At 38.0% G+C, this 72,089-nt stretch overlaps 1 protein-coding gene across 1 annotated transcript; it reads left to right on the top strand.

Moving 5' to 3' along the window:
• Nucleotides 1-31,938: 31,938 nt before the first annotated feature.
• On the top strand, nucleotides 31,939-68,837 carry LOC119506367 (succinyl-CoA:3-ketoacid coenzyme A transferase 1, mitochondrial-like). Its single transcript, XM_037799394.1, has 7 exons — nucleotides 31,939-32,556; nucleotides 40,516-40,624; nucleotides 41,675-41,765; nucleotides 58,004-58,139; nucleotides 60,540-60,689; nucleotides 65,771-65,877; nucleotides 68,738-68,837. Exons 1-7 carry the CDS (start codon nucleotides 32,464-32,466, stop codon nucleotides 68,820-68,822), a joined length of 771 nt encoding a protein of 256 aa, XP_037655322.1. The 5' UTR covers nucleotides 31,939-32,463; the 3' UTR covers nucleotides 68,823-68,837.
• Nucleotides 68,838-72,089: the final 3,252 nt, after the last annotated feature.

Raw genomic sequence — 72,089 nt, 5'->3', positions numbered from 1 at the left:
TCCCTCATAAAAGAACCTATTTGTACACTTTATCACAATTGATGAATACTCTAGATTTCACCAAGTTACACAGTCCCAGTCGTTATCTTTCCTCCTTTCTTGTGGTGTCTCACATGCTCCCCATCTTCCTCCCTCAACCGTATTCATAGTTACCTTTGTTCAGTGTACTTACATTGTTGTGCTACCATCTCCCCAAATTGTGTTCTAAACCACACACTCCTGTCTTCTATCACCCTGTAGTGCTCCCTTTAGTATTTCCTGTAGGACAGGTGTCTTGTTCACATAGTCTCTCATTGTCTGTTTGTCAGACAATATTTTGAGCTCTCCCTCATATTTGAAGGACAGCTTTGCTGGATACAGGATTCTTGGTTGGTGGTTTTTCTCTTTCAGTATCTTAAATATATCACACCACTTCCTTCTTGCCTCCATGGTTTCTGCTGAGAGATCCGCACATAGTCTTATGAACCTTCCTTTGTATGTAATGGATTGCTTTTCTCTTGCTGCTTTCAGGATTCTCTCTTTGTCTTTGACATTTGATAATCTGATTATTAAGTGTCTTGGTGTAGGCCTATTCATATCTCTTCTGTTTGGAGTACGCTGCGCTTCTTGAATCTGTAATTTTATGTCTTTCATAAGAGATGGGAAATTTTCATTAATTATTTCCTCTATTATTGCTTCTGCCCCCTTTCCCTTCTCTTCTCCTTCTGGGACACCAATGATACATACATTATTGTACTTTCTTTCATCCTTGAGTTCCCGGAGACGTTGCTCATATTTTTTCATTCTTTTCTCCATCTGCTCCTTTGCTTGTAGGCTTTCAGGTGTTTTGTTCTCCAGTTCCTGAGTGTTTTCTTCTGCCTCTTGAGATCTGCTGTTGTATGTTTCCATTGTGTCTTTCATCTCTTGTGTTGTGCCTTTCATTTCCATAGATTCTACTAGTAGGTTTTTTGAACTTTTGATTTCTGCCGTATACATGTCCAGTGCTTCCTTTACAGCCTCTATCTCTTTTGCAATATCTTCTCTAAATTTTTTGAATTGATTTAGCATTAGTTGTTTAAATTCCTGTATCTCTGTTGAAGTGTACATTTGTTCCTTTGACTGGGCCATAACTTTGTTTTTCTTAGTGTAGGTTGCAATTTTCTGTTGTCTAGGCATGGTTTCCTTGGTCATCCAAATCAGGTTTTCCCAGACCAGAACAGGCTCAGGTCCCAGAGGGAAGAAATATTCAGTATCTGGTATCCCTGCAGGTGTGTCTTAGAAAATTGCTCCACCCTTTGATGCCTCGGGTCACTGTGCTTTTCTGCCCAGCAGGTGATGCCTGTTAGCCTATAATTCTTGCCTGGTGTGAGGAGGTATGGCCCTGTTCCCCCAGGCTGTGGGGTCTGGTTCTGAATGGAAAGGGCCCCACCCCTTTCTCCAAGAGAAGACAGACCCCTCAGGTGGAGGTCATTAGCATTTCAATGGTCTCGCTCTCTGCTTGTGCTGTCTCCACCCTTCCCAGAGTCACAGCCCTGGAAACTGAAAATGACTGGGGCTTTCTCCACTGAGCCAAAAAAGAAACAGATAGTCCCCTTCAGACCCAGTGCAAGACAACCCTCCGGCTCTCCCAGGTCAGTCGTCACCCAAAGCCTCTGTCTGTTTTTTGGGGCTGTGTACCTGTAGTGAGCAGTTCACACTCGCTACTTAAAACCCCAGTTGGAGCTCAGCTGAGCTGTATTCGCTTGCTGGGACAGAGCTTCTCTGTGGCACCACGCAGCTCTGCAGCTCGGGCTATGGGGGAGGGGGTCTCCCGACCTGGTTCTGCAGGTTTTACTTACAGATTTTATGGTGTGTTCTCCGGCATTCCTCCCAATTCAGGTTGGTGTATGATGAATGGATGGTCTCGTTTGTCCCCCCGCAGTTATTCTGGATTATTTACTAGTTGTTTCTGTTTTTTTGTAGTTGTTCCAGGGGGACTTCTTAGCTTCCACTCCTCTCTATGCCACCATCTTGCCTGAGTCCAACAACTGGAATTTATTGGCTCACAGTTTCAGAGGCTAGGAGACTTGCTTCCTCATGGGGTTAGTATCTTCAGGCGGACTGGCAATTTTGGGGTTCCTTACATTAACTGAAGTAACATCTTGAAGAGATTTTATTTGCAATGGGTCCACACCCACCAGAATTTGGACCAAGACCAAGAACATGTCCAAACTGGGGTACACAATTCAATTTACCACACATATTAAGAAAAGCAAACATTTACTGCCTGCCTATTGTATACCAAAAATTGTCTTGGGTATTTTACTTCTATTTTTAATGCTCTGCCAATTCTATGAGGTCATCATATCATCATCATCATCAACATCTCTATTTTACAGATGAGAAATGCTAACACAAAGAAGTTGGGTAATTTGTCCATGATTATGCAGCTAATAAATAGTAGAGCTAGAATTTGAACTCAGATACCTGTATACTTAAGCATACTATCATACTGCCACCATATAGCCTCTCTAGACAAATAAAGCACAACTTGATATTTCCTTATAGTGTGACCTTTAATGCAAACTCAGTGCCTTAAACCAAAATTCAGTTCTAGAAAATTAATTCTGTGGGGACTATGTGATGCTCTCTAATGATCTCATCCAGGGATAAAATCTAAATGTTTAGGGCTACATTGTCCCTAACTATAAGTGGCCCTTTACATTTACATTTAAATTAATTAAAATTAAAAAAATTTAAAAATTCATTTCCTCAATCTCACTAGCCACACTTTAAGTGTTCAATATACATATATAGCTCATAAATACTATAATGGGCAGCACAAATATAGAACCTTTACATCATCACAGAAAGTTTTGTTGCATAGAGCTGGTCTGTCCAATAGTAATGAAAATGCTGGTTATCCTTTAGGCACTAAGTAGTTTCCCACAATTAAATCTTGATAAGAATTGACTGCAAATTATTAGAAGTTAGATTCACAGGCAAGAATGTAGGATGTAAGTCTCTGGTTACTCATAGATAGATCTATATAGATCAAAAGTCAACTAAGAAGATGGATGTGTTAGTTTCCTATTGCTACTATGACAAATTACCACAACTTTATTGGCTTAAAACAACATAAATTTGTTAACTTACAATTCTGTAGGTTGGTAGACCACCATGGATCTCACCAGGCTAAAATCAAGGTGGTAGTAGTGGTGAATTCCTTCTGGGCTGTGGTTGGCTAAACAATGGCCTCCAAAGATATACAAGTCCTAATCCCTGGAATTTGTGCATGTTACTTTATATGGCAAAAGGGACTTTGCAGATGTGATTAAATTAAGTATCTTGAGATGGGTAGATAATCCTGGATTATCAGTGTGGACCTAAATGTAATCCTAAATGCCCTTAGAAGAAGGCGGAAAAGGCAGATTTGACTTCAGAGGAGAAAATGATGTGATGAAAGCAGAGATTTGAAAATGCTATGCTGCTGCCTTTGAAAAACGGAAGAAGGCGCCATGAGCCAAGAAATGTAAAGAACACAGTAAAAGCTGAAAAAGACAAGGAAAGAGATTCTCAAGAGCCTTTAGAGGGAATGTGGCCCTGCTGACATCTTGACTTAAGCCCACGAAACTGATTTCAGGCTTCTGACCTCCTGAACTGTTAAGAGAATAAATGTGTGTAAGCCACTGATTGTATGTTAATTTGTTACAGCAACAACAGGAAACTAACACAGCTTTCTTGGAGACTCCATGAAGAATCTATTTTTTTTTTTTTTTTTTGCATTTTTTAGGTTTAAGAAGCCACCCGTATTTCTTGGCTCATAACCCTCTTTCTCCATCTTCAAAGTCAGAAATGTCTATTCCTTTTCATGTGGCCTCACTTTTCCACTTTAAGAACCGTTGTTATTACAATGATCCCACTCAGATAATCTAGGATGAGCTCCCTATTTTAAGGTCAGCTGATTAGCTATCTTAATTCCATCTGCAACCTTAATTCCCCTTTGAACACATAAGGTAAAGTATTCACAGGTCCAGCGATTTGGACATGGACATGTTTGCGGAGCCATTGCTCTTTCTACCACAACGGTTTAATCATTCTCTGATTAAAATGGAAGATATTAATAAAAACTCTGGCTTATATAGTCACTCCTTCTCTGTCTAGAGATAAATGGAAAAGTGGTAAAATATTCAGGACTTGGTGCATGATTAGATGCAGCTGGGTGAGTGATAGGATTTAAGGATGATTCCCAGATAGGAACTGGGGGATACCAGGGGGCAAAAACGATTATTCCATGTTTGAACATGTTGCATTTGAAATGCTTGTAACATTTGTAGCTGAAAATGCCCAGTAGGCAGTTTTATATAAGCGTATATGGAAACATGAAGCTCAATTAAGAACTTCAGTTTGGAGAAATATTTGGAAGTCATTATCATATAGGTGGTAGCTGAAACTATTAAAAATTAATCATATTAAGCAGGGCAGAAGGAATGTGAGAAGCAAGAAGAGCAGTGAGCTGAAGACATAATCAGAGAGAACTTCTCACTGTAGAGGAAGCCATAGTGCACTTCCCAGACCTCTCTTCACAACCAAGGCACTCAAGCTGCTGGAAGTGCTGCCTGTTGATGGCTCACAACTATGTCCCTTCTCCAGAACTGCCCTCTGCTCAAGGGAATGCCTTCTTCTAAGTTGAGTGTAATCTCTGGGGGCAGCTCTCAGCCAATTACTGATCAATGTAGGGGTACAAAGACTCAGCCCTCTTGCTTCAATTTGTGAGTTCTCTTAAGGGTCATCCTAGCTCCAGAGCTACCCCATAGGATTGGCTGAAGCCTCTGTTGCAACTGTATCACAGTTTAACTTCTCCCCCACCATTCCTGCTTCTCCCACAGGAAGTCTTCCTGAGAGCACTCCAATAAACCACCTGCACATAAGTCTACATTTCAGGGTTTGTTTCCAGGGGGTACTGACATTAACACTTTCATATTTAATGAGTGGGTATAAAAAAGTTAATTCCATGAAAGAAAAAGGAGTCAGAAAAGAACAAGAAGAATCAAGACAGTTTAGAGCCACTAAACCAAGAAACCAGAGAGTTTCCAGAGGGAAATTTTGATAACCACATGAACAGTATCACATGTTGCAGAGATGTTCAGTAAAATAGTTCCAGGAAAACAGTAAGGGCGAAAGGTGAGAGAAGACGACACACTGAAGTGCATTGAGTGAGCAAGGAATAAGGTAGTAGAGACAGCAGGTAATTAGTATAGATTATCTTTCTGCAAAGGTTAGATGTTGGAACTTGGATACAGAATAGAAAGGAGCCAGAGAGGAATCCAGAAATAAGGGATGGTTAAGAATTGAGCTTTTAAAGCTGCATTCATCAATTTGATATATATTTATTAAATATCTATTATAGAAGATGGCGGCATAGAGAGGAGTGGAAGCTAAGTAGTCCCCCTGGAACAACTACAAAAAACCAGAAACAACTAGTAAATAATCCAGAATAACTGCAGGGGGGCAAACGAGACCATCCACTCATCATACACCAACCTGAATTGGGAGGAATGCCTGAGAACACAGCATAAATTCTGTAAGTAAAACCTGCGGAACCAAGTTGTGAGACCCCTCCCCCATAGCCCAAGCTGCAAAGCCTCGTGGTGCCAGAGAGAAGCTCTCTTCCAGTAAGCGAATATAGCTCAGCTGAGCTCCAACTGGGGTTTTAAGTAGCGACTGTGAACTGCTCACTACAGGTACGCAGCCCCAAAAAACAGACAGAGGCTATGGGTGACGACTGACCTGGAAGAGCCGGAGGGTCGCCTTGGACTGGGTCTGAAGGGGACTATCTGTTTCTTTTTTGGCTCAGTGGAGAAAGCCCGAGTCATTTTCAGTTTCCAGGGCTGTGAAGCAGAGAAGGGTGGAGACAGCACAAGCAGAGAGCGAGACCATTGAAATGCTAATGACCTCCACCTGGGGGCTCTGTCTTCTCTAGGAGGAAAGGGGTGGGACCCTTTCCATTCAGAACCAGACCCCAGAGCCTGGGGGAACAGGGCCATACCTCCTCACACCAGTCAAGAATTATACCCTAACAGACGTCACCTGCTGGGCAGAAAAGCACAGTGACCCAAGGCATCAATTTTCTAAGACACACCCACAGGGAAACCAGATACTGAATATTTCTTCCCTCTGGGACCTGAGCCTGTTCTGGTCTGGGAAAACCTGATTTGGATGACCAAGGAAACCATGCCTAGACAACAGAAAATTACAACCTACACTAAGAAAAACAAAGTTATGGCCCAGTCAAAGGAACAAACGTACCCTTCAACTGAGATACAGGAATTTAAACAACTAATGCTAAATCAATTCAAAAAGTTTAGAGAAGATATTGCAAAAGAGATAGAGGCTGTAAAGGAAGCACTGGACATGTATACGGCAGAAATCAAAAGTTCAAAAAAACAACTAGTAGAATCTATGGAAATGAAAGGCACAACACAAGAGATGAAAGACACAATGGAAACATACAACAGCAGATCTCAAGAGGCAGAAGAAAACACTCAGGAACTGGAGAACAAAACACCTGAAAGCCTACACGCAAAGGAGCAGTTGGAGAAAAGAATGAAAAAATATGAGCAACATCTCTGGGAACTCAAGGATGAAACAAAGTACAATAATGTACGTATCATTGGTGTCCCAGAAGGAGAAGAGAAGGGAAAGGGGGCAGAAGCAATAATAGAGGAAATAATTAATGAAAATTTCCCATCTCTTATGAAAGACATAAAATTACGGATCCAAGAAGCACAGCGTACTCCAAACAGAAGAGATATGAATAGACCTACTCCAAGACACTTAATAATCAGATTATCAAATGTCAAAGACAAAGAGAGAATCCTGAAAGCAGCAAGAGAAAAGCAATCCATTACATACAAAGGAAGGTTCATAAGACTATGTGCGGATCTCTCAGCAGAAACCATGGAGGCAAGAAGGAAGTGGTGTGATATATTTAAGATACTGAAAAAGAAAAACCACCAACCAAGAATCCTGTATCCAGCAAAGCTGTCCTTCAAATATGAGGGAGAGCTCAAAATATTTTCTGACAAACAGACAATGAGAGACTTTGTGAACAAGACACCTGTCCTACAGGAAATACTAAAGGGAGCACTACAGGGTGATAGAAGACAGGAGTGTGTGGTTTGGAACACAATTTGGGGAGATGGTAGCACAACAATGTAAGTACACTGAACAAAGGTAACTATGAATACGGTTGAGAGAGGAATGTGGGGAGCATGCGAGACACCACAAGAAAGGAGGAAAGATAAAGACTGGGACTGTGTAACTTGGTGAAATCTAGAGTATCCAACAATTGTGATAAAATGTACAAGTATGTTGTTTTACAAGGGAGAGCAAGCAAATGTCAACCTTGCAAGGTGTTAAAAATGGGGAGGCATTGGGGGAGGGATGCAATCAGCATAAACTAGAGACTGTAACTAATAGAATCATTTTATTATGCTTCCTTTAATGTAACAAAGGTGATATACCAAGGTGAATGCAGATAAGAGGGGGGGATGGGGAGGCATGTTAGACACTTGACATTGGTGGTATTGTCTGATTCTTTATTCTACTTTGATTTAAGGTTATTTTTCCTTTTGCTGCTTCCTAGCTGTCTTTTTTTTTTCCCTGTTTCTTTTGCCTCTCTACCTTCTTTGACTCTCCCTCCTGCCTTGTGGAAGAAATGTAGATGCCCTTATATAGATAATGGTGAAGGTGGTGAACACATAAATGTATGACCATGCAGAAAACCATCAATTATTTACTTGGGATGGAATGTATGGTGAGTGAACAAAACCATATTAAAAAAAAAATGGGTTGATGACAAAACCTTGAGGGCAATATACTGAGTGAAATAAGCCAGACACATAAGGACAATTATTGCAGGGTCTCACTGATAGGAACTAATTATAATATGTAAACTCATAGACATGAAATATAAGGTACCAAGATATAGGACGAGGCTTAAGAATGGGGAGTGGTTGCTTAGTATGAGCAGAATGTTCCATTAGGATGAACTTAAATGTTTGGAAATGAACAGGGGTGTTGGTAGCAAGATGTGAGAATAAATAACAGTGCCGAATGGTGCGTGAATGAGGTGGAAAAGGGAAGCTCAGAGTCATATATGTGACCAGAAGGAAAGTTGGAGGTCAAAAGACGGGAATGTATAAAACTGAATCCTATGGTGGGCAATGTCCATGATCAACTGCACAAATACTAGAAATCACTTCCATGAACCAGAACAAATGTATGACAATACAATTAGAAGTTAATAATAGAGGGGCATATAGGGAAGAACTATATACCTATTACAAACTATATACTACAGTTAGTAGTATTTCAACATTTTTTCATAAACAGTAACAAATGTACTATATCAATACTAGGAGTCAACAATTGAGGGGGGTTGGTTAGGGATAGGGGAGGATTAGAGTTTCCTTTTCTTTTTTTCTTTTTTCATCTTTCACTTTATTTCTTGTCTGGAGTAATGAAAAGTTTCTAAAAATTGAACAAAAATTAAGTGTGATGGATGCACAGCTGTCTGAGGGTACCCAGGAGCAAGTGACTGTACACTTTGGATCTTTGGATAATTGTATGGTATCTGAACAATCTCAATAAAAATGAAAAAAAAATGTAAAAAAAAAATATCTATTATATGCAAGTCAGTAGTATATGTAAGGGATGCAACCATCCACAAAAGCACTCCCTCACAAAGGTCGAGTGAGAGGATTGTCAGGCAGCATGAGGGATCCAGCTCAATTTATATGGACACCGATCTGCATGGTGTCATGTTTGTTGTGCCACAGAGCTCACAACCTGAATGACAGGGCAGAGAAACACTGATTGAAGAGTAGTCAGGTTTTGTACAACTGGGAAATGAGAGTGCTGGTTTAGTGATCAATCATGTAGCCCAGGCTACAATGGGAGGGAAAAGAGGGAAAATTAACCTAAGAGATTGGAAGAAAATGTCATTGAAGGGCTTTTCAAGAGCAAAGATCTGTTATGGTGAGAGTCAGAGTACTGTAATACAGATTTAAGAGATTGTAGTCAGAGATTGAGATTTTGGAGTTTAAGAACTCTGAGTTCCAAGAATTGCATGGTTTGCTGGTCTACCAGGATTCTGGACAATCTTGGGATTATGGCAGGATTTAGAGTGAAGATAAATTATATAAACCAAGACTCAGTGTCTTTACTGAACCTGAGAGAGGGATCCAGAGGTCATTAGAGAGAAAGAGAGAGATGGTCCAGGGGCTAGAACACTGACCAGATGAACTATGGATTAATAGTAAAGTGTCCTCTAAAACAAACAGGCAGAGGATATGTTCTATATAAAGTTTGAGGAAATGGAGGCATTTAACATTGGAGCAAAATTTTTAGGTGGCACAGTGAAAAAGATGGGGGAATGTGATTGTTAGGAAGAATCTTGAGAGAGGAAATTCAGGATAGTAAGGAGATAAGGACATGAAAGCAGTTGGAGATTGTAGGGTTTCTATACTCTGAGGGCCTTAGGACTAAGAAACATGGTTGGAAGTGACTGACCTCAAATGACTTAACTCTGGCAAAAAGTTTTTGGGGCCAGGAAAAGTAAACTGTATTTGCCAGAGGCAATTGATTATCATAGCCAATAAAAGCAAAGGTGGAACTCTTTGGATGAAGTATAAGAAATGAAAGCATATTCAATTTTGGCAGCCCTCTGATACTGGATTTTATTGTCTGTTAATCTTTATCACTAAGTTGAAAAGAAAAACTAAAACTGCTAAACCCTGTGCATGGCCAAACTACATTAAAATATTTTTATTTCCCAAAGTTAATACAAACAACATTGTACAATGGGATGGGGAAAATTTTATTTCAATGGATTAGAAATCGAATGATTAATATTTTTAAGGGCACACAGTAGAGCTCTAAATTGGTACTCTGCTAAACCAAGTACCAATTCCTGCTGATTTTACTTTTTATATATTTATTTTGTTATCCCCACCCCATATTAATACCTTTGTTTAGGCCTTCATCATCTCTTCCCTGGATAACTGTAATAGCCTTTCAATTGTTCTCCCTCTCTTAAGACTTAAGCCTCCCAAGTTCTTCCTTCTTAGCATCTGTATAATTTTTAAAAATCTGACCATGCCACTACCCTGCTGAAAATCCTTCCGGGTCTCTACACTGTCTAAAGCAGACAGTCCAAACTCCTTATCATGGCAACTAAAGCTTTCCAAAATCTGTACCTGCCAAGGTTTCTAGTTTCATTTTTTAGTCAGAAAACAGTATCATCCTGGTTTTTACTAGAAATTACTAGATATTCATCAAAAACATATGCCTGTTTTGTGCTTGACAAATTCCAAGTTTAGCCACAGAGTAATAAATCTTAACTGCAGAGGAGGTAGGATTAAGGCATGGTTATTCAACTGGTAACAACTTGATTATTTTAAGAATTACATATGATTATGTTGGAGCTCAGCTTTTGAGTTTGTGAGTAGGAATTGCCTTTGGATAAGCTTCAGGTACTCAAAAAAGGACACTGGTTTTGATTTTTTTTAAAGCAACTTTATTATGATATAATTAACATACCATGAAATTCACCCATTTAAAGTATACAATTCAATGGTGTTTAGTATATTCATAGATGTTTGCAAACATCACCACAATCAATTTTAGAACATTTTCATCATCTCAAAAAGAAACCCCAAGACTACCAATTTAGTAGGCTGAGCCCTAGATCTTGAGGCTTGCCCTTATGAAGCTTGTCACTGCAAAGGAGAGGCTAAGCCTACTTATAATTGTGCCCATGAGTCACCCCCAGAGAACCTTGTTTTTCGCTCAGATGGGGCCTCTCTCTCTAAGGCAACTCTGCAGGTAAACTCACTGCCTGCTCCCTCCGTGGGACATGACTCCCAGGGGTATAAGTCTCCCTGGCAATATGGGACATGACCTCTGGGAATGAGCCTGGACTGTGCATTGTGGGATTGCAAAAGTCTCCTTGACCAAAAGGGGAAAAGAAATGGAACAAAATAAAGTTTTAGTGGCTAGAGATTTCAAATAGAGTTGACAGGTCATTCTGGAAGTTATTCTTATGTATTATATAGATATCCCTTTTTAATTTTCAGTGTATTAGAATAGCTAGAAGGAAATAACTGAAACTTTTGTACTGCAACCCAGTAGCCCTGATTCTTGATGATGATTGTGTAACTATATAGCTTATATGGTGTGACCATGTAATTGTAAAAACCTTGTGGCTCACACTCCCTTTATCCAGTGTGTGGAAAGATAAGTAAAAAATGGGGACAAAAAGTTAAATGAATAATGGAGCAGAGGAAATGGGATGTTTTGGATCTTTTTAACTTTTATTTTTATTCTTTTTATTTTTATTATTTTTTTGAGTAATGAAAATGTTCAAAAATTGACTGAGTTTTGCTTTGGCACAGAGCATTTATTATTGTGCTAGGCACTTTTTATTGTGCTTTCTCGTTACAGCTTCTCAGTACATATTGCATATGTTTTCAAAGATGAAATAGAGTTAATTATTAATAATTTGTTCAGAGTCTGGAATGTGGAATAGGCAACTTTGGAATCCAGTTTTGTTCCAAAAGTCTTGACATTTCCACTGACTTTCACTACTAGTTGAGTGTAGGTGCTGTAGGAGAAGGAAAAGGTGCTCATGAAAATCAGAATCTAGTATTACTGGTGAAGACAGACATTGGGAACCCCACTGGTCTCTCAGCTTACTGAACTGGAAACATGAAGATTAAGACTAATTAAAAAAAAATTTATATATATATGTATTTAGATTTATGAATTTCCTTAAAGCAGAATTTGCCTAAGTTTTAACAAAATAGTGCTCTTTAATGAAGTAATTTTTGATCTGAAGATTGTTTATGTAATGGAAATGTTACTAGGCTAAAATATTTACTGAATAATCTTATTGATCCTCTACATTTGAGGAAAGTTACACAAGAAGCATTTAAATAATTTACAGCTTAATGAAAGGAGAGTAGTCATGAATTGGTATTTATTTATGTACTTTTTGAACATGGTAAAATGGTATTGGGTGGATCCTAAGGTTTAAACCTATCAGAAAAACTGAAATGCCTGAAATAGACCTAAAATCTAGTAATTAAAATGAAACCAATTGTAAGATGATAAAATGGAGGATGGAGGTAATACAGATCTACTGAAAACTATCAAAATGAATATATTACTTTTTAATTTAAATGACTATAAAATAAAATTAGAAATGAAAATAGTTATAACAAATAAAAAGCATTTTAAAAATTTAGGGACTATTATAACCTAGTATAATTTTCTGCTGAGTTGGACTTTGACCCTTAGGGCCTTATTGGTGAACTCTTTCAAAGGTTTAAAGAATAAATAATACCTAGTTATATATCATGAAGATGATACACTACCAATTGCATTTTTTTTTTCAGAGACAAAGGACTTTATTACTCCCAGCCAAAGCAAAAACTAGAGCTGCAAGTTGGTTTTTATCTGTTCCCCATACTCCCTACAAGGAGTCCTACAAGGGCAATGCAAAAGGCCATGATAGGTGCCTGCCAGTGTACCAACTGCATTTTGAGGCAAATATGACCTCCCTTCTGAAAGTCAAGCAGATTTTTTTAAAAGGTCTCATTTTTAACAGATATGCAGAATGGAAAACAAAAAACAGGCAAATATTGCAGAAACAAATGAACAATTACTATGACTCGGGATTACAATACTGGTATTCAATAGAACAGCTATTAAATCAACATCAACAGAACAAATGATAAAAATCCAAAGTATTAACAACAAATAACTTTTAAAATATCAATAAAATTCACCATTCATCTTTGATTTAATTACCCCTGGTAATGATTTCATAAGCTTCTCCAGTAAGTATGGTAATTCCTTAAAACCAAGAACTAACATTACCATTGGGAAAACATAAGAAATATTTCTCAGGGAGAAACTAAGCAATCTTGGCACCATTTTTATTTACATGTGGTTGAAGAAGCTTATCACTGCAATACTACATAAGAGAAAGATAAGAAAGAAAAGCAGTACCCATTTTTATGAATACTGCTTTTTCTTTAGACAACTATGTCTTCTATATGGTAAATCTATTAACATAACTTTATAATTAGCAAAACCTATAATATGTAAACGTACTATCAAAGGACTAATTCAAGGTGTTGCAGGATATACAATTTTAAAAATGAATCTATGAACCTTGAGGACATTATGTTGAGTGAAATAGGCCAGAAACGAAAGGACAAATATTGTAAGGTCTCGTTATTATAAAAATGACTCTCATTTCTAGAGTCTAACAATGACAATCTACAATTGTTTAAGAGCTTGGGTATTAATTTATATGAGCCATTTATAGAAAGTTATGGAACTGTATTGGGTAAATTAAGAACGATTCTTAAATAGAAGCATATTGTTACAGATTGGAGGAACCAAATTTAAAAGACCATAGTCCCATGAGAGACATCCTAGTATAATGGGAAAGTACTAAATGGAGAGTCCCAGAACCAAAATTTTAGTCCTTGCATCTCTACTTACCAGTTGCATAATTTGATGGTATGATTTAGGTATCTCACCATGGTGAAAAGGAAGCTCAGAGTGATTATACTTGAGAAAATCACTGAGCTTCCATTTCACCATGTATAAAATAGAAATAATTCTTCACAAAATTATTGTAAGGATTAAGTTAGATAATACGTGTGAAAGGACATCAAAAGGAATGCCAATGTGTAGCATTAGTACGCAGATTTTTTACATTTCTATTTAGCATTCTAACTGGATACTTGATGTAATTTCACCGAATTGTGATAAATTCTGCAAAGATAGATATGTCTTTTTAACTTAGGAAAACAACAATGGGAGCCTTGCCCTTCTAATCCTTAAAACATGCTGTTATGCAACATTTCTAAATATTCTATGGTGCTGAATAGAAAGTTTGAGATTAATAAACCAACTGGAAAGAAACATTTAATAACTGTTGTGGAAAAACCAGCTGAATATCACTATGGAAAAATAAATTAGATCCACTCTACACATACCACAATTTGTTCCAGATGGCTTAAAATGTTAAATATAAAAGTTAAAAAGACTAGACTGTTATACCAATAGTGTTATAAAGGAAACTTTATGATAATTGAAAAGCATTATTGACAAAGTAGAAGAGATTAACTGAAAGAAAGATGAGAAATGTATCCTAAACAGGAAGAAGACAAAAGAAGAAATGGATAAAGTGCTATATATTTTTTTAAAACAGTTTTCTACTCTTCATGAGACAAATTTATAAAAGGATATAGTACAGATGAGAAGATACAAATTAAAATCAATCATTAGAATATACACAGATTTCCTAATATTAAAAATGAAAATTAAAACAACTTTGAGTTTTGAAAAACATTCAAAAATTTTTAAAATTAGTAGTCTTATAATTTATTTACAAGAATACAGTAAAGATTCTATAGTTGAACTATATTTTGGCCATTCTAATTTCCTTTTAGTAATATATGCCCAGGACACATTTAAAAGAAAAAAAAAAAAGACTCTTGTACATAGAAGTTTCTAGCGATTCCATTCATAACAGTTTAAAAAAAAAAGCCCAATTATTGGGAAATGGATAAGTAAATTTTGGTGTACTGTTTTTTTTTTTTTTATCTTCATTTTATTGAGATACATTCACATACCACGCAGTCATACAAAACAAACTGTACATTCGATTGTTCACAGTACCATTACATAGTTGTACATTCATCACCTAAATCAATCCCTGACACCTTCATTAGCACACACACAAAAATAATAAGAATAATAATTAAAGTGAAAAAGAGCAATTGAAGTAAAAAAGAACACTGGGTACCTTTGTCTGTTTGTTTGTTTGTTTCCTTCCCCTATTTTTCTACTCATCCATCCATAAACTAGACAAAGTGGAGTGTGGTCCTTATGGTTTTCCCAATCCCATTGTCACTCCTCATAAGCTACATTTTTATACAACTGTCTTCGAGATTCATGGGTTCTGGGTTGTAGTCTGATAGTTTCAGGTATCCACCACCAGCTACCCCAATTCTTTAGAACCTAAAAAGGGTTGTCTAAAGTGTGCGTAAGAGTGCCCACCAGAGTGACCTCTCGACTCCCTTTGGAATCTCTCTGCCACGGAAGCTTATTTCATTTCCTTTCACATCCCCCTTTTGGTCAAGAAGATGTTCTCCATCCCACGATGCCAGGTCTACATTCCTCCCCGGGAGTCATATTCCACGTTGCCAGGGAGAATCACTCCCCTGGGTGTCTGATCCCACGTAGGGGGGAGGGCAGTGATTTCACCTTTCAAGTTGGCTTAGCTAGAGAGAGAGGGCCACATCTGAGCAACAAAGAGGCATTCGGGAGGAGGCTCTTAGGCACAATTATAGGGAGGCTTAGCCTCTCCTTTGCAGCAACCATCTTCCCAAGGGTAAAACCTACGGTAGAGGGCTCAACCCATCAAACCACCAGTTCCCTATGTCTGTGGTCATGTTAGCAACCATTGAGGTGGGGTAGGCCAATACCCCTGCATTCTCCACAGGCTCCTCAAGGGGGCACTACATATTTTTTTCCTGTTTTTTTTGTTTGCTTCTTTGTTTGTTTGTTTGTTTGTTTTTAATCTTCATTTTATTGAGATATATTCACATACCACGCAGTCATACAAAACAAATCGTACTTTCGATTGTTTACAGTACCATTACATAGTGGTATATTCATCACCCAAATCAATCCCTGACACCTTCATTAGCACACACACAAAAATAACAAGAATAATAATTAGAGTGAAAAAGAGCAATTGAAGTAAAAAAGAACATTGGGTACCTTTGTCTGTTTGTTTGCTTGTTTCCTTCCCCTATTTTTCTACTCATCCATCCATAAACTAGACAAAGTGGAGTGTGGTCCTTATGGCTTTCCCAATCCCATTGTCACCCCTCATAAGCTACATTTTTATACAACTGTCTTCGAGATTCATGGGTTCTGGGTTGTAGTTTGATAGTTTCAGGTATCCACCACGAACTACCCCAATTCTTTAGAACCTAAGAAGGGTTGTCTAAAGTGTGCATAAGAGTGCCCACCAGAGTGACCTCTCGGCTCCTTTTGGAATCTCTCTGCCACTGAAGCTTATTTCATTTCCTTTCACATCCCCCTTTTGGTCAAGAAGATGTTCTCCGTCCCACGATGCCAGGTCTACATTCCTCCCCGGGAGTCATATTCCACGTTGCCAGGGAGATTCACTCCCCTGGGTGTCTGATCCCTCGTAGGGGGGAGGGCAGTGATTTCACCTTTCAAGTTGGCTTAGCTAGAGAGACAGGGCCACATCTGAGCAACAAAGAGGCATTCGAGAGGAGGCTCTTAGGCACAACCATAGGGAGGCCTAGCCTCTCCTTTGCAGCAACCGTCTTCCCAAGGGTAAAACCTGTGGTAGAGGGCTCAACCCATCAAACCACCAGTCCCCTATGTCTGTGGTCATGTTAGTAACCATGGAGGTGGGGTAGGCGAATACCCCTGCATTCTCCACAGGCTCCTCAAGGGGGCACTACATCTTTTTTCTTCCTTGTTTTTCTTTTTTTTTTTTTTTTTTAACTTTCCCTTCTTTTTTAAATCAACTGTATGAGAAAAAAGTTAAAAAGAAAACAAACATACAATAAAAGAACATTTCAAAGAGACCATAACAAGGGAGTAAGAAAAAGACAACTAACCTAAGATAACTGTTTAACTTCCAACATGTTCCTACTTTACCCCAAGAAAGTTACCTAATATAGCAACATTTCTGTGAACTTGCTCCTACTATATCCATCAGAAATTAACAGACCATAGTCATTCCTGGGCATCCCCAGAACGTTAAATAGCTTATCTGTTCTTCTTGGATTATTGTTCCCCCTTCCTTAATTGCTCTCTATTGCTAGTTCCCCTACATTCTACATTATAAACCATTCGTTTTACATTTTTCAAAGTTCACATTAGTGGTAGCATGTAATATTTCTCTTTCTGTGCCTGGCTTATTTCGCTCAGCATTATGTCTTCAAGGTTCATCCATGTTGTCATATGTTTCACGAGGTCGTTCCTTCTTACTGCCGTGTAGTATTCCATCGTGTGTATATACCACATTTTATTTATCCACTCATCTGTTGAAGGACATTTGGGTTGTTTCCATCTCTTTGCAATTGTGAATAATGCTGCTATGAACATTGGCGTGCAGAGATCTGTTCGTGTCACTGCTTTCCGATCTTCCGGGTATATACCGAGAAGTGCAATCGCTGGATCGAATGGTAACTCTATATCTAGTTTTCTAAGGAACTGCCAGACGGACTTCCAGAGTGGCTGAACCATTACACAGTCCCACCAACAATGAATAAGAGTTCCAGTTTCTCCACATCCCCTCCAGCATTTGTAGTTTCCTGTTTGTTTAATGGCAGCCACTCTAATAGGTGTTAGATGGTATCTCATTGTGGTCTTAATTTTTATCTCTCTAATAGCTAGTGAAGCTGAACATTTTTTCATGTGTTTCTTGGCCATTTGTATTTCCTCTTCAGAGAACTGTCTTTTCATATCTTTTGCCCATTTTATAAATGGGCTGTCTGTACTATTGTCATTGAGTTGTAGGATTTCTTTATATATGCAAGATATCAGTCTTTTGTCAGATACATGGTTTCCAAAACTTTTTTCCCATTGAGTTGGCTGCCTCTTCACCTTTTTGAGAAATTCCTTTGAGGTGCAGAAACTTCTAAGCTTGAGGAGTTCCCATTTATCTATTTTTTCTTTTGTTGCTTGTGCTTTTGGTGTAAAGTCTAGGAAGTGGCCGCCTAATACAAGGTCTTGAAGATGTTTTCCTACATTATCTTCTAGGAGTTTTATGGTACTTTCTTTTATATTGAGATCTTTCGTCCATTTTGAGTTAATTTTTGTGTAGGGTGTGAGGTAGGGGTCCTCTTTCATTCTTTTGGATATGGATAGCCAACTCTCCCAGCCCCATTTGTTGAATAGACCATTATGACTCAGTTCAGTGACTTTGGGGGCCTTATCAAAGATCAGTCGGCCATAGATCTGAGGGTCTATCTCTGAATTCTCAATTCGATTCCATTGATCTATATGTCTATCTCTGTGCCGGTACCATGCTGTTTTGACAACTGTGGCTTTATAATAAGCTTCAAAATCAGGGAGTGTAAGTCCTCCCACTTCATTTTCCTTTTTAGATTGTCTTTAGCAATTCGAGGCATCTTCCCTTTCCAAATAAATTTGATAACTAGCTTTTCCAAGTCTGCAAAGTAGGTTGTTGGAATTTTGATTGGGATTGCATTGAATCTGTAGATGAGTTTGGGTAGAATTGACATCTTAATGACATTTAGCCTTCCTAACCATGAACATGGAATATTTTTCCATCTTTTAAGGTCCCCTTCTATTTCTTTTAGTAGAGTTACGTAGTTTTCTTTGTATAGGTCTTTTACATCTTTGGTTAAGTTTATTCCTAGGTACTTGATTTTTTTAGTTGCTATTGAAAACGGTATCTTTTTCTTGAGTATCTCTTCAGTTTGTTCATTTCTAGCATATAGAAACATTACTGACTTATGTGCATTAATCTTGTATCCCGCTACTTTGCTAAATTTGTTTATTAGCTCTAGTAGCTGTATCGTCGATTTCTCAGGGTTTTCCAGATATAAGATCATATCATCTGAAAACAATGACAGTTTTACTTCTTCTTTTCCAATTTCGATGCCTTTTATTTCTTTGTCTTGCCGGATTGCCCTGGCTAGCACTTCCAGCACAATGTTGAATGACAGTGGTTGGTGTATTGTTATTGCTACCATAGACTGTTATATAGCCATTAAATACTTGTTAATATACATAAAATTGTATACAAAAATGTTCAAGTGAAACTCGAAAATGTTAATTATAAATTGTATTTTCTAATGGTATTTACAAAACAATTTAGATCTTTACCTTGAAAATAATCAGCAGAACAGATGTAATTAACTGGACTTCAAGGAGTTCTTAGTCTTTTTTTTCTGTAAAGTGTTGAAGTGTGCAATAAAAAAATAAAAGAATAATTGGCAAAGTTAAAAAAATTGTGGTGATGAATGTACAACTATATGATGGTACTGTGGACAACTGATTACATACTCTGGATGACTGTATGTTATGTGAATGTATCACAATAAAATTGAAAAAACAAACAAACAACACAACCAGAAAAAGAAGACCTATATCCTTTAGCTACTAGTCCCCTGCTCCTTCCTCATGTCCCATCCCTAAGCTACCACTAATCTATTTCTGCCTCTGTAGATTTGCCTATTCTGGAAATTTCATATAAATGGAATCACATAATAAGTGGCCTTTTGTGACTTTTTTCACTTAGCATATTTTTTTCAAGATTTATCTATATTATAGCAGGTATCAGCACTTCCTTCCTTTTTTATGGTCAAATAAGTTTCCATTGTATGGCTACACCACATTTTGTTTATCCATTCATCAGATAGTGTACTTGTTGTTTCAACCCTTCAGCTTTTATAAATAATGCTGTTATGAACTTTCATGTTTTTGTAGGGACATGTTTTCATTTCCCTTGCATATTCCCTTGGAGACTTGCTGGTGAAGTGATAAATTTATGTTGAATCATTTGAGGACTGCCAGACGGTTTTCCAAAGTGGCTATACCATTTTACATTTCTACCAGCAGAGTATGAGGATTCCAATTTCCCTAGAGCTTCACCTGCACTTGTTATTATGATTTTTGTTTCTAGCCAACTTAGTGGGTATGAAGTGGTGTCTTGTGATTTTGACTTGCATTGCCCTGATGATGAATGACATTGAGCCTCTTTTCATATACTTATTAGCAACTTGATAGAAGTTCTTAATTTTGATATGGTGCAATTTATCTATTTTTTTTCCTTTTGTTCCTGTTGCTTTTGGTATCATACATAAGAATTCACAGCCAAATCTGTGGTCATGAAGACTTACCTTTATGTTTTCTTGTAATAGTTTTACAATTTTGGATCTTATATTTAAATCTTTGATTCATCTTGGGTTAATTTTTGCATATGGTATCTGGTAAGGATACAACTTCCTTCTTTTCCATTTGGTTATGCAGTTGTCCCACCATAATTTGTTGAAAAGACAATTTTTTCCCCATTGAATGGTGTTGGCAATCTTGTTGAAATTCAGCTGACCATAAGACACCTGGGCTTTCTTCTGGACTCGATATTTCTATCCTTATGCCAGTACTACTTTATCATGATTACTATCGCTTTGTAGTAAAATTTGAAATTGGGAAGTTTGAGTCCTCTGACTTTGTTCTATTTTAACATTGTTTTGGTTATTCTGGGTACCTTGCAACCCCATATGAATTTTAGAATAAGTTTGGCAATTTCTACAAACAAATCAGCTGGGATTCTGGTAGGGAATGCATTTGGGAGTTTGCATCTTAACAACATTAAGTTTTCTGACTGATGAACGTGGGATATTTTTCTATTTATTTAAATCTTCTTTAAATTCTTTCAACAGCTTTAAAATTTTCAGGGTACAAGTTTTGCCATTCTTTTGTTAAATTTATTTCTAAGTATTTTATTCTTTTTGATGTTAATTGTAAATGGAATTTTAATTTCATTTTCAGATTGTTTGCTGCAATTGTATAGAAATATATTTTATTTTTGTTATTGAGTGCTTATCCTGCAATCTTACTGAACCAGTTTATTAGCTAAGGACATCCTATATTCAAAGTCACTGACTGATATCGGAGATAATTGATGGTAAAAGATGATAAATACAATCTCTATAACATATTAAATTCATATACATATGAATTGTTGATTCTGAACTCTTTATTCATTAATCTATTTAATTATTTTAATAATTAATCTATTTAATACCATGCTAATTCCACATTGTTTGCTTATGAATTATTAATTCTTCATATTCATTTAGGAACTGTTCATTCTTCATGTTTCTTTCACATATGTACAAACTGCTATTAAATCAGTATTTATAGAAATTATATTTTCTTTGCATTGGCATCTTAACTATTTGGATAATTCTGTTCTCATATCACCAGGCACAAATCATTGTGTGTAAAACTGATACTTGTTTTACAGGCCATCTTTGGTAAGTACTTTCCTACTGCTTAAATGACACTTTCATAGGACATCCTCATTTTTTATCAAGGATGCTTTCATGGTTTTTGCCATACACACACACACAAAATACATAAGAACACAGGAATAAAAATTATTTTATTTTTGCTGTTTGGAGTAAGTGTTCCAGGTTTTAAGGACATCCTATATTCCAAGTCATTAACTGTTTTCTGAGGTAATTGATTTTTACTGTTGTTGAACTAATATTATTCAAACAAATGACATGAATGATTAGACTATCACTTTGTTACAAACAGCTACAAAACCTTTTTTTTATCAAGTTAATTCTACTTCCTTATCCTGAAAGTTGGCTCACATGCTCCCTGGCAAGTTAAGTACTAAGTTAGAGGTCAGAAGGGTTTATTAAGACACAGAAACAGTCCCTGTTCTTTTTTGATGTATTTTTGTAAAAGTAAACATTTAAAAAAAAATACACATATTGCCCTTGTAAAATGACTTGGACTTATTAGAAAATAATTCAGAAAAATGTAAAGAGGAAGGCAAATTTCACTAAAAGACCTACCACACAGAGAGCCACTGTTAAAATTTTGATGTTCAGTCATATATATACATATATGTACACACACTTTTTCAAATCTTTCCACTCATATGCACACACACACATCCGTATTTTAATAATTTTACATAAATGGACTCCTTTCATACATGCTGTTTGGTAACCCTTTTTTACTCATCATTGAATAGCGGACAGTTTTCTCTGTCAATAAGAAAATCACAAAAATTGATAACCATATAAATCCTTCACAAAACAGGAGTAGTATTTTTAAAAATGCTCATCTGATCACCTTTCACCCTCTGGTTAAAATATTCAGCAGTTTCCTTTTGCCTTTAGAAAAAAGACCATGATTCTTAGCACACTTCACCAGGCCCTATACAATCTGTCTCCTGTCTAACTGTATTCATTCTGGGCTTTATTTCTTATACCCACTATACTTTTTTTCCTCTCAGAGCTTTGCACACGTTGTTCCCTCTGATTATAATTTATCACCTCCCTCCTCATCTAGTTGACTTCTGCTGATCCTTTAAGTCCTAATCTAAAATGACACTCCCCCCCCCAGGAAGTCTTCCTTGACTGCCAACACATACTCCCCCAGCCCCAATTTAGCCTATTAGTCTCTTAACACTCTGCACTTCTCATTGACAGTACCTCCTTGCACACATATGTATTCATACATGTTTAGTATCTTAATCTCCTGACAAGATATAAATTCCATTAGGTCAGGGACCATGTCTGACTGTCTTATTCACAATGGGTCCCTGCCAAATCTGGTCCATACTTAAGAAAGTATGGCTGTAGCATACTCTTATAGACCAATCCCTTCTTCTTTTTTTTTTTTTTTTTCATTTTTATTGAGATTGTTCAGATACCATACAATTATCCAAAGATCCAAAGTGTACAATCACTTGCCCCTGAGTACTCTCATACAGCTGTGCATCCATCACACTTAATTTTTGTTCAATTTTTAGAAACTTTTCATCACTCCAGAGAAGAAATAAAGTGAAAGGTGAAAAAAAAAAAAAAGGAAACTCTTATCCTCCCCTATCCCTAACCAACCCCCCTCAATTGTTGACTCCTAGTATTGATATACTACATTTGTTACTGTTTATGAACAAATGTTGAAATACTACTAACTGTAGTATATAGTTTGTAATAGGTATATAGTTCTTCCCTATATGCCCCTCTATTATTAACTTCTAATTGTATTGTCATACATTTGTTCTGGTTCATGGAAGTGATTTCTAGTATTTGTACGGTTGATCATGGACATTGCCCACCACGGGATTCAGTTTTATACATTCCCATCTTTCGACTTCCAACTTTCCTTCTGGTAACATATATGACTCTGAGCTTTTCCTTTCCACCTCATTCACACACCATTCAGCGCTGTTAGTTATTCTCACATCTTGCTACCAACACCCCTGTTCATTTCCAAACATTTAAGTTCATCCTAATGGAACATTCTGCTCATACTAAGCAACCATTCCCCATTCTTAAGCCTCGTCCTATATCTTGGTACCTTATATTTCATGTCTATGAGTTTACATATTATACTTAGTTCCTATCAGCGAGACCCTGCAATAATTGTCCTAATGTGTCTGGCTTATTTCACTCAGTATATTGCCCTCGAGGTTTTGTCATCAACCCATTTTTTTCTTTAATATGGTTTTGTTCACTCACCATACATTCCATCCCAAGTAAATAATCGATAGTTTTCTGCACGGTCATACATTTATGTGTTCACCACCTTCACCATTATCTATATAAGAGCATCTACATTTCTTCCACAAGGCAGGAGGGAGAGTCAAAGAAGGTAGAGAGGCAAAAGAAAGAGGAAAAAAAAGACAGCTAGGAAGCAGCAAAAGGAAAAATAAGCTTAAATCAAAGTAGAATAAAGAATCAGACAATACCACCAATGTCAAGTGTCTAACATGCCTCCCCTATCCCCCACTCTTATCTGCATTCACCTTGGTATATCACCTTTGTTACATTAAAGGAAGCATAATACAATGATTCTATTAGTTACAGTCTCTAGTTTATGCTGACTGCATCCCTCCCCCAGTGCCTCCCCATTTGTAACACCTTGCAAGGTAGACATTTGCTTGTTCTCCCTCGTAAAAGAACATATTTGTACATGTTATCACAATTGTTGAATACTCTAGATTTCACCAAGTTACACAGTCCCAGTCTTTATTTTTCCTTTCTTGTGGTGTCTCACATGCTCCCCATCTTCCTCTCTCAACCGTATTCACAGTTACCTTTGTTCAGTGTACTTACATTGTTGTGCTACCATCTCCCCAAATTGTGTTCTAAATCACACACTCCTGTCTTCTATCACCGTGTAGTGCTCCCTTTAGTATTTCCTGTAGGACAGGTGTCTTGTTCACATAGTCTCTCATTGTCTGTTTGTCAGAAAATATTTTGAGCTCTCCCTCATATTCGAAGGACAGCTTTGCTGGATACAGGATTCTTGGTGGGCGGTTTTTCTCTTTCAGTATCTTAAATATATCACACCACTTCCTTCTTGCCTCCATGGTTTCTGCTGAGAGATCCGCACATAGTCTTATGAAGCTTCCTTTGTATGTAATGGATCGCTTTTCTCTTGCTGCTTTCAGGATTCTCTCTTTGTCTTTGACATTTGATAATCTGATTATTAAGTGTTTTGGCATAGGTCTATTCATATCTTTTCTGTTTGGAGTACGCTGCGCTTCTTGGATCTGTAATTTTATGTCTTTCATAAGAGATGGGAAATTTTCATTAATTATTTCCTCTATTATTGCTTCTGCCCCCTTCTCTTCTCCTTCTGGGACACCAATGATACGTACATTATTGTACGTTGTTTCATCCTTGAGTTTCCGGAGACGTTGCTCATATTTTTTCATTCTTTTCTCCATCTGTTCCTCTGCATGTAGGCTTTCAGGTGTTTTATTCTCCAGTTCCTGAGTGTCTTCTTCTGCCTCTTGAGATCTGCTGCTGTATGTTTCCATTGTGTCTTTCATCTCTTGTGTTGTGCCTTTCATTTCCATAGATTCTACTAGTTGTTTTTTTGAACTTTTGATTTCTGCCATATGCATGTCCAGTGCTTCCTTTACAGCCTCTATCTCTTTTGCAATATCTTCTCTAAACTTTCTGATTTGATTTAGCATTAGTTGTTTAAATTCCTGTATCTCAGTTGAAGGGTACGTTTGTTCCTTTGACTGGGCCATAACTTTGTTTTTCTTAGTGTAGGTTGTAATTTTCTGTTGTCTAGGCATGGTTTCCTTGGTTATCCAAATCAGGTTTTCCCAGACCAGAACAGGCCCAGGTCCCAGAGGGAAGAAATATTCAGTATCTGGTTTCCCTGTGGGTGTGTCTTAGAAAATTGCTCCACCCTTTGATGCCTGGGGTCACTGTGCTTTTCTGCCCAGCAGGTGACGCCTGTTAGGGTATAATTCTTGACTGGTGTGAGGAGGTATGGCCCTGTTCCCCCAGGCTCTGGGGTCTGGTTCTGAAAGGAAAGGGCCACACCCATTTCCTCCTAGAGAAGACAGAGCCCCCAGGTGGAGGTCATTAGCATTTCAATGGTCTTGCTCTCTGCTTGTGCTGTCTCTACCCTTCTCTGCTTCACAGCCCTGGAAACTGAAAATGACTGGGGCTTTCTCCACTGAGCCAAAAAAGAAACAGATAGTCCCCTTCAGACCCAGTCCAAGGCGACCCTCCGGCTCTCCCAGGTCAGTCGTCACCCAAAGCCTCTGTCTGTTTTTTGGGGATGCGTACCTGTAGTGAGCAGTTCACACGCACTACTTAAAACCCCAGTTGGAGCTCAGCTGAGCTATATTCGCTTGCTGGGAGAGAGCTTCTCTCTGGCACCACGAGGCTTTGCAGCTCGGGCTATGGGGGAGGGGGTCCCACGACTTGGTTCTGCAGGTTTTACTTAAAGATTTTATGCTGTGTTCTCAGGCATTCTTCCCAATTCAGGTTGGTGTATGATGAGTGGATGGTCTCATTTGCCCCCCCACAGTTATTCTGGATTATTTACTAGTTGTTTCTGGTTTTTTGTAGTTGTTCCCGGGGGACTACTTAGCTTCCACTCTTCTCTATGCTGCCATCTTGCCCCTCCTTCCGACCAATCCCTTCTTGATACATTGAACTGTATTATTTCTGCTGCTGTTTTACAAATCATTGTGATGCATAGTCTTGCCCATGTATTCTTTTGCACTTGTTCCTGTGTCTTCTTAGGTTAATATGTAGAAATTTAAGTGTTGGGACTCCTGGGTGGAAGGGAAGGGAAAGGTGACATAAATGATGCTTATAGCATGTAGCACTAGTTCAGAGAAGAGGCCACAATTCTGCATGAGAGAAGACTAATTTTCCAGCACCAGATCCATCCTCAGGCCTCTGTGGAGCTTTATTTTCCTCATCTCTAACCTATTCACCACTACTTATAGCACTGGGCTGTGGTATCCAGAGTGGACAGCAGGTACTCTAGGAAACACTCAGGAAAACCCAGGGGGCACACAGGCAGAAAATACTAAAACTTCTATTTATATTTTTTTACCTAAACCTTTTAAACTGTGTTTAAAATGTTTAAAATGTATGTGATTCATTAGTACTATAATAAATGAAGTAAATACAAATACACACATACATATAGGAATGTATGTACGTGTTCGGTTCAAGTTCAAAATTTATTTATATGGATCACACAAATAAGAACTTTGTAGACCACTACTCTAGAAAATGCAGAGAATAAACACAATAAAAATAACATAATTATCACAAGATACTGATATCAATTGTTACCCAAAGTTCTTATCCAATAAGATACTGATATAAAAAGAATTTTTCCCCAAAGTTCTTATCCGAAATTGGAAATGAAGCCTGTGGGCTGCCTGTTAAAGATTACTTTGCCTTTCTTCGAGTCTGGTCGCTGAAAGTTAGTTAAAATTCTGTGATCCTTCCTTTTCTCCCAGTACACTCCCAACTTGATTCTAGTGAACAGTACTTCAATGCTTTTAGACTGATTATGCTCTAGAACTAGCTAGGAGATCAGTCAGCTCTATCAATTTAACATTCAGGAGTGTTTTGCTCAACAAATGGTAGGTTGCAAAAAACTCACAGATTTAGATATGGGTAGAGAGGGGCAATGTTTTAAGTTGCAGCTTAAGATTACTAGGAACTAGCTAAGGTCCATCTATGATTTACAAGTGAGGAGATTTTTAACTTCTTGATTCATTTCCTAACTTAAAGGCTTTATTTCATTACAGGCTGCCACCTTCATTTACCATAGAGAAGTGCACATTGCAAGATTATCACTGTTATTCCAATTCCTGGCAGCCAAAGAAAATATTAGTTTGTGATGTGAAACACAGTCTCTGAAACACTTCTTTGGGTTTCCAGGCTGAGACACGGGAAAGCAAAAGTTGGCAACCAAACTTAAAATGTATATTTTTTAACTCTTTCCTTAAAGCTATATGTTTAGTGCTTTTAAAATTTAATTTAAAAATTGTACAATATTTTAAACTATGAAAGTTCCCAAAGCCCTACCCTCATCATATTGATTCTTTTTCTTAATTTTTGCATGTTCCTTTTCAGTTCTTGATGTTATCCATAAATATGTAATACATGTCTTTGATCATTTAATACAATTTTGAATTCTGCCTTTTACACTTATCCTAAACATTTCCACAAACACTTAATTTTTTTTCAGTTTTAAGAGTGGCAAAATAGTCTTTCAGGATGATAAACTATAACATAATGAATGCATCATTTCTCTATGGTTGGATATTTATAACTGATGACAACCTGTATTCTACAGAACAGCTAAAATTATAGATGTGGAATATGATATAGAAATAAATAAAGAGTGCCACAGTCTTTTGGAAGCATATTTTGAAATGTACTACTGCAGGTATTAATGATTCTCTTGGAGTGTAATCAGTAAGACCACGTTGCAAAACAAAACAAACAATACCAAAATCCCCAAAAAGCAAAACATACCTGTATTTGGTTTGGGTTACTTTATTGTAAAAAAGATTTAGCAAAATTGAAAATTCATAAGAAAGGAAGAAAATAATAATGAAGGAAATTGAAAGGTGATTTGGAAGAAAATCAGGGAGTAATGAATTTTACAACTCACCCTATGACTAATATCTTCATCTCTTTCAATAGCAGGTTATCTGTGCGGAGAGGACAGCTGGAGGCACCGAGGAGCATTAGATTAGATACAAGGACTTACCTTGCAGAGGGTATTAGAGAAGAAAGGCCAAGGGGATAGTGGTGAGCACTAAGTAATCTGTAAAAGAGAATATTAACGTAAATAATTATTATTACCACATCCTGATTAGGGAGGAAATATTCTATCTAAACAGAGGAGCTGAGAGACAGTAAAGTTGAACAGCTTGTTTTAGGTCAGAGAAAAGGGCAACTCAAATCAAATCATTACGAGTGACAATTGTTAAACATCTGTTCCATGTTTAGCATCAGTCACAGGACAATGTGGATACAAAGATGATTGAACACAACCTTGAGAAGCTCACAATCTAGAGGCATAATATATGATCATGTCACAAAGGGCCCTGTTTTGGTTTGGCAAAGCTGACAAAATGCAATATACCAGAAATGGACCGGCTTTTTTTAACAATGGGGATTTATCAGCTTACAATTTACAGTTCTTAATGGTAAATCACTAATAATATCAAACACCTCTTATTCACAAATGTTTCAGACAAAAAGCAGCCAAAATTGAAAATAACCTCTAAAATTATCAATAATACAACATTATTATGAAGTGTTTTATATGCTTTTATTGAACAATTACTAGGTATGATGAGAAATAATGGCAGGCAGTAAATGTGTTTGAGTAGGGCATCCAAGTATTATATACTTACACAAATTTAAGTGAGTCAACATGTAGAGCAAATGATTGTAATGTAATGTAAATAATAAAATATATGTACAGAACTACAATCTTCTTTACTGACGATATACTTTATAAGTTCAAATATAGGCACGAAGACGATGGAGAAATTTTATTCTGCGGTCTGCTTCCCAAGTGCACAAACTGGTAATATTTAATATGTTAAAGCCAGAGATATATCACAATTGAGTGTGTGTATGTGCATGAATGCTTTTTTTTTTGTTAGAGTTGCTTTATAGAATAGTTAAAACATAATTTAAAACTTAAATTCGAAATACAATGTTGGTAGAACCCCTGAATTACTTCTGCAGAGCCTTTAATGTTGGATGGTTTGCAGACACTAGATCAAGAAAGGTTTTGGCTAAAATTGATGCTGGACTTTAACTTGTAAATGGTGAGGATTTCTTTAAAAATTGTAGTAAAGGATTTGAGAAGACCAGAAGACCACATATGTCTTTTAAGACAGTAATTTTAACAGGTTGAATTTGACAGGGAAAGGAAGCAATAATATAGATGAAAGAAAATGAGGTTGTGAACCAAGGAAGGGTGAGTGAAATCAGGGGTTGGTGTCAAATTTCAAAAATATTTTATAAAGAGGGAAGTATAAAGATAAAAGCATAGTCTTTAATACCATACAATCTTGAGTTTAAATCCAGTCTGACATTTTCCATATTTTATATTTTATATTTCAGAAAAATATAGAAAGTATCTAAGAAACATGCAAGTTTACAAGGTATAATCTTTTAACAAGTTCACAGGGTATAAACTTTTAACACCTGAATAGTACAAACAGACACTGGTCCAGAAATTACCTTACATTTTGCCGTCTTGCAGCTCTTCCTAACTATTGTACCATAGGAGGTGGATCACACGGAAGATCAGAGCTGAGATTTGAACCTAGGCAGCCTAGGTTCTTTACCATTTTGCTATGATTTGATTTGATTCTGAAGTTGTGCAAATTCATCCTGTGAAAATCAAGAGACACTTATAATTTGGAATATAAAGGAGATGGGGGTGGCAGAGAAAGACAGGAGAGAAGATCTACTATGCCAAGTTAAGAGACAGGGACTTTGGATCTTAAAGGTTGTGGGGGGAGAAACCACTGAAAGGTTTTAAGCAGAAATAACATGATCAGATTTGCATTTGTACAAGATCACTCTGATGGGTTTTGCTCCTTTAAGTGTCCTTAGCACCTTAACATAATTTTTATTTTCATTCCAGGAGGTGAGCTTTCTCCAACCATATCATGCGATAACTAATTTATTTTTCCGAGAAAACTACATTTTAAGGAAAACTCAATTCATTTTTTAATCCATTCATTGACCAAATACTTAATTGAGTACATACTAGTAAACGTAAGGTACTACTTCAAAGAATCTGTGAAAACACAAGTTACAAAATAGGCAAATTAGGGGATGATGATTTGCACTCTAACACAATTTTTAAATTTACAAATTTATGTAAAATTTCAGATGTTATTTGAACCCACTAGAGGAAAATTATTTGTTTGAAAAAATTTGTTTCCATGTATTCAGTGACCATTGTATAAAATGAAGCATGTATGTATTTTTGTAACTGACTCATATGACCTAGTTAAAAACTCTCAAATGCCCCTGATTATCAGCTTGTAGGAACAGACCACCTTTAAGGGCAGGATGTCAAATCTTTCAATAATGAGGGATGCTAAGGCGTTATTTTAAGAAAATTTAATTTTTGTGAGCAAAGAATGATGATTTACAGTCTGGATAACTCGGAGACACTGTCTGCATTCATTTGCTATAAAGATATCATACAAATATACATGCTATTGCATAATACAAAATAAACTTTCTTCATTGCCTGTCTGGAATCAGATTGTTTGTTTAAAGGCTTTGTATTCAATTCTCCCAGTTACTAAGAGTTTGGAAGTTAAACTCTGAAAGATTCCAGAAAGAAAAGTTTCCAGAATATATTTTCCATAAACTGCCCTTTAAAGCAAGGGGGAACTATTCTTACTAACTTAGAAAAGTTCAGATATTTTTTTTTTAATAGGCTTTTACACAGACCAACACTGAAACGGCTTTGTGGAACTAGAAGGAAATCTGTAGCCAAGTACTTTTCTATTGTTTATTCAATCTAAAGATACACATTCTTTATTTAAAAAGTATAAAATGAAGTCATAGAGCCATCAAAATACAAAATGTGTTCTGAACACGAAGTAATGAGGCTGAATTTTTCACGAGACTTAGTCACATGGTATAATACTTAATATGTGTGTCCTATTCTCAGCCAGGAGCAAGAGTGAGACAAGCCAAGAAGAGTGAGTCATATGACCACAGTAAAGCAAATTGTTAATGCTGTTTTTCCATTTCATGTGTCCTCTGGAAGGGCAAAAGTGGAAAAGCAGAACCAATCGTCAGTGTTGGCTTTTCACATTCTGTCAGTTGCAATACAACAGCTGCAATGTGCTATACTAGGACTAACAAAATGGGACTTGAATTCTAATACCTTAAATTTCCTTCAATCCAACATCTTAAAATCTGTTGAAAATATAGCACATTCCTAAATTAATTTCTCCTTGGATAGTCTAACTTAGCATTCTGTATCCTCATGGATTTTAACTATAACATTCATAGGTAAAAAGAAAGAATTCAGAGCTAAAAGTACCATGAAAGGGCAAATGGACTTATTGATTGTTCATTGCCTTAGTATACTTGCTAAGGAAGCCAAGATCACATATATCTTCTTGCATGTTTTGCTCTGGTTCAAAACAAACAGCTATGTTCCCAGGACTTGGTCAGACCTTAATTAAATAACATGTTTACTGTGCTTCTATATGGTCCTTCCATTCTGCTAGGTGCCCAGATGGTTCTGAGGAACTCAAAGGTCAGAAGATGGACTGCCAGAGTATGTAGGTACCACGCCAACCCAACACTGCAACTGGAATAAACTTGACACTTATTGAATGCTGATAATGGAGTCAGAGGCTTTGCAAGAGTTATCCCATTTGAATCACATGACAGAGTATTATAATCAGATCCTGTTTTGCAGATTAAAACACCGAGGTTAAGTTATGTAATTTGCCTAAGGTCAAGTTAAAGAGATACAACCTGCATGCTTGTCTGTGCTGTTATCTCTGGGGTTTAGTAGCAGAAAGATTCTGGGAAATATAGACATGGATGATGGGGAAAAAGGGTGAGAAGGTGTGCTTTCAAAGATCAGGTCTCAGAGGCCCAGGCCTAATCTTGTCCTTCGGCAGGCCTAGCTGGTCCCACCCCGTGGCAGACGGCTGGCAGCAGGTTTTCACAGAAAACTATATAAGCCGGGGTCAGGTGGGGGGCGGGAAGGACACTGAAACAGGAGAATAGAAAACTTGTCAAAGCGAGGTAAAAGATGTAAGGGGTCTCGAGGAGTGCTCCTTTGCTGCTTACACCAGTCATACCCTGACTTGTAAAAGCCACAAGCCCTGCGAGATACCTTTCCGCGCGGGTTGGGGCCCGAACGCCGGCCAAGGTTTATCCTCTGACCTTGAGGAAGACGGAGACTCCCGCTCCCTCAAACCTTAAGGGCTAAGGAGCCGCGGCAGCAAGTGCGCACCAACAAAGCCTCCTCGAACACCACGGAAGAGGAAACGGCGGCTGCGGGGCTGGTAACTTTTTTTTGACGGGTGGCCTCTACGCAGAGCCTCGGCTTTCTACTGGGCGCCCCCCACCGCTTCGCTTCTTTAAAAGACCGCAGCAGGCAACCATTCGCCAGCGCGCAGCGCCGACCGCCCCGAGGACGTCACCGCCGCCCGGTCGAGCCTCCAGCCCGTCCCCCCGCCCGCCTTTACCTTCCTTCTCCAGTGACGCGGCGGCGGTCTGGGCAGCGCACGCTGTCACATTTACCCGCGTGTACTCCAGCCTGCCAGTCTTCTCCTGCGGCGGGGTCTCGAAGATGGCGGCTCTCAAACTCCTCTCCTCGGGGCTTCGGCATTGCGCCTCTGCCCGCGGCGTTGGGGCTGCCTGGAGCGGACCCGCTCTGTCCAAGGTAAAGCGCTGGCGGAAAGGAAGACTATGCGCGGGAAGAACGCGGAGAAAACCCCGAAGAGTGTCCGCGTTTTCTCCTCTGCCCTCACCCACCCTCCCCAGCCTGGGAGCTGGCATCCACGGAGCGGTGCCCCGAGCACGGAGATCCGCCGAGGCGTTCCTTGTCTCGCCGCTCCTTCGGATGACCTCCTTGGCTTAGTTCTGCAGCCGCTTCCCCAAGGGACTAGACGAGGCAAAGAAGCGGGCGGAGAGGCTGAGAAGGGGAGGGAGGACGCCGGGCAACTCAGCCGCGCCCTTTCGGGGCCTGTCAGCGTCTTCCCTAAACGCTTTGCCGCTACGCCGGCAGCGTCGCGCCCTAGCTGCGCCCGCCTTTGAGAAGGGGCTCTGGTAGCCGCAACGGCGCAAGAAGTGGGTCGGTTCAAGGAGGGGAAGCGGTGGAGGCAGCAGGGCGGGTAGGTTTGCACCGATATTGGGGATATTGGGGCGGGAGCGCCCCTAGAGGCCGGGAACTGGGGTCGTGTTAGCAAAGGCTTTGCGCGACCTCATCACCCAGGGAATGGGTTCTGGGCGTGGTGGGGGTGGAATTTCGCTCCCCACCCTTCCCTCTCCTGTGTTGTGCCCGAACACATTGGTAGAAAACGGGACCCGAAATGGGGTGTTGGCCACGGAGGGGCCAGGGCGTCTTATCTGCCAATTGGAGAAACCTGCCGAGGTGTGGCAGTGGCTTGCTCGCCGTCAGTTTCCCGTGGCCTCCTCGGATCCGGGCTAGGGTGTTTACATTTTCAAAAACCGTATGACAACCTGTTCCGTCCTATTGCTGACTCTCACTGCGTAGTATCAAGAGGCACCCTCGCAGCGGATTGTTGTTTGATGCTTGTTTTTGTACCGTGCATCATCCCAGGCTGAAAAACCATGCTCCAGTGAGGTTCTTGTCCGAAATCTTCCCGGCTGAGCACTGGAGCGGAGCGCTAGGTCCAGGAAGGTGGCTTTACCCGGCTACCTCAGTGGTGGCCTCTTCCTTGGAAGGGAAAATGCAAAGCGATGCTTTTACTTAGTGTAGTGAATATTGTTCTGAGCTTAAAAGCATGCCTTACACACAGTACATACTGAGGGAGAACTCCTGCCCCGCCCCATTGATTTTTCATTTTCTGAGCGCAGTGAACGCAGAGGGGCCGCAAAGCCTCTTCCGGCAGTGCTAGGGAATGATTAGAACTGAATTATTTCACTCTTGGATGCCTCGTTTGGGAAGCATTTTGATAATCGCAGATAACTGTGGATATATAATTAAAAAAGAATTTGACCTTCTGTCAGATTGCTGCAGGCACCGAGGTTGATACAAGTCTTCATGGCAATATCCTTGGGCCAGGTCAATTAACATTCCCTTCTTTGGCAGTTACTTATTTGCCTAAGTGCAATTTATTCACCTGGAGTCATTCCCACCTTGAGTATATCATTAAAGTATTTCTGAAGCACAGCAAACCTTTTCTTAGATGGCAGGACCACAAGTTATGGGTTTTGCAGTATCTTATTAAAAGTTCAGTTCAACGTTTGAACTGTGCCTTTGGCGTTTGTCATAGGTCCAGCTGTTTCCAGAGTTGGTGGTAATTTCTCCCTGCTCCAGCTAACAGTGCTTAAAAGCAGACTGCTATACTCACCCCCGGAGTTTCTGATTTAGCAGGTCTGGGATGAGGTCCAATAATTTGCCTTAAGAGGGTCCTAAGGGATGTTGATGTTTGGGGCTTGGAGACCACACTTTAAGAACCACTGGCCTAGCTCAAAGCATGGACTTAGGTTTCCATAGACTATCTGAAGATATCTTTCTCCTTTACTATGGGGGTGAGGGGGTGACTTTTAATTCTATTTTCCATTCAATAAAGAAAATCCATAGGGGGAAAAAATCATAAAATGACCACAAACACTACCTGCCTCTCTTTCTGGAAACTATATTTTCCCAAATATCTTTCCAACCCTCACTTTCTTGAGGTGCTGTTCTTCTGTTGTACTTGCTTACTGGTCAGCTGCTCCTGGATGCCACTTGGCATCTTAAAACTCTTTCTGATCCAAACTGAACCATCATAAAGTGGCTTTTCCTTTCCTTGTTTTTTTCATGATGGTCAACAGCAGCACAACCCACCTGGTTGTATAAGCTGGAAACTTTGGAGCTGTCCATTTCGCTCTTCCTGACATGTTTGCATCTCTGCTTGAAATATCCCTTTGTGCTCTTTCTAACAACCCTCCTCTTACAGCATCCCAACTGAAAATATTACAAATGTCTTTAAATTTTTGTAATTGTCTAGTGACTGTTACCCTAGTAATTTGTAAGCTTCCTCATAGCAGGAACTACATTGGTTTCTTGGGTTTTGTTTGGTTTTTATTTTAAGCTTCGTGTTCCCAGTATTTAGTTTAGTTGATGCAAAAGAAATATTTTTGAATAAATGAATGAATGAGCACACCCCCCTATCATTTTCCTGGTTCAGTGTGTCACATGAGATTTTGTGACAGCTCTCTATTTAAAAAGTTTTGCTCCTTCCTTATGGAAGGATGACTCAAACCTCATAAAGTGGTATTTAAGGCCTTTTCCAACCTGCTCATCTACTTCTCCAGCCAGATCTTGATGAAATGCCCTCTATAGAGCATGATCCTGCAGGTCCTTGTCTATACAGAGCCTTTTCACATTTTGTACCTTTACTCTTGCTGTTCCCCATGTCTGGAAAACCCCTCCTTATTAGTATTTTTCCTCCTGGCAAACTCCTCAACGTTTCTGACCTTTCAGGCAGAGTTAGTTGCCCTTGAGTCTGTGCTTCTATGGAATGCTGTGCATGCCTACAGTGTTGGAATAGAACATGTATGTCCCCTCAAAAACAGAGTTCACCGATGCTAGCATACATGTCTTTGTTTTATGGAGAATTGTGTCAGTAACTCCCTGGAAGCTTAGTATAACTAAGTTAGTGTCAGTAACTTCCTTTAAGCCAGCCCCTTGAGATTTGTTTACACCAAAGAAGGGTAGTTGCAAACATTTAGGCCATTAGAACTTGGGTGGACATTAGCCACTGCTGTACAGCAAGATTATTCAACACATGTTGCTACCTTCTCGTGGCCAGTGATGCCATAGACTTCTTGCAAGACTTAAATGTTTTTGTACACCAGCCCATTACTGCCTTTTCCTCCTAGCATTGTCTCAACCCTTTCCCTTCCCACTTTGGTCTATCAAATTTTTATACTGAAGTGAGCAGTATCAACTTTTCTGTGTCGTGATTTATTTAACTATAAGGTGACAAGGTAAATATCACCTGGGAGTGCAGTTCCATTTCATTAAGATATAATTTACTTAACCATTAAAAAAATATATACTTTGTCGACATTCACTGAAAGATCTTCAAAAAGAAGTACATTTTCATTAAGTTCTGGATTATTGGTTGAAGGAAAAAATTAGGTGAAAGAAATAATGATAGAATTGGTTACAAAGGAAGGTACTTGGTGGTCATAGGATAAAATTTAGTTTCAAAGTAGAATAAGACTTCACAGGTTAAGTGAAAGAATTTGAAGAGAGGACAAAGGGTGAAGATGGAGAGAATTTTAAAAGGAAAAATCAATTAAGTGGAAAAAACTTGTAAGAATTTTGATTACTTCTTGTACTTCAGTACTGAGTCATTATTTTCCTCCCTCCAAGTAGTAATATCAAACTTACAGCAACACTAAAACAAAATTATGCAGAAGGCAAGAAAGTGGAAAACCAAAATGGAATACTTTATGTGAATATAAAGGAAGGCCTCAGTGAAAAAATCACCCCCCCCAGAACAAATAGATATCAAAAGTTTAAAATTTATTACTCTTTTCAACCAATTTGAAGGTTGGTTGGTTATTTATTTATTAATTTATTTATTTTGGTAGCTGATGGTACATGGGTCTTTTTACATCATCGTTCTAGTATTTAAAATATATTAGAAGGTAGCGGTCAGTTTATGAGGGGTTTAGAGCTCCCCTTGAATTCACTTATTCAAGAAAAAATTATAGATGTTTGCAGAGATGTAATTTTCCCCAACTCCTTACCCAAGGTGTTGGAAGTGGCAAGATGTTCCTGGATTCCCAGAGATAGGCAGTGTGGGCAGGGAGGAAGCTGGTGAATAAAACAAACAAAAAAGCTCAAAGGCAATGCCTCTTGCTTCAGCTTCTTCCCAGCACTATGCAGCTTGCCCAGCTTGGCTTCAGGCCTTGAAGATCTCCAGCAGACGTTCTGGCTCAGACATCTCAGACATCCAGTCTCCTCTTTGCCCCACTATCTGCATTTACACTGTTGCTTTCTCCCAGCACTCTCTTTATGCAGACTGCCAACGGTGAGACAGTGTAACTTGACTGCAAATAAAATAAGCTTGTCAAAGTGCATATTAAAATCAGGTTCCAGTTTTTGAAAACCCTCAACAAAGATCACATGAATTAATTTTCTACAATATAGGTCAAGTTGCCATAAAAAAATATTTGTGTGTATGTGTGTAGGGAAGCATGGGAGGTTAAAAATCAAAACCAAAGTACAGTAAATGACAAATACTGCCTTGGTGGAAACTGGGAAAAGGCTGCATTCCTGAAAGGAGACCAACATTCCCCCTATGGGCGTATGGCTTCTGCATACAACATTATTTAATCTTCACAAAATCCCTGGGAAACAATTATCATCCTTTTGTAAATGTAAAAGTAACCTCCCTGTTTCCCCTCCCCAACTCCCCCCCCCCGCCCAAAGAAAAAGAAGCTCAGCGAGGTTAAGTACTTTTCTCAGGTTCACAAAATTCTGACTGAACTAGAATTTGAAACTAGGCTATTTTTGGCCCCAAGCTCACTGGAGTGTGACCCATTATGCCACATTGTCTTCCAAGCTAGGTGGTAAGTTTTCTGAAGGCAAAAACTATCTTAGTTTTTCTCAGTAAAAGGATATCAAATATCAATATAACAGATAATAAATGTCAGCAGGTATTTGTTAACTGAATATATGAATAATGAAAAAAACAAAAACAAAGGAGTACTCGTAAATCCTTCATTTTCTTTTTTAAGTCTGTCTCACATTTCCGGAAAATATGAGCCTCTTTTATTGCCTTTAATTTTGGCAAACGATAATCTGGGCAAATGTAAAACATTTTTTTTTCTAAAATATTTGGGATTTTTTTTTTTGGTTGGAGGGGCAAGCTCTCCAGTAATTTCTAACTATAATGAAAACACTGCCAATCCAATTGGAAACAGGAATAGCATATCTGATGAGTCTAAGGCTATACTTCTGTTTTTCTTTAAGAATTCAGGTCTGCAGGATTCAGGTCTCTGATTTGAGAGATAAACAGCTCTGAGCACCTTCACCCTCCAGCCTTCTTAGGTATTAGAATTCTCTAATTTTTTTCTCCTTCCTGTAGAGGCTCTGACTCTGAATATAAGGTTTCCTTTACCTAGGTGAAGTCAGCAGAGAGATATGAGGAAGAAACTGGAAACTCACATAGATATGTTGAATATAAATAATGAAACAGAAGTAGAATAACCAGAAAGCGGCTTTTAGAAAAAACACGGAAATGGGCTGTTTTAGTTTCCCAGCTGCTCTGATCAAAACCATATAATGGGTCAGTTTAGAAACAGGAATTTATTGACTCATGGTTTCGGAAGCTAGTAGAGGCTTGTTTCCTTCCACGATCAGTATATGCTGGCCAGCTGGCAATCTTTGGGGTTCCTTGGTTTTTCTGTCACATGGCAGTGCATAGGGCGGCATCTTTTCCTTTCTCCTCTGGGTTCTGTTGACTTCCAGCTTCTGGCTGTTGCCTGGGGCTTCTATCTCTGTGGCCTTCTCTATAAGACCTGCAGTAACAGGATTAAAACCCATCCTGATTCAGCTGGACCACACCACAACTGAAGTAACCTCATCAAAGTGTCCTATTTACAATTGGTTCATACTCACAGGAATGAATTGAGGTTAAGATCATGTTTTTTTTTGGAATACATAAATCCAAGCCCCTACAGGGACATATATTGAGGTAGAAGAACTACTGTGATAGAAAGCAAAAAAGTTGGTTCTGGTCTTGCTTTGTCACAGATCTAGGTAAATTACACAGTCTTTATAAGCTTCAGAAGCTTGACCTGTAAAAAGAATTGGTTGAATTAGATATGTTTGCATTTTTCTTTTTATTTATTTTCTGGAAGATATCCTCAACTTTATTTTCTAATCCTTCTATTGACTCTTTTATTTAGGCTACCAAACTTTTAATTGTCAAGATTGAAAATACATCTGGTGAGTATGTGTGTTTTAAACAGAAGCGAATTACTCCTTGCTGCTTGAGGATAGAAAAGAGGGGAAATTCTGTTGTAGCTCTAGTATTTTCCGTTTTATCTCTGCCTCCACTTAATTCCTCCATGTCTGGACAGTGTGCTAGGGTGTAAAATTCCTCCCACTCTTATCTCCCTCCTAACCTGAGCCTGACTAAGGTTGAAATTTGAGGAACAAATATCTGTGTAACTACTACTTTTGCAAATCTCATTTTACTTTCTCTCAGTATAGTTGCATTAAATAGTGTCTCTTACTAATTTATATATTTTATGAAAGGAATTTTGGGAAGAAGAAAGGAATGACAAAGTTATTTTTGCTATTACCTTGGCGACCTCAGGTTGTACCCCTGTGGGAGAGTAGCTCTTTGTTAGTTGGTGGGTGTGAGTTTCCAACAGTTATGGATTTATTAAGGTGGCCGTATATCAGCATTCAGATGCCATTCTCTCTATTCCCTATCTTTTTAGGTTGAATACATATTGGGAATAAAGGACAGGTGATGTTGAGTATGATTGATTGATTGCGGTAGAATCCACTTTGTAATTTTCTCCTGTCCATGTTTTGAGTAAAATAAAAAACAGTTTACAACAGATTGTTATGAATGCTCACTAGATAACCCATTTTGGACCAAACAGTGCACTGTGGTATGGCTAGCCATGCCTCTCTTGCTGATAATAGTTTGCTACTTTTCTACAGCATCCATCAAATTCAAGCCCCACAGGGGGATGAGTCTTTTTGAGTGCTGTTCTTTATTTGTCCTTTTAGGAGGCATTCTCTGACCCCTCATCTTGGATCAAGGGCTCAACCATGTAGTATTGATCATGCTATACTTGGTTCCCATTAGGTGACAGTTATATCTTAATCCATACTGCATTGGAGAAATAGAACAGTAGATGCACTTAGCAGGTTTTCAGTAAATATGTATGGTTGAATGGAGAGTTAGATTGCTATCAGGAATTGGTGCTCATTGATACTGTTGTTGGGAGTTTGAGTCCCAGTATGTGAGCTATCTATTGAACTCTTTTTGATGGTCACAGGTGACACAGTTATGTCTCTCTCTCAAATACATGGAAGAAATTAATCACAACAGGACTTTGATGATAATCTGGGGATAGAGTATGTCCTTCATACTATTAAGGATGAACCATGTCACATCCCAGCTTAGCCCCAAGACCAAAGGACACACCAGGCACAGAGTCAGACGTGAGTTTAATGGACGTACTTACAGGAGATAGGTTGTTCCACAGCGGCAGCGGGCCGAGAAAGATGCAAGTTAGCGCTCCCCAAAAATGGGGTGCCGGGGGTTGATATAAGGGTTAGGATAAGGGAGCTGTGAGAATGGAGTTTCTGCAGGGTCTTGTGACAAAAAGGTCTGGAGATTGTTATCCACAGTGAACAGGGGAGTCTCAATGCTTTGTTAACAATACATTCTTTTCCTCCCCTGGGGAGGTCTGATGACTTTTAAGGTCTGTCCAGTCAAGTAGGTGGCTACGTGAAATCACTTGGAGGAGAGGGGGCCTGGGCCCTGGGTCCCCACAAACCACTTAAAGTTACATTCTTTTACAAGAGTCATGGTAAAGTTATATAAAATCTAATAAATTGCTATACATGCAAAGTAAAGATGTGTCTCCAAATGATTATTCACTTAAATATGTTTTTTAATTGTTTCAGGGATGTGTTTGCAACTTTTCAACCAGCACTGGTCTCCATACCAAATTTTATACAGATTCAACAGAAGCTGTAAAAGACATCTCTGATGGTGCAAAGATTCTGGTTGGTGGTGAGTAATGGCATTGTTTTCCTTTTTTATGATAATATCCTTGTGGTTTTAGCAAATCAGGGAAACCACAATGGCAAAACTGTGTAGTTTTGAAAGGCTGAAAATGACAGTTCTTTTTGTTACAGTGTCTCCTTCCTGAAGTTTAGCAAGATTCCGTGCTTACTAAATCTTTAGTACTTACCTTTTTTCCTGTTATTTTGCAAAGCTGAAGTTTAAAAACTTTTTAAACTTTCTGTTGTGATATCTTATCAGTGCTTTGAAAAATCACTAGATCCTGGGGAATTCTCTTTAACTTAAAGACTTCATCTGCCCTGCCTTAGCTACTTCTGGTTTCCTTTTTTTTTTTTTTCTTCTTCCTTCTATTACTCATTATTTTATGAGACATAGAGCAGATAAGCATCTGTCTGTTCTTGAATCCTCCAAGTTTTAGTGCTTTTTTTTTTTTTATGTGGAATACCTTTCAAAACTTCCTAAACTTGCTGCCTGATTATTATAAATTTTGTTGGATTTCCAGATGTTGTTTACAGGGTTAAAGATTTATTTTCAGAACTGTTCTCTATTTAATATTCATTAATTCATTCCTTAATTCAACTAACTCATTTAATGTCCATTTTAAATACAATACTATTTTAGAAATTGTGGAAGATGTAAAAAAAAAGAAGGTTATTTGTCCAGCTTCCAATTCTGCAAAATCTTCTCAGGCATATTAAACACATAACGCTCAAAAAAGTAACTGTATAGGGTTGAATTGTAAAGTGGGACAATAATAGATATATAGCTTAGTGCAAGATGAGCAATGTATAGCCACAGCTGATTGTACTTGGCATTATATTTATGATTCAAAGATGTGATGGTAACATCTGGTGCTATATAGTAGTGCAAAGCTGCATGACCATTTATCAAGTGCTGGGATATATCTGTGAATGTTGCTTAGTAGATCTAATAATATATTTGGTTTTCTTTTTTCTTTTATATTAAAAAGAATAACACATATGTTTTCCTGAAAGAAAATTACCCTCTTCACGAATTGTTTATCTTTTGGACTTATAGGTTTCGGGTTATGTGGAATTCCAGAAAACCTTATAAAAGCTTTACTAAAGACTGGAGTCAAAGGGCTAACTGCAGTCAGCAACAATGCAGGGTAAGTGTGCATTTTTAAAATAATGGGCTTGAGAGAAATGACAGTTCTCAATATTTAAACAAAGTTTATCAATGAAATAACAATTTCCCCCATTTACCTGAGCAATATGCCCAAATATTAAAAAAAAAAAAAAAAAAAAGAAGTGTTTAACAAGGTCAAGAGTGGAGGTTACATTTGTCCAAATGTTTTTGGTACTGCCCTTCGTAATTCTAAATAAAACAAACTTGCATGATTTTATATCTTCTTAATTTAATGTGCTTTTATTTTTCTAAACTCAAAATATACTGTTAAAATTAGGGTATATATTTTTCACATTGAATCTGATGTTAAAAACGAGAAGTTCGGATTTAAGGGCTGATTATGATTACTGAATCATTAGATAGGTATTCCCTTTTCCTTTCTGGTATATTTGAGTGGACAGAAATACCTGAAATCTGAACTGTAGTCCAGCTGCCTTGATCTCTGATAATGATTTATCTTGTGCCCTTGTGATTGTAAAAACCTTGTGACTAACCTTCACTTGTACCCATTTATCCAGTTTTTTGACTTTGAAGTCTTATGATCACTAAAGACAGCCCCTAATGTTTATTAATGAAGGGTCTTGGGTCAGCTCAAAACTAACCCACCCCAATTCCAAATTTATCTTGATAACCAAAGGTGGATCTGACCAAAATGGGCCTGCCTGACATGCGCACTAGCTTAGACTTAACCTACAAGTCACCTGTACTTCATTATAATAGTAAAAATCATGCCCATCATCATATTAAAACCACCATTTTCTTACATACGTTCTGTGACTAAACATGTAATCATCTGCGCATGCTCAATAATTAGATCACTTCTAATTACATCATCTGGGGCCATTGTGTTCATTATCCTAAAACCTGCCCATCTTTTGATACTATAAAACTATCAGAATTACTACAGTTTGGGGACACAGATTTTGGGCCGATAGGCCAGCTGCTCCTGCTTTGTGCCTAGCGATAAACTCTTTCTCTCTTTGAAACCTGGTGTCTCAGGAATTGGTCACGTGAGCCCACTGGGCAAAAAATCCACTGCTTTAGTCTGGTAACAATGTTTTAAACTTTAGAGGTGTTCCTTTATGTTGTATGTTATTATAAATCATTAGCTCTTTGTTTATAAAGCAACATGGAAATCAACTTGAAATCTGTTTCAACTCCTTTCTTTTGATTATGCCATTACTCTAGATGATATATAAGGAAATACTGTTAATCAAAAATGTTGCTGGTCTTGGTAGAAAGAGGCGGATATGTAGCTGGCACTTAGGACAGTAGGATCACATATTAAAATAATCAACAAAGCCATAACATTTTAATAATGGTATGCACATTAAGGTACATTTAGTCATGAAGAAAAAGCACAAATATTTGTATATAGAATGGAGTCATTAGCTGTCTTTCAGCAGAAAAGCAAAACTTTAGAGATCTTAGATTAAAAAAATCAACCAAATTGACAGTTTAGCTTATTATTATAAATGCAGGTTAGAATGAATAGCACAGATTATTTAGGAAACAAATTGATGCTACTTTTGTGCTCATTCTTCCTTTTCTGAGTTTATGACACTATTTTCATCTAGAATGGTTTCCTACCTCTTCTCTGCCTATCCAGATATTACCCATCTTTCAGGTCTCAACTCAAGTTCTATACTCTGTAGTTCTCCCAACTGTAGAACTTCTCTAGCCCTCTCTGATCTTGCCCCTTTCTGAATTCCTTTAGCAACTTTTAGCATTTCTTTATATACTGAACTGTCTTTGTTCTCTTCGATGTACATTACCTATTGATTCTGTGTCTTATACTTGTTTTGTGTTCCTACTGTGCCTAGCTTATGAATCCCAGAGTAGCTGAGTGTTGAAGCTGGATGGATGTGGAAGATCATCTGTTTTAGCTCCCTCACTTAATAGAGGACACTCATCTGTGATGAGAGAAGTATTACTTGTTCACAGTTCCTTGATTTTTTAAAAATGCATCCCATGCCTTTTGATCTTACTTGATTAAAAATACTTTTGATTATCAGTACTTTGTTAGGTTTTCCAGATAGTTGGAGATTACAAGGAATGCTGCAGATTAATATAAATTCTTGGTACATTGTAGGTACTGAAATATTCATTGAACACAAAGCAGTTACTTTGCAAACATCATTGATAGTTGATTCTCTTAATTAGCAGAGTTTACATCCTAGGGGTCTATAGGAATAAGGCCTTGTTTTGGCCTTTAGAGTAAAAAAAAAACACAAGTATCCTCTGTCCTTCAGACAGTTAACCACACCTATCATCAACATCTAGAGAGAAACTTGGGTGGAGCTTTATTGGAGAACCAAGGATATGATTTGAATTGTGGAGTAAATGAAGAGAACTTGGAGTTAAAAGTAGTAACTATTTTTCTCATTTAGAAAGGGCTATTCTATGGAAGAAAATGCCTGAATTGAAGTTTTCCCAAAGCTCAGGCCTCCTGATTGTCTTATCTTTTTTTTTTTTTTTTTTTTAACTCATCAATAAGACCCATTGTCATTGGATAGCACTATCTTGTAATGCAGTATTAACTCTTGATAAGATAAACCCTCCTTTAGGGTCACTTACCTGAATTAGTTCTTTGATGTGGGCTGATTAGGGAGGTAGGAAAACTTGAGCATATGCCTTTCGTTGATTTTTGGAGGACTTTGGCATGTGAGTTACAAACCTGTATCAAGCAGAAGTTTCAAATTAAATTAAATATCAACCCATTGAATCACAGAGCAAAGGGAAGGATGGGTGTGTTAGGTCAGTTTTGCTTATTTTCTCATGACCAGATTATTTTAGACTGAAATTCTTGAAGGGGGGGATTCTTTAATTATATCTGATAATATATATGTACCTGTGCTGTTGATTAGAACACTATTTCTTGTACATGGTACTAGACTAGGCAAGAATAGGAATTCTGCGAGGGCCCCGTAAGCAGTTCCTCACCTTAAATAGAATTTCTGGTTAAGTTCCAATAATCCAGTGACTTTAAACTTCGGGACAAAGGCAAATGGCTCGTCTCTGTTGTGCTTTCTTTTTTCTTTGTTGAAAGAGCTACAGTTCTGAAAACTTCAGTGGAGAGATCTAGGCCACCTTGGCTGATTGGTAGTTCCACAAGATTTGGTTATTTCTACTGAGAAGGGCTAACCACTTCCTGAAATGTGCACTTGAACTGCTGTGCTCAGCTCCCAGAAGACTTCATTTGTCCCGTATAAATTAACTCATTAAGAGATGCTTTTGTACATGGTTTTTTTTATTAGAAATGTTGTGTTTCTCATTTGCAAAAGATCACGTCTTTCTTTTCTTTTTATACTATGAGCTCTTAGGGGAAGAAAATTACCTTATGCTTTTTTTTTTTTTTTTTTTTTTTTTTGGTTTTAAACTTTTTATTGTGGCAATATGTATACAACTGTCTTGGTTTGCCTGAGCTGCTATAACAAACACCACACACTGGGTTGCCTTAAACAACAGGAATTTATTGGCTTGTGGTTTTGAGGCTAAAAGAAGTCCATCCAAAATCAAGATATTGGCAGTATTTGCTTTCTACTGGAATTTTTATGTTCTGGTACAATCTTTGGGGTTCCTTGGCTTGAATTTCTGACTCTAGCCACAAGATAATGTCTTCTCCTTTCTGGTCTCTGTGACTTCCTGGTTCTATTTATAAGGCCTCCATTAATCTGGATTAAGACCTATCCTGGTTCAATTCACCACTCCTTAATAAAAATAACATCTTCAAGAGGTTCTCTTTATAGTGGGTTCATACCCACAAGGATATTGATTAAAATTAAGAACACATGTTTGTTGGGGTACAAAATTCAACTTACCAAAATCACTTTCAAGGGTAAAGTGCTGGTAATTATATTGCCTAATTCATTTTTTTTTTTAATCATTTTATTGAGATATATTCACAAACCACGCAATCATACAAAACAAATCGTACTTTCGATTGTTTACAGTACCATTACATAGTTGTACATTCATCACCTAAATCAATCCCTGACACATTCATCAGCACCCACACAAAAATAACAAGAATAATAATTAGAGTGAAAAAGAGCAATTGAAGTAAAAAAGAACACTGGGTACCTTTGTCTGTTTGTTTCCTTCCCCTATTTTTCTACTCATCCATCCATAAACTAGACAAAGTGGAGTGTGGTCCTTATGGCTTTCCCAATCCCATTGTCACCCCTCATAAGCTACATTTTTATACATCTGTCTTCGAGATTCATGGGTTCTGGGTTGTAGTTTGATAGTTTCAGGTATCCACCACCAGCTACCCCAATTCTTTAGAACCTAAAAAGGGTTGTCTAAAGTGTGCGTAAGAGTGCCCACCAGAGTGACCTCTCGGCTCCTTTTGGAATCTCTCTGCCACTGAAGCTTATTTCATTTCCTTTCACATCCCCCTTTTGGTCAAGAAGATGTTCTCCGTCCCACGATGCCGGGTCTACATTCCTCCCCGGGAGTCATATTCCACGTTGCCAGGGAGATTCACTCCCCTGGGTGTCTGATCCCACGTAGGGGGGAGGGCAGTGATTTCACCTTTCAAGTTGGCTTAGCCAGAGAGAGAGGGCCACATCTGAACAACAAAGAGGCATTCAGGAGGAGACTCTTAGGCACAAATATAGGGAGGCCTAGCCTCTCCTTTGCAGCAACCGTCTTCCCAAGGGTAAAACTTATGGTAGAGGGCTCAACCCATCAAACCACCAGTCCCCTATGTCTGTGGTCATGTTAGCAACCATGGAGGTGGGGTAGGCGAATACTCCTGCATTCTCCACAGGCTCCTCAAGGGGGCACTACATCATTTTTTTTTCCTTATTTTTCTTTCTTGCTTTTTTTTTTTTTTTTTTAACTTTCCCTTCTTTTTTAAATCAACGGTATGAAAAAAAAAGTTAAAAAGAAAACAAACATACAATAAAAGAACATTTCAAAGAGACCATAACAAGGGAGTAAGAAAAAGACAACTAACCTAAGATAACTGCTTAACTTCCAACATGTTCCTACTTTACCCAAGAAAGTTACATAATATAGCAACCTTTCTGTGAACTTGTTCCTACTATATCCATCAGAAATTAACAGACCATAGTCATTTCTGGGCATCCCCAGAACGTTAAAAAGCTTATCTGTTCTTCTTGGATTATTGTTCCCCCTTCCTTAATTACTCTCTACTGCTAGTTCCCCTACATTCTACATTATAAACCATTTGTTTTACATTTTTGAAAGTTCACATTAGTGGTAGCATATAATATTTCTCTTTTTGTGCCTGGCTTATTTCACTCAGCATTATGTCTTCAAGGTTCATCCATGTTGTCATATGTTTCACGAGATCGTTCCTTCTTACTGACGCGTAGTATTCCATCGTGTGTATATACCACATTTTATTTATCCACTCATCTGTTGAAGGACATTTGGGTTGTTTCCATCTCTTGGCAATTGTGAATAATGCTGCTATGAACATTAGCGTGCAGATATCTGTTCGTGTCACTGCTTTCCGATCTTCCGGGTATATACCGAGAAGTGCAATCGCCGGATCGAATGGTAGCTCTATATCTAGTTTTCTAAGGAACTGCCAGACTGACTTCCAGAGTGGCTGAACCATTATACAGTCCCACCAACAGTGAATAAGAGTTCCAATTTCTCCACATCCCCTCCAGCATTTGTAGTTTCCTGTTTGTTTAATGACAGCCATTCTAACCGGTGTTAGATGGTATCTCATTGTGGTTTTAATTTGCATCTCTCTAATAGCTAGTGAAGCTGAACATTTTTTCATGTGTTTCTTGGCCATTTGTATTTCCTCTTCAGAGAACTGTCTTTTCATATCTTTTGCCCATTTTATAATTGGGCTGTCTGTACTATTGTCATTGAGTTGTAGGATTTCTTTGTATATGCAAGATATCAGTCTTTTGTCAGATACATGGTTTCCAAAAATTTTTTCCCATTGAGTTGGCTGCCTCTTTACCTTTTTGAGAAATTCCTTTGAGGTGCAGAAACTTCTAAGCTTGAGGAGTTCCCATTTATCTATTTTCTCTTTTGTTGCTTGTGCTTTTGGTGTAAAGTCTAGGAAGTGGCCGCCTAATACAAGGTCTTGAAGATGTTTTCCTACATTATCTTCTAGGAGTTTTATGGTACTTTCTTTTATATTGAGATCTTTGGTCCATTTTGAGTTAATTTTTGTGTAGCGGGTGAGGTAGGGGTCCTCTTTCATTATTTTGGATATGGATATCCAACTCTCCCAGCCCCATTTGTTGAAAAGACCATTATGGCTCAGTTCAGTGACTTTGGGGGCCTTATCAAAGATCAGTCGGCTATAGATCTGAGGGTCTATCTCTGAATTCTCAGTTCGATTCCATTGATCTATATGTCTATCTTTGTGCCAGTACCATGCTGTTTTGTCAACTGTGGCTTTATAATAAGCTTCAAAGTCAGGGAGTGTAAGTCCTCCCACTTCGTTTTTCTTTTTTAGAGTGTCTTTAGCAATTTGAGGCATCTTCCCTTTCCAAATAAATTTGATAACTAGCTTTTCCAAGTCTGCAAAGTAGGTTGTTGGAATTTTGATTGGGATTGCATTGAATCTGTAGATGAGTTTGGGTAGAATTGACATCTTAATGACATTTAGCCTTCCTATCCATGAACATGGAATATTTTCCATCTTTTAAGGTCCCCTTCTATTTCTTTTAGTAGAGTTATGTAGTTTTCTTTGTATAGGTCTTTTACATCTTTGGTTAAGTTTATTCCTAGGTACTTGATTTTTTTAGTTGCTATTGAAAATGGTATCTTTTTCTTGAGTGTCTCTTCAGTTTGTTCATTTCTAGCATATAGAAACATTACTGACTTATGTGCATTAATCTTGTATCCTGCTACTTTGCTAAATTTGTTTATTAGCTCTAGTAGCTGTATCATCGATTTCTCAGGGTTTTCTAGATATAAGATCATATCGTCTGCAAACAATGACAGTTTTACTTCTTCTTTTCCAATTTGGATGCCTTTTATTTCTTTGTCTTGCCGGATTGCCCTGGCTAGCACTTCCAGCACAATGTTGAATAACAGTGGTGACAGTGGGCATCCTTGTCTTGTTCCTGATCTTAGAGGGAAGGCTTTCAGTCTCTCACCATTGAGTACTATGCTGGCTGTGGGTTTTTCATATATGCTCTTTATCATGTTGACGAAGTTTCCTTCAATTCCTACCTTTTGAAGTGTTTTTATCAAAAAGGGATGTTGGATTTTGTCAAATGCTTTTTCAGCATCTATTGAGATGATCAATTGATTTTTCCCTTTCGAGTTTTTAATGTGTTGTAATACATTGATTGTTTTTCTTATGTTGAACCATCCTTGCATGCCTGGAATGAACCCCACTTGGTCATGGTGTATGATTTTTTTAATGTGTCTTTGGATTCGAATTGCAAGTATTTTGTTGAGGATTTTTGCATCTATATTCATTAGGGAGATTGGCCGGTAGTTTTCCTTTTTTGTAGCATCTTTGCCTGGTTTTGGTATTAGATTGATGTTAGCTTCATAAAATGAGTTAGGTAGTGTTCCATTTTCTTCAATGTTTTGAAAGAGTTTGAGTAAGATTGGTGTCAGTTCTTTCTGGAAAGTTTGGTAGAATTCCCCTGTGAAGCCATCTGGCCCTGGGCATTTATTTGTGGGAAGATTTTTGATGACTGATTGGATCTCTTTGCTTGTGATGGGTTGGTTGAGTTCTTCTATTTCTTCTCTGGTCAGTCTAGGTTGTTCATATGTTTCCAGGAAATTGTCCATTTCTTCTACATTGTCCAGTTTATTGCCATACAGTTGTTCATAATATCCTCTTATAATTTTTTTAATTTCTTCAGGATCTGCAGTTATGTCACCTTTCTCATTCATTATTTTGTTTATATGGGTCTTCTCTCTTTTTGATTTTGTCAGTCTCGCTAAGGGCTTGTCAATCTTGTTGATCTTCTCAAAGAACCAACTTTTGGTGATATTTATCTTCTCTATTGTTTTTTTGTTCTCTATGTCATTTATTTCTGCTTTAATCCTTGTTCTTTCTTTTCTTGTACTTGGTTTAGGATTGGTTTGCTGTTCATTTTGTAGCTTCTTCAGTTGATCCATTAGTTCTTTGATTTTGGCTCTTTCTTCCTTTTTAATATATGCGTTTAGTGCTATAAATTTCCCCCTTAGCACTGCTTTTGCTGCATCCCATAGGTTTTGGTATGTTGTGTTCTCATTTTCGTTCGTCTCTATATATTTAGCAATTTCTCTTGCTATTTCTTCTTTAACCCACTTTAGGAGTGTAACTTTAGGAGTGTGTTGTTTAACCTCCAGGTATTTGTGAATTTTCTAAGTCTCTGATGGTTATTGACTTCTAATTGTATTCCATTGTGGTCAGAGAATGTGCTTTGAATAATTTCAATCTTTTTAAATTTATTGAGGCTTGTTTTATGTCCCAGCATATGATCTATTCTGGAGAAAGTTCCGTGAGCACTAGAAAAGTATGTGTATCCTGGTGATTTGGGATGTAATGTCCTGTATATGTCTGTTAAATCTAATTCATTTATCAGATTGTTTAGGTTTTCAATTTCCTTATTGGTCTTCTGTCTGGTTGATCTACCTATAGGAGAGAGTGATGTGTTGAAGTCTCCCACAATTATTGTGGAAACATCAATTGCTTCCTTTAGTTTTGCCAGTGTTTGTCTCATGTATTTTGTGGCACCTTGATTGGGTGCATAGACATTTACGATTGTTATTTCTTCTTGCTGAATTGCCCCTTTTATTAGTAGGTAGTGGCCTTCTTTGTCTCTCAAAACATCCCTGCATTTGAAGTCTATTTTATCTGAGATTAATATTGCTACAGCTGCTTTCTTTTGGCTGTAGCTTGCATGAAATATTTTTTTCCATCCTTTCACTTTCAGTTTCTTTGTGTCCCTATGTCTAAGATGAGTCTCTTGTATGCAACATATTGATGGTTCATTTTTTTTGATCCATTCTGCGAATCTATATCTTTTAATTGGGGAGTTTAATCCATTTACATTCAACGTTATAACCGTGAAGGCATTTCTTGAATCAGCCATCTTATCCTTTGGTTTATGTTTGCCATATTTTTCCCCTCTCTCTATTAATATCCTTTATTGTACCCATACCGAATCTCTTTAGTACTGAACCTTTCTCCAAGTCTCTCTGTCCTTTCTTTGTTTCTCTGTCTGTAGGGCTCCCTTTAGTATCTCCAGTAGGGCAGGTCTCTTGTTAGCAAATTCTCTCAGCATTTGTTTGTCTGTGAAAAATTTAAGCTCTCCCTCAAATTTGAAGGAGAGCTTTGCTGGATAAAGTATTCTTGGCTGGAAATTTTTCTCACTCAGAATTTTAAATATATCGTGCCACTGCCTTCTCACCTCCATGGTGGCTGCTGAGTAGTCACTACTTAGTCTTATGCTGTTTCCTTTGTATGTGGTGAATTGCTTTTCTCTTGCTGCTTTCAGAACTTGCTCCTTCTCTTCTGTGTTTGACAGTGTGATCAGTATATGTCTTGGAGTGGGTTTATTTGGATTTATTCTATTTGGAGTTCGCTGAGCATTTATGATTTGTGTATTTATGTTGTTTAGAAGATTTGGGAAGTTTTCCCCATCAATTTCTTTGAATACTCTTCCTAGACCTTTACCCTTTTCTTCCCCTTCTGGGACACCAATGAGTCTTATATTTGGACGTTTCATATTATCTATCATATCCCTGAGGTCCATTTCGATTTTTTCAATTTTTTTCCCCATTCTTTCTTTTATGCTTTCATTTTCCATTCTGTCATCTTCCAGGTCACTGATTCGTTGTTCAACTTCCTCTAGTCTCGTACTATGAGTGTCCAGAATCTTTTTAATTTGGTCAACAGTTTCTTTAATTTCCATAAGATCATCCATTTTTTTATTTAGTCTTGCAATGTCTTCTTTATGCTCTTCTAGAGTCTTCTTGATTTCCTTCATATCCCGTACTATGGTCTCATTGTTCATCTTTAGTTCTTTGAGTAGGTGCTCTAGGTGCTGTGTCTCTTCTGGTCTTTTGAGTTGGGTGCTTGGGCTTGGGTTATCCATATCGTCTGGTTTTTTCATATGCTTTATAATTTTCTGTTGTTTTTGGCCTCGTGGCATTTGCTGAACTTGATAGGGTTCTTTTAGGGTTTGTAGACCTATTGAAGTCCTTATCTCTAATTTATCAGATCTACAGCTTCGTGGAGTACACTTTCTCTAACTAACCAGCAGGTGGCGTCCACGAGCCACCTGTTCTCCACAAGCCAGTTCTCCCCTGCTTAGCCTTTTTGGTGAGTGGGGGAGTGAGTCTTGTGGGGCCCAATTGGTGTACCAAGCTTGCGTGTGTAGTTGGTGTTGCCTGCCCTGTATGTGGGGCGTGTTTCTGGGCAGTCGGGGAGGGGGGGTGGCCCTAACAATCAAATCTCCCTGGTGATCCTAGAGTTTTAAAGCTGGTGCAATGGACTAATCCTTCAGTTCAGTCCTGCCACAGTTTGTCTCTGCCACTGACCCACAAGTCCTTGGTATTGGCGTATGGCTCCTGGGACTTGCAAGTGGGCCCCTCTTCCAGGCTGTGCACCCCGGGTCCTCTGTTGAGGGGTGACTGTGCTATGTCACAGGTGAGTGCCGTCCCCTCAGGGCAGTTCTGGGCTGCTGGGCTGTGTAGGGAGGCTCCCAGTCTGCTCAAATGATTGCTGAATGGGGCTTTGTTAATTTACACTGCTCCACCTTCCCAACTCTGGGACAATCAGCTGAGGTTTCAGGGAAGGCTAATGTCCACGCCCAGTTTTGTGGTGTGTGCCTGTTATTTGAAGCCCTTCCGTCACACTGGGTTGTCTGGGGCAGCTCTGGGCTATGGGGCTGGCGATGGGCAGGAGTGTTTCCTGTCCACCAGGATGGTGGCTGTGAGCGGACACCCCCGTTTTCTTGGGAAGTTGTGGTGTTTAGTGAATTTTCTCAGCCACTGAATTATTGCCTTTTGTCTCAGAGCTCTCTTAGTTCTGCTCTTGACTTGACGTGCCCAAATTGAAAGTCTTTGAAGCTTTCTGTATTGGGCTTCTTAGATTAATTGTTTTAGAAAAAGAAAAAAGGATTTAAAAAAAAAAAAAAAAAAAAAAAAAAAAGGGTCCTCCTCAGAGATCTAATGGGTTATTGAAATGCTAAGAGACAAAGCAACCAGGGCCATTAAGGAAAGGTCCACAGGGCAGAGAGATCGGCTTTTCTTCGGTATTTGCATATGCGCCTTAGGGCCTGAGCTCCGCCCTTCCCCTTTCTGTGTTCACCAGAACTCTAAAACTCCTCTGCTTTTATTTTGGAGTTTTTCTTGTTGTTTTTTTTTTTTTCTATGCCTGTCTCCTCTCTGCTGGGCTGGCTGCTCACAGATTCTCTGGTGTCTAGTCTCTGTCTATCTATGGTTGGAGTCTGTATCAATAGAATGAGTTTCCGATAAGAGCATCCACTGCAGTTCTCCCTTCTCCTTCCCGGAGCTGACAGCCCCTCCTCCCACGGGACTGAGCCTGGCAGGGAGGGGTGCGGGTCCCCTGGCCGCAAAAACTTACAGATTTCGCTGATCTCAGCAGTTCGACATTTTCATGAGTGTTGTATGAAGTATGTCCAAAGACAGATTGCTCTGTGGTGTCCAGTCCACGCAGTTCCTGGCTTTCTACCTACTTTCCTGGAGGAGTAACTAAAACATACAGCTCACCAGTCTTCCATCTTGCCCCGCCTCCTCTCCCCTAATTCATTTTTGTATCATCAGTGTCTGGTATATAGTGGGTAAGACATACATGTTTGCTGAATTTATGAACTGAAAAATGAGTATATGGCAAGAATGATACACTTAAATGCTATCTAACGACATTTTTCTAGGTGTGAAGCCTGATTTTGTTAAGTGGTAGCCTAGGGTGAACAGCTTATGTACTGCTTGGTTGCCTTGCCAAGATGCTAGTCCAGAAACAAAACAAAAGCAAATAGACAATGATTCCAAGAGCCAAGATCAACAAATACAGGGAAGTCATCTGCAAACAGAGCTGAGCTCAAATGTTTAATGGGTTGAAAACCCAAACAGAACTCCACAGAAGAGTGGTTAAAAAAATTCCCAAGTCAGTGAATGACCAACTTTATCTGGTATATAGTATAGACCTGCAGTCTTGGAAGGAGTTTGGGGATGGGAATTTTCAGATACTTAAAACTATGGAAAAGAAAATGGATTGTATCCACTTTTGTGGATTATTTTATTATTATTGACTTTGTCAGGTCCCCAGAGGAAATCAATTGGTACTGTCATACTAGGTAATTGAGGAAAGTTTACCAAAGGGACTATTTTTAAAGGAATGATCAGGGCATATGGCAAGTTACATGAGTAATAAAGAACCCTGGAGTTAATAATAGAGGAGAGCTGTTGTCATCAGCCCTAGGTGTGAAGGGAAGTGAGTGTTACCAGGTCCCGGAAAAACTTGTTGGAGACGGCTTGCCAACCTGCAGCAGCTCACTAGAGAGAGAGCCAGGAGAATGTAAACCCTGACATCATTGTCTTATCCCTCTCTAACCTTCTTATGGTGCCTCCCATTGGCTGAACCCAATCAGAAGCTACAGGGCAAGGGAGCCCCGTGATTCATTCTACACAGGTCAGCCATTCCAAACATGGAACAGGCTGGACAATGTTGCAGAATGGATCTGGAAGGGCAAACAATATCCAGCATAATAACTTGATTATTTTCATTTTTGTTGGAGAAGAGCCAAAGAGGAGGGGGAAAGTGGAGTTGAGCAATAAATTCATTAAAAAAATACTGAGTGCATAGTTATGAAGTACCTCCTGTGTGCCATGTGTGCTTTCAGGTGCTTGGGGTGCAGCAGTGAGCAAACAGAACAAGGTCCCTGCCTTTGTAGGGCTTACATTCTAGTGGGGAGAGGTAGACAATAAATAGTAAGCATAGATGTAAGTACATTTTCCAATATGTTAGGTCATACGTGCTATGAAAAAGATAAAATAGAGCAGGGAAGGGGGCTTGGGAGCATGAAAATTGAGGGGCAGTTTTCAGTATTAAATGGGATGCCTACTGGATTGCAGTTTAACAGTTTCAGGTATTTCCTTTTAGCTAGTTCAAGCCTCTTAATTGGTCTTCCTGCCTTTCATCTCTGAACCTCTCTAATTAATTGTATACTCTTACTTTTCTCCTTAAAATTATCCCCAGGGTCTCCCATATGCTCAGAATGAAATCCTAATTCCTTGTATATCTTTTGAGCAGATCGCCATCCGGTGTGCCTTCTCCCTCTTCTGCCTGGCTTCTGCTTTCAGTCCGTATTCCAGTTATGCTCAGTGTCGAGTTTCCTGAGCATATCATGCCATTTTATACTTTCACAAAACTGTCCATCTGCCTCTTGTCCTTGTCACCTTCAGCCCAGACTTTACAGCAAAGACCTATTATTTTTTCTTACAAGTCTGTTCAGGTGCCACCTTCTCAAGGCTTTTTTGCCCTTTTTCTCCTCTCTAGCAGTTGGCTTCTTGATCTTCAGGGTTCTCATTGCACTCTGTGCATACTTCTCTTGGCACATTTCTCCCTTGTCATAATTATAGTTTTACATGTCCACCTCCTTGGGTAGACTCTGAGCTGCCCAGAGCCCAGGACCAGGCCTTATTCATGACTGTAGCCCCAGAGCCTGATACACCTGCCCTTGGATAGAGCATGAACTCAGAAATGATTGTTGAATGAATGAACCATGTTGACAGCTGTCAGTAGGAGTGGTACCATCAGAACACTAAAGGAAGCAAGAGGAGAGAGGGATCATAAATGAAGAATTCTGTCTCTAGAAGGTACTCTGGCCCTTATCATTACATTTCTATCTTTTAAAAAACTTTTACTGAAGCATAATGCAGAGTAATACAGAAAAGTGAACATATTATAAGTGTACAGTTTGAAACATTTTTTTGAAGCTGACATCCAGATGAAGAAACAAAACATTACCAGTCCCTCAGAAGCCCCTATCTTGCCTCCTTCCAGTTACTATCTCCCTCTCTCACTACCAAACTTAACTGCAGTTGTCAAGATCATATCTTAACTATTATCCTCCCTTCTCATCTCATAGTGTAGTTTTGTCTGTTTTTGAACTTTATACATAAGGAATAATTCAGCATGTATTCTTTAGTGTCTGGCTTCTTTTGCTTAACGTTTTGCCATGTGTATCATTCCTAGTGGTTATAGATCTTTTATTCTCTTTGCTATATAGTATTCCATTGTATGGACACTCTACAACTTATTTATGCATTGTCTTATTGATGGGCATTTGGGAGCTTCCAGTTTTTGGCCGTTAATGAACAGATTCACTATGCATGTTCTTATACGTGTCTGTTGGAGAACACAGTATGCATTCCCATTGTATATAGGCTGAGGAGTGGAATTGCTGACTTATAGGGTCAGCTGAATATGTTCAGCATTAGTAGGTACTGCCAATGGTTTTTCCAAAGCAGTTGTATCAGTTTACATTCTTACCAGCAGCATTTGAGAGATCTGGTTGCTCCATATCCTTGCCAACATTTGGTATTTCCTTCTTTTTTTTATTTTAGCCATCCTTTCATGCTTATAATGGTGTCTCATCATGATTTTCACATTTCTTTTAAAGATAGTTTTATAGCTGAAATCCAATGTAATCCTCTTTATTTTAGAAATGTTTTCTTTAGAATGTTTTCTAAATGTTCTAAATGTTTCTAAACATTTTCTAAATGTTTTTTTAGAACTTATTAATGTTTTAAAGTCTTTTTGAAACCTTTGGGTAGGAGTGAGGGATAAGATGATTGAAAATGGAAATTATTTACTCAGTTATTACTCTGACTTTGAAATTTTAGGTATGTTTTGCTTTCTAAACAGGTAATAGAAATAAAGAAGAAAGATACAAATGTAGAGAACTATGCCTAATTAAAAAAAACACATGCACCATTTCTGGAAATAAATTGAACTCTAATCTTAAATATAATATTGTTTAATATTTCCATTATTTTAATTTAACACACACAGCATCAATCTTTTTTTTTTTTATTCATTTTACTGAGATATAGTCACTCTTGCTACCTCTTTTCGCTGGTTTGTATTTAATTTGCTGATTTTTGTGTTTGTATGTTAAAATCATTTAAGTGTATAAACCTTCCTTGAAAGCACAACATCTAATATATAGGGGAAATGTTCTTAGGTGTTTATCTTTTGGTTCCATATTTCATGAGTATGCTGAACTTCTCTCTTTCAATAGAAAATATAAAAGCCCCCCTCCCCCCTTTTTTTTTTCAGAATAGGAAGACCTTGTCTGTTTTTATTTATGGTCATTGCAGGTTAGGATAGTGGGATTGCTATTGCATTTAAGTATGCCTCCAAAGCATAGGGTAAGAACTAACCTATCCCTTTGTTCATCTTCTAAGCCAGAGTCACTGCGGAGCAGAGGAAAGTAAGCAAGATTTGGGGTAGGATTATAGGATTGGTCTATGTCACTTATGGCCTGTTTTAGTTGCCTAAAGCTGACAAAAAAACTTCTACAATAGGGATTTATTAACTTACAGGTTTACAATTCTAAGTCTGTGAAAATATCCAAATTAAGGCATCAACAGGACGAAACCTCTGAAGAAAGGCTGCTGGCGATCTGGGACTCCTTTGCCACATGGCCAGGCACATGGCAATGTCTGCTAGTCCTTCTCTCCTGGGTTTTGTTACTTCCAGTTTCTGGCTTTGGTGGCTTCCTCTCTCAGCTTCTCTGGGGCTTTTCTCTCTCTTTTCTGTGTGCCCTTTATCCTTTTATAAAGGACTCCAGTAAGAGGACTAAGACCTACCTTAAATGAGGTGGGTCACATCTCAACTGAAATAGTCAAAAGTCCAGCCCAATCAAAGGTCCCACCCATAATAGGTCTACACCCACAGGAATGGATTAAAAGAACATGATCTTTTCTGGATGTGTAACAGCCTCAAACCATCACAGTGCTTAAGACCTTGGTTGGGCAAGACAAACTTTTTGAGCCTTAGTTTCCTCACTGTAAATTAAGAAAAGAATAACCAGCTTATAAGGTTCTTTGGGTGGAGTGGGGGAGAACTGAGAGAGAACCTGGGGTTAAATGCCAAGCCAGAGAGGTTTTCTTTTCTTCCAAATCCAGAAAAATCTCATCTTTTTTTTTTTTTTTTTTTGTTAAATGCAAAGAATAATAGTGTTTAGTCAGAAATATTCCTTTGATTGTAAACTGCCTTTATTTTCCCTCTAGGGTTGACAACTTTGGCTTGGGCCTTTTGCTTCAATCCAGGCAGATAAAACGCATGATCTCTTCTTATGTGGGAGAAAACGCAGAATTTGAACGACAATACTTATCTGGTGAATTAGAAGTAGAGTTGACACCTCAGGTGAGATGATTTCCCTAAACTAGAAAAACAGTTTGTCCTTTACAAAACTAACTTTCTTAAAATTTTAATTGTTTCCTCCTATAAATTTCTTTGTGCAAGAGAGATAAGGTGGGTGTGTGTATGTGTGTGTGTGTGTGTGTGTGTGTGTGCGTGCGCATGCTAATTTTGCCAAGCCTAGGAATTTTGTTTGTAGGTACACATCTGTTGATTTGTTAGAGAATTAATTTCTGTAACTGTGCATTGAGAAAGGAGATATTTCTACTAAACCTCCTAGGCTACAGGATAAATGTTTAAGTTGAACACTATAATGTATAATGTGCTGGAAGCATGCAAAAGGACTTGCTGAAATATTAGTGGATTGTCTTAAAAGTCAGTTTCTACAAATCATAGAATTAGAAAGGAAGGTGCTTTGTGAGTGATCAGGTCTTGCTCCCTCTTCTTGCACATCAGGAGAGGGGAACCCACATTGGGCATCACTGGTTATATCAGTCAGTAAGTTCTGGGATCTCATCTTACTACAAAGCAAGCACTTACCACCATTAATCTGGCAAGTTTCCACTCATTTTATGCGTCATCTCCTAATTGATTGAAGAGTTTGTCATAGAAAAGGGCAGACTTTTTGAGTAAAAAAGGGTGTACAGGCTGTATGCGTTGCTCTTCCATTTGACTTGTCTGTCTTCATTTCTGCTTTACTTGGTCAACAGAAAATGTTATTACCACCTACTTCACCAAGATTGTAATAGAATAATGAGGAAGAAATTTTTTTTATATATTCAGTAATTAAATCATAGTGTATGCTTGTCTAGAGAGAGCATGCACAAAAGAACTGTTCTTTCTAATCGAGGCTTCACAGTGCTATAGTCATACCTGATTACTCTACAGAACTCTCACCCATGCTTATCACAGCATTGCCCTATGCTTGGTATATATCCAATTTTCGTTTGATTTTTTTTTTTTTAAAGTAATGGTATACTTTTCCTCTTCACATTATAAGTTGAGATACCTTATCTTTTGGGTTGTGGCACTATTGAAAGTTAACCTTTTAATTACCTTGTGTATTTTCTACCTCTTATTTTGCCAGAAAACATATATATGGGAAAGGAGCTTCCTTAATATTTTGTTTATATCCTTTCTTTAAGCCAAACGAGGTCAGTGTCTCCCTCCCCAACTTTGTGGAACATAAATAAATAGTGGCACTGGAAGCTTGTTTGTAGCCTGAGCGCCAGTGGTTGAAGTGTTGATGAAGTAGTTGGGATTAGGCCCCACTTTGGGGCATGGTGGGGAGGGTCTGCTGGTACCTGCGGGGGGGCCTGCTTGCACAACTATTCTACTTTCATGCCTTGCTAAGTTGACAGAGAGAGGGAAGGTAAGTAGATATAAAACATATTTTAAAGTAGGGTGTATTATTATGGTTGTTTCTATCATTTAATTTCTATGAATGATAATAAGTTAAAATATCTACAACACAAAGTAGAGTTGTCTCTGTCTATTAGGTAGGATAGATAACCAGTTACCTGGAAGATTTTCTTTTCTTTTTTTTTTTTTTTTAATTTTATTTTGAAATAAATTCAAAGTTATAGGAACAGTTGCAAAAACAATACCAACCCCATACACAGAATTCCAGCATACCCCGTCCAGGGGCAGGGGGCAGGAATCACGCCAGCTAGGAAAACAGTTTGAAATTCTTGGTGCCTAGGAGAGGGAGGGATTGCCCATGGGAAGGAAGAAGACCAAAAGAAGACACAAACTTAAAACTTCCTTGCAGCTGTGTTTCAATTCTAAACCAAAATTTGAAGTAGTCTTAGCTTTTATCAACCAATTTGCCTGTATGTTGAACTATTTGTTCAACTTTTGACTTTTCCTTCGGTAGATAATTTTAGTACATAAAATACTTAGGAGAATGATTTAAAATAAAGAAATTTGAAATAAATTTGAACACTTTACATTGTCGACATATTGTTAATAAAATTTAGAACATACCTACGCAGCACATAGTAAAATGAAAAATTTTATTATGTTTTCAGAATGTAGATATTAGCTATGTAAAACTTAAATATTTTAGATTTGAAAGTTGATTTTAAAATATTAAAAGCAGACTTATAGAATATGATGTCAGGAAACCAGTGGGAGCCTTGGAAGCTGAAAGCCTAACTATACAAATCAGCAGTCATGTTTTGAATGTGGACTAAGAATAGAGAGGTTGTTATCTTGAGGGACAGTAATTTTTTTTCATTGATCATCAGCACACACTGCTAGTGAAACACACCAATATACATTGCCCAGGTACTTTTTAGAATTCTAAGCATCAAGAGAGTAGGAGCCATGTCTGTAAACTTTTCTGGGTCCACATGCAGAGTGTGCTTAATGAATTTTTGTGGGCTGTTGGTTGTTCACTTTTAGGGCACACTTGCAGAGAGGATTCGTGCCGGTGGGGCTGGTGTTCCTGCGTTTTACACCAGCACAGGGTATGGGACCCTGGTACAAGAAGGAGGGGCACCGATCAAATACAACAAGGATGGCAGCATTGCCATTGCCAGTAAGCCAAGAGAGGTATGACGTACTGTTATCCAGGTAACACCATTTTCCACGTAGGATGTTTGGTGGACTCATTGGGTAAATAAGTATAGAATCACCTCTGTGTGAGGAAAAACACTGTCATTCATTTATGTAAATAAGTTAGGTGAACTTTCTAGCTAAAGCTGAGCAACTTCTAATAATTAAAATCTCACAGAGAAACTGGAATAAATAAAGAAGAGAGGAAGCGCTAATCAACAAAAGATAAGCTAGTCCAGGTTCGTTATCTGAACTGGTTTTGTGTAGATTTTAACAAACTTAGGGATGTTTATAATTGCTGATTGTGCTTATAAGAAAAATAAAGTAAATATGTATGGTATTAAACTCTTCATGCTCAGGCCCCTTTTAGAGGTGACTAAAGGAGAAACAAAACAAGGAAATTACTACTTAGTGCCTACCATCTTGAAAAGCAGGCACAGGTATAATTATATGTGAGTTAAATAGAAGTTATTACTTATGCCCTTTTTGCTTCATTCTGTAACTCTGGATACACCTGAGCTTTAAACTGTATAACCTATCTTTATTTAAAGTGCTAGATAGGGATAAAATATCTTTATAATAGGCAACTTCACTCATATGTTAGAAATGAATAGAACTCCAGACTTTTGAAATACCCAGACTTGAGCCAATTTTTAAAAATTACACAAGCCTACATTTCATTACTATATTTTTATTTTCTTTCCATTCTCCTTGTCTACCTGGCTCAAGAGATTTAACAGATTTACAGAAATGCTGAATTTATATCCAAAGAAGTGAAAATTTAGTAAACCGAGGAATCCCTTATCACCTTTATGCATATAGGGATGCTAGCTTTGCACCTCTGCATTTGGAGGGAAGATAAGGGGGTCATCAAACATGATCCTTGCTATTCAGTTTCTCCAGCAGCATCTTCCATCTGGAGCTTTGCCTTTCTTAGAGTGATCTATATTGATTCAAAGCTTTAATTAACATTTTTCATATTCTATTTTGCTTCTTTCTTTTTTATTAAATTCAGTTTTATTGAGATATATTCACATACCGTACAATCATCCAGGTGTACAATCAGTTGTTCACAGTACCATTATATAGTTGTTGTGCATTCATCACCACAGTCAATTTTTGAACGTTTTCATTACCATGCACTAAAAAGAATGAGGATAAAAGTTAAAGTAAAAAAGAATACCCAAAACATCCCATACCCCCCATCCCTCTCTATTATTCATCTGCTTGTCCTCATTTTCTATTCAACTGTCCATAAACAGTATAAAGGGAGTGGGAGCCACAGAGTTTTCACAATCACACAGTCACACAGTATAAGCTATATAGTTATATAATCGTCTTCAAGAATAAAGGCTACTGGGTTGCAGTTCAACAGTTTCAGGTATTTCCTTCTATCTATTCCAATACACTAAAAACTAAAAAGGGGGGTTATCTATATAATGCATAAGAATAACCTCCAGTATGACCTTTCAACTCCATTTGAAATCTCTCAGCCACTGAAACTTTTATTTTGTTTCAATTCTCTTCCCCCTTTTGGTCCAAGAAGGCTTTCTCAGTCCCACAATACTGGCTCCAGGCTCATCCCTGGGAGTCATGTCCCATGTTGCCAGGGAGATTTACACCCCTGGTAGTCATGTCCCACGTAGGGGCGGGGGGAAGAATGAGTTTACCCACAGAGTTGGCTTAGAGAGAGAGGCCACATCTGAGCAACAAAAGAGGTTCTCTGAGGGTGACTATTAGGCACAATTTTAAGTAGGCTTAGCCTCTCCTTTGCAGTAACAAACTTCATGAGGGCAAGCCCCAAGATCGAGAGCTCAGCCTCCTAAATTGATAGTCCCCAATACTTGTAAGAATATCATTAATTTTCCAGGTGGGGAAATTTAATATTTCCACATTTCTTTACTGCTAATTAAGTTTAAAAAGCTTTTAACAAAATAAAAGGCAGGAGCCAACTCATTAAAATGACACTTAGCATTCTTCAATAAAAATGCTCAGAAAAATTGGATTCATACTTTGATAGCTTGCTAAAAGTTGTAGCATTAAGTCATCCTGGGAAAACATAGGCTAGGATAGAATCTGTACCAAATACTTTAGTTCATTTCTGTCTGGAGTCAGGCCCACGAATCTAGTAGTTTTGTAAGTTTGTCTGTATCCCCAGAATAAGCAAATAATATTGAATGGATTCTTGTTAGCTTTTTATGTCCCTTGTTTATAATAGGAACGGAAATGTGACCGAATTCCTTTATTCATCAATATTAATTGAGGAACTGCCCTTTGTTAGATACTGGTCTGAGCAGCCTGGAAAAAGAAATGAGTTAGACAAAGTCTCCCTGCTAGTGAAGGAACTGGCATGTAATGTCAAGTAATAAAAGAGCTGGGAAGAAAAATTTAACAATGGAGTGACCAGTGGCCAGGGAGGTAGTGTGCCAGATTGGGTGGTCAGGGAAAGCCTCTCTGAGGAGTGGACATTTGGTGAAGACCTGAACACGGTAGGAATATGAGTTGGTGAAGATCAAGGATACATGCTCAAGTCAGAAGGAAGTACAAGATCCTGAGGCAGCTATGAGCTTGTTCTGTTTGTGCAACATCATGGCAGTGCATCTAGAACAGAGTAAATGAGGCAGAGAGTGGTAGGATTGGAAGTTAGAGAGACAGTAGCCAGCTCACATGGAGTTTGGATTTTACTGAGTGTGATGAGAAGTCAGTGGGAGAATTTTGAGTAGGTTTGGGAGAGTGACATGATCTGAGTTACATTTTGTCAAGATCACTGTGGCTGTTGGGTGAGTTTTTTGTAGGGGTCAAGGAGAAGGAGCAGGGATCGAAAGTAGGAGGCTGTTATATTAATCCAAGTGGGAGTGGAAGGTGACTTAGACTAAGGGATAATGGTGAAAGTTGTGAGAAGTGGTTGGAATTAGGATATATGTTGACATAGAGCTAACAGAATTTGCTGATGGATTGGTTGTGGGGTGTAAGAAAAGAGAAGAATCCAATGTGCCACTTATTGAGATGCCACTTATTATTACTCCCACTTATTGGGAGTAATCAAAGAACTCTTTCTGAGAAATGGAGCATTTGAAATGTCCATTAGTCTTCAAGAAGAGGTGTTTAGTAAGTTCTAGCTTGGGGGAGGGTTTAAAACTGGATAGGAACTTTGGAGACATCAGCATGTGGTTGTTGAGTCTTTGGTTGAGCCTTTGGAACTAGATGAGTGGCTAGAGCCTGAGTGCAGTTAGAGAGCAGGTCTAGGAACTGAATCCTGGGCTTCTTCAACATTTAGAAGTTGAGAGGAAGAGAAGGAGTGGCCGTGGAGAATGGGGAAGGGTGACCAGGGAGCAATGAGGAAACCCAGGGGAGTCTGATGTTTTGAAAACCAAGGGGAAGTTTAAACAGGGTGTGATCAATTGTTTTAAATACTGTGAAGAGGCCAGGTGACATGAGGACTGGGAATGCACCATTAGATTTGGAAAACTGGAGGTCATTGGTGATGATAGGAGTGGTTTTTCTAGAGTAGAGGAGATGCAAATCTGATTAAAGTAGATTCAAAAAAGCTGAAAGGGGAGAAAGTCAAGATTGTGAAATGCACAACTCTTTCAAAGGAGTTTAGTAGCTTGTTTGGCAAAACCAGTTCCTTCCCTGTTTTTAAATTTTAGAATAGCTAAACTCAGAAACAGCTGGTATGCCGACGTCGCTTCAGGAAATTATGTAATTGGGATAAGGAAAAGTCAATTTCTTGCCCTTTTCCTGGCATAATATATATTTAGTCCAGTTTTCTAGATCTGTATGTAACATATTAAACTATAATCACTGATGTTTACAGTAATGGTATTGAAGTAGATAAGATACTAAAAAAATGAGTAATGGTGATATGTAGATTATGAATATCTTTCATATAATTTACCTAAGTTCATATTAATGAATAATTCATCAAACATTCTCTAAGTTCATTAATATTTTATAGCAGGAAAGTGGGATGCTGTCTTTTAAAAAGCTTTTCTTTAAAAAAGGTTTTCTGTTTTAAGTCATAATTGAAGTACGTACACCAAAACTTTCTACTGAAGCTTTCTATAAAATGCACACAGTTTGTCCACTAGGGGGTGCAGTAGGAATGAGAATGATACCTGCCTTCAAATGGTTCCCACCCTGTGTGGTGATGGTGCATGGGAGTTGACATTTCCTCTCTTCTTTTTTTTTAATTAGCAGAGATAAATCCCCCAAAAGGGATAAGGCACCCAATGCCAAGGCATTGTTTTGCCTTGTTTTTTTTCTCCCAGAAATTCATAGTGAAATTAAAAGGCTGTAAGTAAACATACAAAAATCAGTAGCATTCCATTAGACCAGTAATACAGAAGAGAAAATGTAACAGAAAGAAATATAACATTCATAGCAGCAACAGAAACCATAAAGTACCAATGCATAAACCTATGAAAAATATGCAGAGCTTTAATGGAGAAAATTATAAAACTATTGAAGGAGGTAAAAGAGGACTTCGATAAATAGAGGCATTTATTATACTCATGAGTAGGAAGATATGGCGTGTATTTTCTCCAAATTAATTTATAAATTTTAGGATTTCTAATTAAAATCTCAACAGGTGATTATAGATTAGGAAAGACAAATGGAATTTTATAACTGTTTTATGTACAAAAGCAATACATTTATATAGTTTTTATGGGATAAAGAGGACTGTTTTTTATTTCAAAGATAACTTATGCATGCAAATAATAAAATGAATACTAACATGCACAATCTAAAATGAATATTAAAATGAATAACATGCACAGTCTAAAATGAATAATGAAATGAATGTTAACATGCACTTCAAATTCCTCAAATGCAGTCAAATGCACCAAGCTCTCTCGTTGCTGGGCCTTGCACATGCTGTTCCAGCAGTTCCCCCTCTTCCACTTTGACTAAACCCTTACGGTCTAAGACTACTCATCCTTGAGGTATCGGTTCTTCTCCCTCTAAGAAGCCTTCCCTGACTAGGCTTGTGCTCCTGTCTGCCTCCATGAGAGTGCATATCACAGTCAAACAAGTCCTATGCAAATACCTGACGACATCCTTTTTGTCTTCTGCAGGTGAGGGAGTTTAATGGTCAACATTTTATCTTGGAGGAAGCAATTACAGGGGATTTTGCTTTAGTGAAAGCTTGGAAAGCAGACCGAGCAGGAAACGTGATTTTCAGGTAGTATGATGGTTTTAAGAAATATTCATGTAATGTGTTTAGCAACTTTATATTTCCTAGATTATGACTACACAAAGGACATCTTGGTGAGTTTGCTATTTAAACATTCATTTTAAAAATGGCTTGAAATCATACCCACGCATGTGTATATGTATATGTGCATCTGTATATGTATACTCAGGGCTGCTGTTCTACAGTCTCGTTAGTATGATGCATCTGTGGGAGTTTGTTCTGTCTGGTTGGTGCCCATGTTGAACTATTTGTTAAATATTTGAGTCTCACTCCTGTATATATAGTCACATACAAATTATCCCTTTCTTTAAGAAAGGATTTCTGTTTTAAATCATAATTGAAGTACATGTACCAAAACTTTCTACTGAAGCTTTCTATAAAATGCACACAGTTTGTCCACTAGGGGGTGCAGTAGGAATGAGAATGGTTTATTCATAGGTATTTTATGGATTCCATTGCTGCTATGAATGTTATATTTCTTTCTGTTACATGTTCTCTTCTGTTATTACCGGTCTAATGGAATGCTACCGATTTTTGTATGTTTACTTACAGCCTTTTAATTTCACTATGAATTTCTGGGAGAAAAAAACAAGGCAAAACAATGCCTTGGCATTGGGTGCCTTATCCCTTTTGGGGGATTTATCTCTGCAAATTAAAAAAAAGAAGAGAGGAAATGTCAACCCCCATGCGCCATCACCTCACAGGGTGGGAACCATTTGAAGGCAGAGATCATTCTCATTCCTACTGCACCCCCTAGTGGACAAACTGTGTGCATTTTATAGAAAGCTTCAGTAGAAAGTTTTGGTACATGTACTTCAATTATGATTTAAAACAGAAATCCTTTCTTAAAGAAAAGGATAATCCCCCCATGTATTTTAGTTGCCAAGACCAGCTGCAATGTTGAGGCATGGTTAGAAAACATGACAAAAGCACATTATTTTCTTTAATTTTAATATTGCTGCTTATATGTGTTGTCTTAAAACGTACAAGTTACTTTGACATTCTGGAAAGATATTGCTAATAATCTTTTAGGTCAGCTCCTTTCCAGTCCTATTAATGTCTCCTACAAAATGCTTATAAATGTTCTATCTGAAAAGTTGATTAACTATAATGCTGAACTTTCATTTTCATTATCTTGCTAGCCACAGGCTTTCTGTTTAAAATCTTTTAATTACTCTATGCATACTAAATACCTGGATTTATAGACTATATAGTTGTTTTTTGAAAATTATGCTACCTCTGAGTATATAGATAAAAGTCTTCCAAAATATTTAATGTGGAAGACTTACAGAAATCATTTTCTTTCTCATAATATTGCCATTTGTTGCTTTTAATTAGCAGGTTTTTTATCTTAACTAAATGCAGCTTTAGTGTAATCACAATTAAATTCTTAGTGACAACTTGTGTTGATTTTGTTCATTTCGGAAGAATTTGTGATATTGGTATTATGTAGGTCTCTTGAATTAAGCCAGTATTAAAAATTGCAACTAATTTTAGCAATTACAGAAGACATTTTACCTCACATCTACCTTACTGATTGATGCTTTGGTGTAATATTTGCAAACCTTAATTGCTTTTTTACAAATATTAATGAAATTTATGTATTTGCAAATGACAATGAATTTTTAAAAATATTTCCTGGAGTTTAGCCTGGGCTCCATTGTCTGGCTCTTGATATCAAGACTGCATTAAGGGCTATTCTAAGCACTGACTTATGGTGACGGTTACTGACCTTTGATGTGAAATGAGAGGTCTCATCACAGATGGTTAAACTGTCCTAGAAACTGACCTCTAGGACCACCTTCCTGTTTAGTGGGACAATTGGTCCAGAAGTTTGTTTAAGCCTTTAACAGCATGGGAGAGGCCTGGATTCCTTTGTGTCTGGCTACTCTGCTCTTGGAGATTTTAATGCCCGGCCTTCTGTTGGAATCCATAGCAGCAACTTGTAAAAGTATGCAAGGACTCCTCTTTCAATGGCGTACCTATTGTTATACCTGTCCTTTTGAACTGAACGATAGCAACATTGGTTGGCTGAAAGAGTGAGTAGAACATAGCTATGATATACTTCCATTTCCTTCTAACTAGGAAATTTTTCTATCAACATGTATTTCCAGAAACAAAAATATATTTTAATTTTTATGGTTAGGAGAAGTGCATCAATTTAGGGACTTGGGGGGTGCAAAACCATTGGCAAATTGACACCTTCACATTTTATGCCTCAAGGTCTGATGTGGGTGTTGTGCTTTCAAAAATTTCAGTAGAAAATCATCCTCCAGAATGATCTTTATAGGTGACTCACAAATTACCAATGAATGTATCATTTAACTTCAGCAATATGCTTCTCTGTAATAGAAAATATAATTACTATACCTTCTCAGTTGAAGAACTTATTCTTCTTCCTTTCTTAATATTTTAGTGAGAACAAGTTGTATAGTGAAATATTTAGCTATAGGAACAAAATGGCATCCCAGTTAAAAGATTTAGGGAAATTAGTTTTTTTTCCAGGCAGGGGGAATTAGGGGGAATTACTTTTAAATAGAGTTTATTTTGTAATATTCATTTTATTTTTTTGTGTATACACTATACGTTGAACGTGAAAAATAGTCCCTCTTTCCTTCTACCCCGTGAAGAATGATCTAAATTGAATGAAGTGGCCAATGTATTATTTTTATATATAAAATTGTTATAAACATCAGTAATGGAAAATATGATACATTTTTTTTAAACAGATGCACGTATTCTTAGTTCATAGACATTCTTATAATCTCTAACATTTTAAAGCTGAAAAATATGCTTCTTATTTTTGGTCTTCTTTTTCCATTACCTTATTTCCCCACCCCTAACATAGGAAAAGTGCAAGGAATTTCAACTTGCCTATGTGCAAAGCTGCAGAAACCACAGTGGTAGAGGTAAGAGAAAGAGGTTGTTTCTAATTTCTTTGTGTTAATTTTTAAAGTTGATGTTATGTATTCAAGAAAAGTACAACAATTTATTTGTTTTCTGGATATGGATGGATTCCATTTTAAACATATAATAATTGACATATAATTAGATCTAATTTTGCTGTAATGTCTGCTTTCTGGTTACCTAGGGCCTCGATAGATTGCTGTCTTTTGAGAATCAAGTTATGGGACTAGCTTATAAAAGTCCTTTTGGTACTTAAGTAAAATAGACCTTCTTGAGTGAAGTGCCAAGATGAATTTTCATATACAGAATCCCAGGAAAATAATAAATTGTATCAGATGAACTTCATTATCTTACCAGGGTAGGTATTGTGAATTTTTTAAGGAAGGAGGGAGGACATTACAAATAATTGCTTAGATATGACTCTGTTTGAAACAGTTGAATTAAACACCAATTGACTTTCCTTTGGGTATCTTAGGAGGGGGAGGCTGAATAGTTCTAGAGCCTTCCCAAGGGTTAAGGCTCTGGAGTGGTGATAGGTACTTAGACTCAGACCCTCCCATTTTGACTGTACGTATTTGAACCCCAAATAAGACTTCAAAATAATTCTCAGCTTGAGGCTTTGAGGGTCAGTTTGCAATGAAATTTTCATGGGAGTTTAAGATAGTGTACTCTTGGGAGGGCTTCAGAGAAACTCACTTTGGGATCTGGAAATGAGAATATATATAATCCTGATTTTTAGCATAATGGTGGTGTTATGTGTGGCAGATTTTGGTTCATTTATACACCTGGCCAAGATGGTGTTTCTTGCAGGCAGTGCGGTGCTATTTTTGAAACAATCAAGTGGTAGAGTTCTGTTTTTCAATCAGAAAGTGAAGTGTTTTATTTTTAAAGTGCTGGAGGATGTGGTACTTTCAACCCAAGGGTGCTGGTTTCTTTTGCAATGGCATTAGTATATTTTCTGCACTTAAAGTAGATATGATTTATTGTTTCTGTGTAATCTCTTTTTTATTTATTGAATCATCTTGATGACTTGTCCATGACACATATCTGCAACATTACTGAAGAATAGGCTATAACAATGCATAAAATAACCAATAGTTTAACACTCTATTAATTTTATGTACTTCTGTGCTGATAAAGGGTGGCAACATTATGGGGTAGAGGAATGAAACTGGTTGAAGTCTTGGAGAGACTGGTACCTCTGGGTTTCAGTGCTTATCTGGCGCAGGAGTCATCTGGAGACTTTAAGTTTCTGAAAAAATAAGCTTAACAGATAAAACTTTTATAGAGTTTTAGATAGAGCCCTGGGTATTCTTTAGGGTTTTCAGGAATACTGTTGATTGGAGCTTGACATACTGTGGCAATTTGCAATATCTGACTGAAGCTTGCATAAGAATAATCTCCAGAATGATCTCTCGACTCTATTTGAAATCTCTTAGCCATTAAACTTTGTTTTGTTTTTTTTCTCTTCCCCTTTTTTGGTCAAGAAGGAATTGTCGATCCAGGACAGACTCATCCCTGGGAGTCATGTCCCACATTGCCAGGGAGACTTACACCCCTGGGAGTCAGGTCCCATGTAGGAGGGAGGGTAGTGAGTTTATTTGCCGAGTTTGACTTAGAGAAGAGGCTACATCTAGGCAAGAAAAGAGGTTCTCTGGGGGTGACTCTGTGGCATAATTATAAGTAAGCTTAGCTTCACTATTACAGAAATAAGTTTCATAAAGGGAAGTTTCAAGATCGAAGGCTTGGCTTATTAAATTGGGAGTCCCTAATGCTTAAAAGAATATCAGGAATTCCCCAGGTGGGGAAGTTTAATAGTTCCATATTTTTTCTCCAGTCCTTCAAGGGACTTTGCAAATACTTTTTTAACTTTCTTCCCAAAATACTCTGGAATGTATTGGGGTATTACAATAACCTGTATAGAATAACAAGATCTCATTCCCTATTCTAGTTTCCATACTGTTTATATAAACTGACCAGACATGTTAAATCAGATAGTTTGCTACAGAAAATATAAATTTTGGACAAAACAAACATCTCTTCTGTGGTCTCACACAGAAGTTACAGTTTTAAAATACAGACAATAGCCTCCTTTACCCCATATTCTGATTTACCTTATTCCTAACCAGAGCAGCTTCATTCTGATCTCCTTTTCAGCTTCTTTAGCAATTGCTGTATGGAGTAATGCTGACTTGCAGAGCTGCAGAATTCTAACTCTGGTCTCAGGTGTCACAAAGATACCCAAAGTTGCCAGGAACTACCAGGTTATACATAAAGAGCACAGAATCTCAGAATTTAGAGATAACAATTAAAACTCTGGAGGAAATGTGACTGCTGTCAGAGCTTACAATCTAGGAACCTTTGCAATGAGCCTTATTGAACATTCTGTACTCTTTAATCATTGACTGCCCAAACTCTGCCCACTTTGTATCTCCTGATAACCTGTGCATTTGAATTCAGTTCTCAGAGTTTGCTCATTATTACAATATTTGTCCTTTCGTTTCTGGCTTATTTCACTTAACATAATGTCCTCAGGGTTCATTCACTTTGCAGCATGCCTCATAACTTCATTCCTTTGTGTAGCCGCACAATGTTCCATTGTATGTAGATACCATAGTTTGTCCTTCTGCTCATAAGTTGATGTACCCTTGGGCCTGAGAGGTTCTCTTTTGTCGTAGGGAAGATAAGATCCTTTAACAGAGCCTGAAAATATGATAAAGCTGCTGTCTCTTGTTGTGGAACCGACATTTCTGATCTATCACTACATTCTTAGTTGAGCTCAGACTCACCTTGGTCCCTTTCAGTATGGTGCTGTAGATAGCCACTCCCATTTGATTTTACCTGCACTATCCAACACGGTAAGTTCTAGCCACAGGTGGTTTTTAAAATTTAAATGAATTAAAATTAAATAAAATTAAAAATTCAGATCCTCAGTCATACTGGCCCATTTCAAGGCTCAGTAGCCACATGTGGCTAGTGCCTGTGTGTTGATCACCATAGATGTGGAATATTTCATTATTGCATAAAGTTTTATTGGATAGAACTGGATTAGACAAACCAAAATGAAATCTATTTATCATTCCAGTTTAGGAACATAAGCAAACCAAATCTTTAGCTGATAGGCTTATTGTAAGCCCGCACCCCCCCCCCCCCCCTCGCTCCTCCTTTAGCCTTACTCCTGCAGGGCAACATGCTCAGAATAGAAGGCACCCACATCCTATAGCTTGAATTGTAAGAACTGTGCTCTCAGAAGCGGAAAATAATTTGGAATTGGGGATTGTGCTTAGATTGGG

The sequence above is a fragment of the Choloepus didactylus genome, chromosome 11, assembly GCF_015220235.1.
Source record: "Choloepus didactylus isolate mChoDid1 chromosome 11, mChoDid1.pri, whole genome shotgun sequence".
Lineage (NCBI taxonomy): Eukaryota > Metazoa > Chordata > Mammalia > Pilosa > Megalonychidae > Choloepus > Choloepus didactylus.
The sequence above is the reverse complement of the archived record's forward strand: the minus strand, read 5'-3'. Positions and strand labels throughout refer to the sequence as shown.

Bases quoted from the DNA above. Each gene is read 5' to 3' on its own strand.
- LOC119506367 (XM_037799394.1), top strand. From the start codon at position 32,464: ATGGCGGCTCTCAAACTCCTCTCCTCGGGGCTTCGGCATTGCGCCTCT. The intron at 40,625-41,674 runs GTGAGTAATGGC...TTGGACTTATAG, and splicing joins TGCAAAGATTCTGGTTGGTG to GTTTCGGGTTATGTGGAATT. The intron at 41,766-58,003 runs GTAAGTGTGCAT...TTTTCCCTCTAG, and splicing joins GCAGTCAGCAACAATGCAGG to GGTTGACAACTTTGGCTTGG.